Source organism: Arachis ipaensis, chromosome B10 (assembly GCF_059453495.1).
Source record: "Arachis ipaensis isolate K30076 ecotype BB chromosome B10, ASM5945349v1, whole genome shotgun sequence".
Taxonomy (NCBI): domain Eukaryota; kingdom Viridiplantae; phylum Streptophyta; class Magnoliopsida; order Fabales; family Fabaceae; genus Arachis; species Arachis ipaensis.
In genome coordinates, this window is record NC_142435.1 from 84,842,935 (window position 1) to 84,915,023 (window position 72,089).

Sequence of the window (72,089 nt, forward strand, 5' to 3'; positions counted from 1 at the left end):
TGCTCTCATCATCCTCCTGTTGAAGGAGTCTGGATCATCCTTTAGTTGAGGTAGCTTTAATATCTCTCTGATCTTGTCAGGGGTGGTATGAACAATCATCCCTCTGACCATGGTCCGAAATTCATAGAAGGCAGTTCCAGATAGTTTTTGCTTGTCAGTCTGCCACATATTAGCATAGAACTCCTGGACCATGTTCCTTCCTACTTTCGTTTCAGGATTAGCTAGGACTTCCCAATTCCTGATTCGAATTTGCTCCTGGATCTCCGGATATTCATCTTCTTTCAGATCGAATCTAACTTCCGGGATCACTGATCTCAGACCCATTACTTTAAGATAATGGTCTGAATGTTCTTTAGATAAGAACTTCCCTTGATTCCAAATTGGTTTTGGAACGCTCTCTTTCTTGCCTCTTGGAGTGGGTTGTTTTCCTTTGGGAGCCATGATCTTAGTGATCTCGGATAAACACACCAAACTTAGAGGTTTGCTTGTCCTCAAGCAAAAGAAAAGAAAGGAGAGGGATAGAAGGAGAGCTAGGTGCAATTGTTGATGGAGGAGGGGGTGGCCGAACCCAAATTTAAAGGGATGGGGGGGTGGGTTTTCGAAAAATTGGAAAAGATAAGATAAAAAGATTGAGTTGAAAAAGATAAGATAGAAGATATAATTTAATTTTGAAAAGATATGATAGATTTTTGAAAAAGATAAATTTGAATTTTGAAAAAGATAATATGGAGATTTGAAAAAGATATGGATTAGTTGAAAAGATAGATTTGTTTTCAGAAAAGATTTGAAAAGAGTTGGATTGAATTTGCAAAGATGCCTGGTGCTTATGGATTAAAATACATTTGATATTTTGTGGTAGGGTTTTTAGAAATTATGGAATTTAGAAATCAGGGTTCTTGACATGTTCATGTAAAAATTATGCATTGAAGCATAAAATTTGAAATTAAAATGGAAATACGTGTGGAAAAAATGAATTTGGCTCCTCCCTGCATTCCTGGCGTTTGAACGCCCAAACAATGCCTGTTTTGGGCGTTCAGCGCCCAATTGCTGCTCTCCTGGGCGTTCAACGCCCAGCTGCTGCCATTACTGGCGTTCAACGCCCAGTGGGTGCCCCTTTCTGGCGTTGAGCGCCCAGCTGCTATCATTACTGGCGTTCAGCGCCCAGTGGATGCCCATTTTGGGCGTTGAACGCCCAAAATGCTCTTTTACTGGCGTTTTCTTGCCAGTGAGATCTTTTTCTCTGTTTTGTGTGCCGAGGTCTTCTGTAAATGATTATTTACCCTGTTGTCAATGAACTCTATATAAACAAATAAAAATAAAAATAGAAATAGGGCAAAATGCTTAGAGGATTGTTGCCCCATGGCTGGGTTGCCTCCCAGCAAGCGCTTCTTTATTGTCTTTAGCTGGACCTTGCTGAGCTTTTTAATCTAGCTTCAGCCTTGAGCATTCTTGCTCAATGTTGCCTTCAAGATAATGCTTGATTCTCTGTCCATTGACAATGAACTTCTTATCAGAATCAATATCTTGAAGCTCCACATAACCATATGGTGACACACTTGTAATCACGTATGGTCCCCTCCACCGGGATTTCAGTTTCCCGGGGAATAGCATGAGTCTAGAGTTAAACAACAGGACCTTCTGTCCTGGTTCAAAGATTCTAGATGACAGCTTTCTGTCATGCCATTTTTTTTATTTTTCTTTATAAAGCTTGGCATTTTCGAAAGCTGTGAATCTGAATTCCTCTAGCTCATTTAGCTGGAGCAATCGTTTTTCTCCTGCTAATTTGGCATCAAAGTTTAGGAATCTGGTTGCCCAGTAGGCCTTATGTTCCAGTTCCACGGGCAAGTGGCATGCCTTACCATACACGAGTTGGTATGGAGAGGTCCCTATAGGGGTCTTGAATGCTGTTCTGTAAGCCCACAGAGCATCATCCAAGCTCCATGCCCAATCCTTTCTACGGGTATTTACTGTCCGTTCCAGGATTCTCTTTAATTCTCTGTTAGAGACTTCAGCTTGCCCATTGGTTTGTGGATGATATGGAGTGGCCACCTTGTGGCGAATTCCATACCGAACCATGGCAGAGTAAAGCTGTTTATTGCAGAAGTGAGTGCCCCCATCACTGATTAACACTCTAGGGTCACCAAACCTGCTAAAGATATGTTTCTGGAGGAACTTCAGCACTGTTTTAGTTTCATTGGTGGGTGTGGCAATAGCCTCAACCCATTTTGATACATTGTCAACTGCCACCAGAATATAAGTGTTTGAATATGATGGTGGGAAAGGTCCCATGAAGTCAATTCCCCATACGTCAAACAACTCAATTTCCAAGATTCCTTGTTGAGGCATGGCGTAACCATGAGGCAGATTACCAGCTCTTTGGCAACTGTCACAATTACGTACAAACTCTCGGGAATCTTTATAGAGTGTGGGCCAATAGAAGCCACATTGGAGGACCTTGGTGGCTGTTCGCTCACCTCCGAAATGGCCTCCATATTGAGATCCGTGGCAATGCCACAGGATCCTCTGTGCTTCTTCTCTAGCCACACACCTACGGATAATTCCGTCTGCACATCTCTTAAAGAGATAAGGTTCATCCCACAAGTAGTACTTTGCATCAGTAATTAATTTCTTCTTTTGTATCCTGTTGTACTCCTTGGGTATGAACCTTGCAGCTTTATAGTTTGCAATATCGGCAAACCATGGTGCTTCCTGAATGGCGAATAAATGCTCATCAGGAAACGTCTCAGAGATCTCAAGAGAAGGGAGGGACGTCCCTTCCACTGGCTCTATCCGGGACAGATGATCAGCCACTTGGTTCTTTGTCCCTTTTTTGTCTCTTATTTCTATATCAAACTCTTGCAGAAGCAATACCCATCTGATGAGCCTGGGTTTTGAATCCTGCTTTGTGAGTAGATATTTAAGAGCAGCATGGTCAGTATACACAATCACTTTTGATCCTACTAAGTATGATCTGAACTTGTCAATGGCGTAAACCACTGCAAGTAGTTCTTTTTCTGTGGTTGTGTAATTTTTCTGGGCATCATTTAGAACGCGACTGGCATAATAAATGACATGCAGAAGCTTGTCATGCCTCTGTCCCAATACTGCACCAATGGCATGATCACTGGCATCACACATTAGCTCAAATGGTAATGTCCAGTCTGGTGCAGAAATGACTGGTGCTGTGACCAGCTTAGCTTTCAGCATTTCAAACGCCTGCAGGCACTCTGTGTCAAACACAAATGGCGTGTCAGCAGCTAGCAGATTGCTTAGAGGTTTTGCAATTTTTGAAAAATCCTTTATAAACCTCCTATAGAATCCTGCATGCCCCAGAAAGCTTCTGATTGCCTTAACATTGGCAGGTGGTGGTAATTTTTCAATTACCTCTATTTTTGCTTGATCCATCTCTATTCCCTTGTTTGAGATTTTATGCCCAAGAACAATTCCTTCAGTCACCATGAAGTGACACTTTTCCCAGTTTAAAACTAGGTTGGTTTCTTGGCATCTTTTCAGAACAAGTTTCAGGTGATCAAGACAGGAGCTGAATGAGTCTCCATATACTGAGAAGTCATCCATGAAGACTTCCAGAAATTTTTCCACCATGTTAGAGAAAATAGAGAGCATGCATCTCTGGAAGGTTGCAGGCGCATTACATAGCCCAAAGGGCATCCTTCTATAAGCAAACACTCCAGATGGACATGTGAATGCTGTTTTCTCTTGATCCTGGGGATCCACTGCAATCTGGTTATAGCCTGAATAGCCATCCAAAAAGCAGTAATAATCATGACCTGCTAGTCTTTCTAGCATCTGGTTTATGAATGGTAAAGGAAAATGATCCTTTCTGGTGGCTGTATTGAGCCTTCTGTAGTCAATACACATGCGCCACCCTGTAACTGTTCTTGTAGGAACCAGTTCATTTTTTTCATTATGAATCACTGTCATGCCTCCCTTTTTTGGGACGACTTGAACAGGGCTCACCCAGGGGCTATCAGAAATGGGATAAATAATCCCAGCCTCTAGTAATTTAGTGACCTCTTTCTGCACCACTTCCTTCATGGCTGGATTTAGCCGCCTCTGTGGTTGAACCACTGGTTTGGCATTATCCTCCAATAGGATTTTGTGCATGCATCTAGCTGGGCTTATGCCCTTAAGGTCAGCTATGGACCACCCAAGAGCTGTCTTGTGTGTCCTTAGCACTTGAATAAGTGCTTCCTCTTCCTGTGAACTTAAAGCAGAGCTTATGATCACTGGAAAAGTATCACCTTCTCCTAGAAATGCATATTTCAAGGATGGTGGTAGTGGCTTGAGCTTCGGTTTAGGAGGTTTTTCCTCTTTTAGAAGAAATTTCAGAGGCTCTTTCATGTCCTCTGAATCCTCCAAATCAGGCTGAACATCTTTAAAGATGTCTTCCAACTCTGATTCGAGACTCTCAGCCATGTTGATCTCTTCTACCAAGGAGTCAATAAGATCAACTTTCATGCAGTCTGTTGATGTGTCTGGATGCTGCATGGCTTTGACAGCGTTCAACTTGAACTCATCATCATTGACTCTCAGGGTTATTTCCCCCTGTTGGACGTCAATAAGAGATCGTCCAGTTGCAAGGAAGGGTCTTCCTAGAATGAGAGTAGCACTCTTATGTTCCTCCATTTCCAGCACAACAAAGTCAGTGGGAAAGGCGAATGGCCCAACCCTGACAATCATGTCTTCAATCACGCCTGATGGGTATTTAGTGGAGCCATCAGCAAGTTGAAGACATATCCGGGTTGGTTTAACTTCTTCAGTTAAACCGAGCTTTCTGATAGTGGATGCAGGTATTAGGTTGATGCTTGCCCCAAGATCGCATAAAGCTGTCTTGGTGCAATCACCTTCTAATATGCATGGTATCAGAAAACTCCCATGGTCTTTAAGCTTTTCAGGAAAGCTTTTCAGGATGACTGCACTGCATTCTTCAGTGAGGAGAACTCTTTCTGTTTCTCTCCACTCATTTTTATGACTCAAGATCTCTTTCATGAACTTGGCATAAGAAGGTATTTGCTCAAGTGCCTCTGCAAATGGAATCTTTATTTCAAGAGTCCTTAGATAATCTGCAAAGCGAGCAAATTGCTTATCCTGCTCCTCTTTCCGGAGTTTTTGAGGATAAGGTATCTTGGCTTTATATTCCTCAACCTTAGTGGTTAAAGAAGCCTTTTTAGAGGGGTTGTTATCAGCACTTGTGTGTGTCTGATCCCTCACTGGCAATTGAGTACCAGAGTCAGAGGCTGGAGTGAAACTGGACGCCAGCTCCTTGCCTGTTCCTGGCGCCTGAACGCCAGAAATATGCCCATTTTGGGCGTTTAACGCTGGAACTTGCCCTATTTGGGGGTCCAACGCCAGATTCTTGCCTATTTCTGGCGTTGAACGCCAATCCTGCCTTGTTTCTGGCGCTGAACACCAGTTTTGGGCATGGTCTGGGCGTTCAGCGCCAGCCTCCCACCCATTTTCTGGCGTTTTAGCGCCAGAATTATTTTTCCCTGGGCTCTTACTGTCCTCAGGTGAATCTTTAGTGGGTTGCTCATTTCTTGAATTTTTGATGCCTTGAGGTGGGGTTTTTAATGTTTTCCCACTCCTTAATTGAACTGCTTGGGATTCTTCTGCTATTTGCCTTGATAGCTGCTGCTTTGTTTGCTTAAACTGTTCGTCCATATGTATATTAGCTATCCTTGTCTCCTGTAGCCTGTCCTTGAATTCAGCTAGCTGCTTTGTTAGAAAATCCAATTGCTGATTGAATTCAGCAGCTTGTTTTACAGTACTGAATTCAGCAGTTACTGTTTTAACCTCTTCATTCATGGAAGGGTTGCTGCTTAGGTACAGATGCTGATTCCTGGCAACTGTATCAATGAGCTCTTGAGCCTCTTCAATTATCTTTCTCATATGGATGGATCCACCAGCTGAGTAATCTAGAGACATCTGAGCTCCTTCTGCAAGCCCATAGTAGAAGATGTCTAACTGAACCCACTCTGAAAACATTTCAGAGGGGCATTTTCGTAGCATCTCTTTGTATCTCTCCCAGGCATCATAAAGAGATTCGTTATCTCCTTGTTTAAAGCCTTGGATGTCCAGCCTTAGCTGTGTCATCCTTTTTGGAGGAAAATACTGATTCAGGAATTTTTCTGTCAGCTGTTTCCATGTTCTTATGCTGGCCTTAGGTTGGTTATTTAACCACCTTTTAGCTTGATCTTTTACAGCAAATGGAAACAGTAATAGTGTGTAGACATCCTGATCTATTTCCTTATCATGTACTGTGTCAGCAATTTGTAAAAATTGTGCCAGAAACTCTGTAGGTTCTTCCTGTGGAAGACTGGAATACTGGCAACTTTGCTGCACCATGATAATGAGTTGAGGATTCAACTCAAAGCTACTAACTCCAATGGAGGGTATGCAGATGCTACTCCCATATGAAGCAGTAGAGGGGTTAGAATATGACCCCAGAGTCCTCCTGGACTGTTCATTTCCACTTATGTCCATGATGGATAAAGGGATATAACTTGGATTGATTTACCTTTTTATTTATTTTATTTTATAGAAACAGGACAACTTAACCAAAAATAAAAATAACAAAAATTATGATTTTCGAAAAAGTGAGGAGAGAGAAAGTGGTTAGGAGATTTTGAAAGAGATATGATGATTTTTGAAAAAGGTTTTAAATTTTGAAATAAAAATCTGAAATTTTTTTTTTTGAATGAGAGAGAAACACAATAAGATAACACAGGATTTAAAATTTTTAGATCTGAGGTTCCTTATTTTCGAAAATTTTGGGGGGAAAAACACCAAGGAACACCAAACTTAAAAATTTTAAAATCAAGACACAAGGAAAACTTAAGAACACTTTGAAGAACACCAAACTTAAGGTTTGGCACACAATTTAATAGAGAAAATATTATTTATGAAAAAGAAGGTTTGAAAAGAATATAAAAGACTTTAACCCAATTACCAAGAACACAGATTAACGCTCTAGCCAAATGAGTTATGGAATTTTCAAAAATTTTAAGAAAGATTATTTTTGAAAACACCAAACTTAAAGTTTGGCACAGGATTTAATAAAAAAATTATTTTTGAAAAAGATTTAAAAAAATATGATAGCCAATTACCATGAACATAAACACCACGTTCTAACTAACTGAGTTATAAATTTAAAGTGTTTTAACAAGGGATAAATAATAAAAGACTCTAAACCAAAAAGAAAGATTTTTTCCTAATCTAAGCAACAAAATAATCCGTCAGTTGTTCAAACACGAACAATCCCCGGCAACGGCGCCAAAAACTTGGTGCACGAATTGTGAATCACACTTTTCACAACTCGTACCACTGACCAGCAAGTGCACTGGGTCGTCCAAGTAATACCTCACGTGAGTAAGGGTCGAATCCCACAGAGATTGTTGGTTTGAAGCAATCTATGGTTATCTTGTAAATCTTAGTCAGGAAGTTAATTATGTTTATCATTTGAATTGCGAATAACCAAGAGAGCATAAATTAAAGGTTACTTGTTGTGCAGTAATGGAGAATATGTTGGAGTTTTGGAGATGCTTTGTCTTCTAAATCTCTGCTTTCCTCTGTCTTCTTGTTCACGCACGCACGTCCTCCTATGGCAAGCTGTGTGTTGGTGGATCACCGTTGTCAATGGCTACCTTCCATCCTTCCAGTGAAAACTACGCTCACGTGCTCTGTCACAGCACGGCTAATCACCGGTTGGTTCTCGACCCGGTTGGAATAGGATTTACTATCCTTTTGCGTCTGTCACTAACGCCCAGCCTTCAGGAGTTTGAAGCTCGTCACAGTCATTCAATCCTTGAATCCTACTCGGAATACCACAGACAAGGTTTAGACTTTCCGGATTCTCATGAATGCCGCCATCAGTTCTAGCTTATACCACGGAGATTCTGATTAAGGAATCTAAGAGATACTCATTCAATCGGATAAAGAACGGAGGTGGTTGTCAGGCACACGTTCGTGATTTGAGGAAGGTGATGAGTGTCACAGATCATCACCTCCATCACAGTTAAGCGCAAATGAACATCTTAGATAGGAACAAGCGTGTTTGAATGGAAAACAGAAATACTTGCATTAATTCATCGAGACACAGCAGAGCTCCTCACCCCCAACAATGGGGTTTAGAGACTCATGCCGTCAGAGAATACAAAGTTTAGATCTAAAATGTCATGAGATACAAAATAAGTCTCAAAAAGTTGTTTAAATACTAAACTAGTAGCCTAGGGTTACAAAATATGAGTAGACTATGATGGATGATGCAGAGATCCACTTCTGGGGCCCACTTGGTGTGTGCTGGGCTGAGACTTAAGCAATTCACGTGCAGAGGCCATTTTTGGAGTTGAACGCCAGTTTTTATGCCAGTTTGGGCGTTCAACTCCAGCTTTTGATCCTTTTCTGGCGCTGGACGCTAGAATTGGGCAGAGAACTGGCGTTGAACGCCAGTTTACGTCGTCTATCCTTGTGCAAAGTATGGACTATTATATCCTTGTAGCTCCAGAAAATCCACTTTGAGTGCAGGGAGGTCAGAATCCAACAGCATCAGCTGTCCTTTTTCAGCCTGAATCAGATTTTTGCTCAGCTCCTTCAACTTCAGCCAGAAAAATACCTGAAATTACAGAAAAACACACAACTCATAGTAAAGTCCAGAAATATGAATTTTTCCTAAAAACTAATGGAAATAAACTAAAAACTAACTAAAACATACTCAAAACTATATGAAATTAACCCCAAAAAGCGTATAAAATATTCGCTCATCATCCATCAAATTACAACAGAGCTCCCTAACCCAATGAAAGGGGTTTAGTTGTTCATAGCTCTTGAAAATGAAAACAAAGATGGAGAATACATCATAAAACTCGAAAATGCAGAGAAAGTAAAATACAGAGAGTAGTTCTCTTTTTCCAGCCTCCAGAACTCCAGCACTCTCTTTACAATTCAAAGCTACTCCTATATATACTACTCTTCTCAGCTTATAGTTTGCTCTTCAAGTCTTGGGCCTTTGGATCTTGAGTTTGAAGCAGTTCTTTTCTTCATTTGGGCTTGGCTTTACTTGCAGAGAGAAAGTGCTAAGTGGGCAGAGACTTCAGCTCAGGGCGTTAGGGGTGTTAACATTTATTGAAAGTATAAGTTCGAGAACGTTAGTGACACTTAACATTTTCACTAACGTTCCAATGTACCACTTTGCCTCGCGTTAGAGCCCACGTTAACTATGTTAACGTGGCTTCTAACGTGGCCTTGCCAAACTTCGAGAACGTTAGTGACACTCAACATTGTCACTAACGTTCCAGTGTGCCCCTTTTTGCTTCACGTTAAAGCTCCACGTTAACTAGGTTAACGTGGCTTCTAACGTGGCCTTGCCAACCTTCGAGAACGTTAGTGACACTCAACATTGTCACCAACGTTCCAATGTGCCCCTAGATCTCACGTTAGAGTCCACGTTAACTAGGTTAACGTGGCTTCTAACGTGGCCATTCTTAGCCATCCCAACGTTAGGGATAATGTTGAGTGTCACTAACGTTGGCTCATCATTCATTCCTCATCGTTAGCTTCCACGTTAACTAAGTTAACGTGGAAGTTAACGTGGCTCCTTGGGGGGTTGTGTGGTTGCTTCCAACGTTAGTGACAATGTTGAGTGTCACTAACGTTGGCGACAACTCTCACTTCTTACGTTAGCTCCCACGTTAACCAAGTTACGTGGGAGTTAACGTGGTGTGTTGCATCCTTAGGCCAACGTTAGTGACAATGTTGAATGTCACTAACGTTGGCTTCTCTTCCCCCTTTAACGTTAGAGGCCACGTTAACTAGGTTAACGTGGGCTCTAACGTGGCCACTCATGAGTGTTTGCCAACGTTAGTGACAATGTTAAGTGTCACTAACGTTGGCTCAACTTCCCTTTTCCACGTTAGAGTTCACGTTAACTTAGTTAACGTGACTCTTAACGTGGGCAATGATGGCTATGAGAGTGTCATTAGCAATCACTTTTCTCATTAACCTTGCAAGTTTTCTCCCTTTCTTTGCTTCCTTTGGTCCTGAAATCAAGCAATAGAGTGCATCAAAGTTCTAGTCCAAGTCATGGGCAATGCAACATACAATTTGTCACTAAACTTATGCAAAATCCTCATGAAATAATGTAAAATGCACAATGTATGCTTGAGTCAAGGTGTAAGTGAATATCTACCCAAAACTAGCTTATTTCCTAAGGAAATGCATGAAACTAACCTAAAAACAGTAAAGAAAAGGTCAGTGAAACTGGCCAAGATGCCCTGGCATCACAACACCAAACTTAAAGCTTGCTTGTCCCTAAGCAAGTACTGGAACAAGAGAATGATGAATGGAATATCCAGAGGAATGAGTCATTCTTGTGGAAGTCATGTTACTGATTTTATGGTGGTTTCATGCATAGCAACTTAGGTTCATTCTATTATTGGCTTTCAGACCTTTATCATGTCCCTAAACACTTACTATGTTTATATCCCATGAAACTTTTATTCATTGATCTTTTTATTGTTATTTCAAGGGTTATTTGTGTTATTTAGGCTAAGTGCTCTGTAAGGGGACAACTCTTTTTATTGTTATTTCAAGGGTTATTTGTGTTATTTGTGTTATTTCAAGGTGCTAGGTGTTGAAGCACCCCTAAGGACTTACTCCCTCAAGTCTCTCCCCCATACATACACACCACAGGCATATAGTTTGTTTATTTTCTTTTCTTGAGACCTTGGTGTCTAGCACCTCTTTGGGTTACTAAATGCTCTGTAGTGAGGGTTACTCTTGATAGTGGATTTTCAGCTGATAATCCCGGGTTAGTTAACCCAAGTTACCAAGTGATAAAGCACCCCTGAGAGCTTATTCATCCAAGTAGATCCCTCACACAGGAGCACCACAGACACTTGTCTCGAGGTCCAAACCATTGGTGCCTAGCCTTATTGCTTACTCTTTTTCTTTTGTTTTACACTTCCATTATTCTTTCCCTTTTCTCTTATTAGGATCTTGTCATCTACTTAGTCTCATGGGTATATCCAAAGTCAAGTATTCAGGATAGATAGTTGTCCTCCTAACCTTATGGTTGAACCAACTTAGCTACTTATGACTACCCCAAAGATTCATGAATGCACTTCCACATTATGAACTCTACTCTGGTCTTTTAAAAACAATCATTCTCTCTTCATTTAATTCAAAAGGAACAAGCATACAAGTTATGTAAGGATGCAGTGACATAAAGACTAGCACACAGACCTACTCAGAACTTAAAAGACAAAAAAAAATTCAACTACAAGTAGCCACAAATCAAAAGTGCATTCGGACTTCCAACTTTCAACCATTCTGCGTACAATGGAATCAAGTAACAATACAACCTTCGGGTGATGATTTCCGGTTGCTCTCTCTCTTTGTCATCATCCTAGTTTTTGGCTGCCTCACTTCTTTGGGTAGAGGTGCACCATTTCCTCATAAGATTCCTGCAAGGTGACTGGAAGTTGCTTGTTCCCAAAGCACTTGAGACATAGTTAGCTTGCATGTATGCTGGTGCTTTTTGAACTCAATTTGGTGTGTGAACACCAAACTTAGTTCCTTGCCCAGTGCAAACATTGCACATATGCAGAGAACTCCATATCTTATTGTCAACAAAGCAATGATCACCTATAGTCTAACTACATCTAAGTGGTTTCTCTTGATTGGATGGAGCTAGCAATGTTCTTCTGGAGTGGAGTGTAATTCTAACCAATGTCCTTTGGTGGAACACCAAACTTAGAATTACACCATCACTCTTGGATTGTTCTGGTGTGGAACACCAAACTCAGCTCCTTATAATACAGGGGAAACGACTTGTGATTTTTATTGAAATAAAGATGAAAGTGAAACTACCTGAGGTTGGGTTGCCTCCCAACAGAGTGCTCTTTTATCGTCGCTAGCTCGACGAGTCCTTAATTACTTGAGATGGTACTTTACTCTAGGGCTTTTCCCCATGTTGCCCAGATAATGCTTGAGTCTTTGTCCATTCACTGTAAAAGTCCTCCCTGAACCTTCATCCGTGATTTCAATGTGGCCATATGGTGATACTTTCATAACCATGAAAGGTCTGGACCACCTTGACTTGAGTTTTCCTGGGAACAGCCTTAATTTAGAATTGTAAAGGAGTACTCGCTGCCCCTTTTCAAAACTTCTTGGCGCCAGATGCATGTCATGTTTTCTCTTTGCCTTCTCTTTATACATCTTAGTGTTTTCATAGGCTTATGACCTGAATTCCTCCATCTCTTGCAGCTGCAAGATCCTTTTTGCACCAGCAGCAATGCTGTCAAAATTTAGTATCTTGATAGCCCAGAGAGCTTTGTGTTCTAGCTCCAGTGGTAAATGACAAGCCTTCCCATAGACCAGTTGATATGGAGACATTCCAAGTGGAGTTTTGAATGCTGTTCTGTATGCCCAAAGAGCATCATCCAGCTTCTTCGACCAATCCTTTCTAGATGCACCCACAGTTTTTTCCAGGATCCTCTTCAGTTCTCTGTTGGATATCTCAGTTTTCCCACTCGTTTGAGGGTGGTAAGGTGTGGCTACTTTGTGCTTTACCCCATATCGTAGGAGGAGAGCTTCTAGTGGTTTGTTACAAAAGTGGCTCCCTCCATCACTGATGAGGGCTCTTGGGACTCCAAACCGGCTAAAGATATTCTTCCTGAGGAAGTTCATGACTACCTTGTTATCATTAGTTGGGGTTGCAATAGCCTCTACCCACTTGGAAACATAATCCACTGCTACCAGGATGTACTTGTTTGCATATGAGGTTGGGAATGGTCCCATGAAATCTATTCCCCACACATCAAACAGTTATAGTTCCAAGATGAAATTTTGTGGCATGGCATTTCTTTTGGGCAGGTTTCCGGATCTTTGGCATTCATTGCAACTTTTTACTAGTTCCTTGGCATCCTTGAAAAGGGTGGGCCAAAAGAATCCGCTTTTAACACCTTTGCTGCAGTTCTGTCCCCTCCAAAGTGCCCGCCATAACATGAACCGTGGCATTTCCACAGGACTTCTCTTCCTTCCTCTTCCGAAACACATCTTCTAAGGATTCCATCTGAACTTTTCTTGAAGAGATATGGCTCATCCCAGACAAAGTATTTTGCATCATTCATGAGCTTCCTCTTTTGATGTTTATTGATCCCTGGGGGTAATGCCCCAGTTGCCTTGAAATTTGCAATATCTGCGAACCATGGTGCTTTGTGAACTGTCATCAACTGCTCATCAGGGAAGAGCTCGTTCACATTTGTATCATTTTCTCCACCTTGATCATGAGGGATTTTGGATAGGTGATCTTCCACCTTGTTCTCCACTCCTTTCTTGTCTCTGATTTCAATATCAAATTCCTGCAACAGTAAAATCCACCTTATTAGTCTTGGCTTTGATTCTTGCTTGGCAAACAAATATTTAAGTGCCGTATGATCTGTAAAAACAATCACTTTAGCACCAATGAGGTATGATCTAAATTTGTCAAATGCAAAGACTATTGCTAGCAACTCCTTTTCAGTAGTGGTATAATTTCTTTGAGTTTCATTAAGGACTTTGCTAGCATAGTATATCACATGAACTAGGTTATCTTTCCTTTGTCCTAACACTGCCCCAACTGCAAAATCAGATGCATCACACATCAATTCAAATGGTAGGTTCCAATCAGGTGGGGAAATGATAGGAGCAGAGGATAACCTCATTTTCAAATGTGCAAATGCTAGCATGCATGTTTCATCAAAGATAAATGGTGTATCAGATACAAGGAGATTGCTTAAGGGCTTGGCTATCTTTGAAAAATCTTTAATGAACCTTCTGTAAAAACCAGCATGCCCTAAAAAACTCCTAATTGCCTTGACATCACTGGGTGGGGGTAGTTTTTCAATAAGTTCTACTTTAGCTCTATCAACCTCAATGCCTTGGTGAGAGACCTTGTGACCAAGGACTATTCCTCCTGTCACCATGAAGTGGCATTTTTCCCAGTTCAAGACCAAATTGGTCTCTTGGCATCTTTTCAATACCAAGGCGAGGTAATGTAGGCAACTAGGAAAAGAATCTCCGAATACCGAGAAATCATCCATAAAAACTTCAATGAATTTTTCTATCATATCTGAAAAGATAGAAAGCATGCAGCGTTGGAAAGTTGCAGGGGCATTACATAATCCAAATGGCATGCGCCTATAGGCAAACACTCCATACGGACAAGTAAATGAGGTTTTCTCTTAGTCTCTCGGATCAACCACTATTTGGTTATATCCTGAATAACCGTCGAGAAAACAATAATATGTGTGCCCTGCAAGTCTTTCCAACATCTGATCAATGAATGGAAGGGGAAAATGGTCCTTTCGTGTAGCCTTATTGAGTTTCCTGTAGTCTATGCACATCCGCCATCCTGTGACGGTCCTTGTAGGTATGAGCTCGTTCTTCTCATTGGTAACCACAGTGATTCCTCCCTTCTTTGGCACAACATGTATGGGGCTAACCCAAGGGCTGTCCGAAATTGGGTATATGACCCCTCCTTGCCAAAGCTTCATAACCTCTTTCTGTACCACTTCCTTTATGATTGGGTTCAGCCTTCTTTGTGATTGAATGGATGGCTTGGCATCATCTTCCAACAGTATTTTATGCATGCATATGGCTGAACTGATTCCCTTCAGGTCAGTAAGGGTCCATCCAATGGCATCCTTATGCTCCCGCAGCACCTTGAGTAGCTCGTCCTCTTGATCTTGACTGAGGGATGAATTTATGATCACTGGGTAGTTTTCATTTTCTCCTAGATATGCATATTTGAGAGTGGGTGGCAGTGCTTTGAGTTCAAGTTTGGTTGCTTCTGACTTTTTGTTCCCTTCCTTTGGTGCATCTGGTATATGTATTTCTGCTGTGGCTACCACTTCACTTAATTCAGATTCTTCCTCCACCAATCTTTCGTCCTCTTCAGGTTCTTCTTCTTTAAAATTCTCCAGCACTTCATCCTCAAGTGCATCTAACCTCATGCATTCCCCCAATTGTTCTGGTGGATAACTCATGGCCTTGTACACATTGAATGTCATCTTTTCATTGTGTAATCTCAGTGTGAGGTCACCCTTCTGAACATCGATGACAGCTCTAGCGGTGGCCAAGAATGGCCTTCCCAGGATGATGGAGGTCTTGGCATCCTCCTGCATATCCAGCACCACAAAATCTGCTGGAAATATGAAATCTCCCACTTTTACTAGCAAATCCTCTACTATCCCGTGAGGGAATTTGAACAATCGGTCTGCCAGTTGTAGGGCCATTTTTGTTGGTTTAGCCTCCTCAATTTTCATCTTTCTCATCATAGCTACTGACATCAAATTGATGCTGGCCCCTAAGTCACAAAGAGCCTTCTCTACCGTGATTTCTCCTATAATACAAGGGATCTGAAAACTCCCAGGATCCTTCAGTTTCTGAGGTAGTTTATGCTGAATGATAGCACTGCACTCTTCAGTTAGTTTCACAGTCTCATTGTTCTTCCAGCTTCTCTTCTTAGTCATTAGCTCCTTCAAAAACTTGGCATAGAGTGGCATTTGTTCTATGGCTTCAGCAAAGGGTATGTTGACTATGTTAACGTGGCTTCTAACGTGGCCTTGCCAAACTTCGAGAACGTTAGTGACACTCAACATTGTCACTAACGTTCCAGTGTGCCCCTTTTTGCTTCACGTTAAAGCTCCACGTTAACTAGGTTAACGTGGCTTCTAACGTTGCCTTGCCAACCTTCGAGAACGTTAGTGACACTCAACATTGTCACTAACGTTCCAATGTGCCCCTAGATCTCACGTTAGAGTCCACGTTAACTAGGTTAGCGTGGCTTCTAACGTGGCCATTCTTAGCCATCCCAACGTTAGTGACAATGTTGAGTGTCACTAACATTGGCTCATCATTCATTCCTCATCGTTAGCTTCCACGTTAACTAAGTTAACGTGGAAGTTAACGTGGCTCCTTGGGGGGTTGTGTGGTTGCTTCCAACGTTAGTGACAATGTTGAGTGTCACTAACGTTGGCGACAACTCTCACTTGTTACGTTAGCTCCCACGTTAACCAAGTTACGTGGGAGTTAACGTGGTGTGTTGCATCCTTAGGCCAACGTTAGTGACAATGTTGAATGTCACTAACGTTGGCTTCTCTTCCCCCTTTAACGTTAGATGCCATGTTAACTAGGTTAACGTGGGCTCTAACGTGGCCACTCATGAGTGTTTGCCAACGTTAGTGACAATGTTAAGTGTCACTAACGTTGGCTCAACTTCCCTTTTCCACGTTAGAGTTCACGTTAACTTAGTTAACGTGACTCTTAACGTGGGCAATGATGGCTATGAGAGTGTCATTGGCAATCACTTTTCTCATTAACCTTGCAAGTTTCCTCCCTTTCCTTGCTTCCTTTGGTCCTGAAATCAAGCAATAGAGTGCATCAAAGTTCTAGTCCAAGTCATGGGCAATGCAACATACAATTTGTCACTAAACTTATGCAAAATCCTCATGAAATAATGTAAAATGCACAATGTATGCTTGTGTCAAGGTGTAAGTGAATATCTACCCAAAACTAGCTTATTTCCTAAGGAAATGCATGAAACTAACCAAAAAACAGTAAAGAAAAGGTCAGTGAAACTGGCCAAGATCTAGTTCGTTTTCTTTACTTGGCTTTACTCTTCCATATTCTTTGCTTTGTTAATTTTACCATTGGAATATTCTTAGGATTATTTAATACAAGGATCACTTTTATTTTTAATTGACTATTTTAATTTTTATTTACAATGTCTTTCTTTAATTCCTTTTCATATGCTATGAATTTTACCTTTACAATGAGTGAGTAGTTCCCTAACTTGATGGGAAATTGATTGAAAGGAACCTTTGAGTTGGAAGGCTTGAAAGAAAAATTGTTATTGGGTTTATTGGTGGATTGCCTCCTAATCACTAACACCAATCCCTTTTAATTAAGTGGATTGCAACTTGTGAATGGATGTAACATTCCAACTTGTTTGACTTTCCTTCACCTAGTGAAGGATAACTAAACAGGATAACCTTTAATTGTCAATTAATCCTGAGAGCATTCCAACATTAATAGGGATTCCAACTAATCAATTCCCAGTCAAGGCTTTTATTTACATTATTCAAATTCATCAATTTAAATTCCTGTTTGCCCAACTAAAATCTTTTTGAAAACCTCTGATTAATAGAATAGCACACTTTTCTGCAACTCATTGGGAGACGACTTGGGATTCAAACTCCCAGTATTTTAATTTCAATTTTCTATGACATCTTTTTAAATTGATAGGCGGATTTCTGGCGAATTAAGAACTATACTTGCAACGTATATATTTTAACAATTTTTAATTCGCCAATTTCCGGCCGCATCAGTGGTTTCTGTCTTTCTTCGGTTGACCTTTAGATGAATCGCATTTTCATCTTTATTGGTCTTCCATCGTGATCGTGCAGTGAATCTGTTTTTCACTTTCTGCCGATCTGTTGTTTTATAATCGGACGATGAATGCTTCAGATTAATGCGTCTTGAGAATTTGTAGAATATCTAAAAATATATTTTATTCAAAAGCAAGTGCAAATATATACATGTGGGAATTTTTCATCCCTTTAAGTTGGATAATTTCTGTATCTCAACTTGGTGCCTCATTAAAAAACCTTTTCAGAAAAAAGAGTGCATCTGAGATCTGCTACCTTCTCTAGCTATAATACCTTCTTAGGTTGCAGGCATGCCATGATCTGGGAAGCTCTCGTCCATCGAGTTCGGAGAGTCTGTAATAGCCTTTTCCAAGTACTTCTATGACTCAGTAGGGTCCTTTCCAGTTTGCGGCCAGCTTTCCTTCTCCGGGTCGAGTTGTCCCGATATCATTTCAGATTAGGATGAGATCATTCTCAGTGAAACCTCTTGGTACTACCTTTTGATTATATCTTGAAGCCATTCGTCGCTTTAGCACTTCTTCCCTGATCCGGGCACTTTCTTGGATTTTCAGAAGTAGGTCGAGCTCTTCTCTTTGAAGTTGAGAGTTGGCTTCTTCATTGTAGTAGACTACTCTAGGCGACCCTTCCTCGATCTCTACTGGGATCATTGCCTCCACTCCATATGCTAGTCGAAATGGTGATTCGTTTGTGGTGGAATGTGGCGTTGTTCGATATGCCCATAGGACTTGTGGAAGTTCTTCGGCCCAAGCTCTCTTTGCATCTTGCAGTCTCCATTTCAACCCAGCCAATATGACTTTGTTGGCAGCTTCGGCCTGTCCAGTGGCTTGAGGATGTTCGACGGAGGTGAACTGGTGCTTTATGTTCAAGTCGGCTACTAATCTCCTGAAGCTTGCATCTGTGAATTGAGTGCCATTGTCTGTGGTGATGGAGTATGGAACCCCGAACCTCGTGACAATGTTCCTATATAGGAATTTCCGACTTCTTTGAGCAGTGGTGTTGGCTAGGGGCTCTGCCTCAATCCACTTTGTAAAATAGTCTACTCCGACTATAAGGAATTTGACTTGTCCTGATCCCTGGGGAAAGGGTCCGAGAAGATCAAGTCCCCATTTTACAAATGGCCAAGGTGAGGTTACGCTGATGAGCTCTTCCGGCGGGGCGATGTGAAGGTTGGCATGTTTCTGGCATGGTAGGCTTGTCCTTACAAACTCTGTAGCTTCTTTTTGTAGAGTTGGCCAGTAGAATCCTGCCCGAAGTACCTTTTTGGTGAGAGCTTGTGCCCCGAGATGATTGCCACAAATTCCACTGTGTACTTCCTCTAAAACTTCCCTTGTGTTCGAGGTCGGCACACATTTTAGTAGTGGTATTGAGATCCCTCTTTTATATAGGGTGTTGTTTATGATGGTGTAGTACTGAGCCTCCCGTTTTAACCTCTTTGCCTCCTTCTCATTTGTGGGGAGTGTTTATGTTTTGAGGTAATTAATTATCGGGGTCATCCATCCTTGATCCTGACTTGTTATGGCTAGGACTTTTTCTTCTTCCGAGATTGATGGATTCTGCAGCATTTCCTGGATGAGGCTTCTATTGTTGCCCCCTGGTTTGGTGCTGGCTAGTTTTGAGAGTGCGTCATCTCAGGCATTTTGTTCGCGGGGTATGTGGCAGATCCTATATTCCCTGAATTGTCCAAGCTGTTCCTTGGTTTTATCCAAATACTTTTTCATGGTGGGATCTTTGGCTTGGTAGTTCCCTGTTATTTGTGAGGTGACTACTTGTGAATCACTGAAGATGTTGAGTTTTTGAGCTCCAACCTCCTTAGCCAGTTTCAAACCAACTAGTAACGCTTCATATTCTTCCTGGTTGTTTGAGGCTGGGAACCCAAATTTGAGGGAAAGCTCAACTTGGGTTCCTTGGTTGCTTTCTATTATCACACCTACGCCGCTTCCAGTTTTATTTGAAGACCCGTCCGCGTAGAGATTCCATTCTGTGGGAGTTTCCATGGTATCTGTGAATTCTGCGATGAAGTCGGCCAAGTATTATGATTTAATGGCTGTCCGAGCTTCATATTGGAGGTCGAACTCGGATAACTCGACTGCCCATTGTAAAATTCTGCCTGCTAGATCTGTTTTCTGCAGTATCCCCTTTATGGGCTGGTCGGTCCGAACCCTAATGGTGTGGGCCTGGAAGTACGGGCAAAGTCGTCGAGATGTCAGTATGAGAATGTAGGCGAACTTTTCTATTTTTTGGTAGTTCAGCTCGGATCCCTGCAGAGCTTTACTGATGAAATATACAGGCTGTTGCCCTTTGTCGTCCTCTCGAACCAGTGCTGAGGCTACTGCCTGATTTCCTACTGCAAGGTATAATATGAGTGATTCTTCCTCTCGTGGTCGAGTTAGGATATGTGGTCGTCCCAGGAAATTTTTGAAATCTTGGAAGGCTCGCTCGCATTCTATTGTCCATTCGAACTTCTTTCCTTTCCTTAAAGTGGCATAGAAGGGGAAAGATCTTATAGCTGATCCTGCTAAGAATCTGGATAAGGCTGCCAATCTCCCGTTGAGTTGTTGTACCTCTCTGACACAAGTTGGGCTCTTCATGTTGAGTATAGCCTAGCATTTGTCTGGATTTGCTTCAATTCTTCTTTGTGTGAGCATGAAACCTAAGAATTTGCCCACTTCTACTGCAAAGGTGCATTTTGTGGGATTGAGTCGCATGTTATGCTTCCTTATAGTGTCGAACACTTGGGCCAGGTCGGACAATAATGTCTCTTCGCTTTGTGTCTTTATTAACATGTCGTTCACTTAGACTTCCATGACTTTTCCGATATGATCTGAAAAGGCTTTATTCATTAGCCTTTGATAAGTAGCTCCCGCATTCTTGAGACCGAAAGGCATCACAATGTAGCAGTAATTTGCTTTTGGCATCAAAAACGAGGTCTTTTCTTGATCTGGTGGATACATGGGGATTTGGTTGTATCCGGAATATGCATCCATAAACGAGAGGTATCTATATCCGGAGGAAGCATTTACCAGAGCGTCGATACTTGGGAGTGGGTAAGGATCTTTTGGGCAGGCTTTGTTGAGGTCGGTGTAGTCGGTGAACATTCGCCACTTCCAATTTGATTTTTTCACCAAGACGACGTTAGCTAGCCATAGTGGGTACTTGACTTCTCTTATGAATCCTGCCTCCAGTAGTGCTTGTACCTGTTCTTCCATAGCTTGGGATCGTTCTGGCCCATGTTTTCTTCGTCTCTGCTGTACCGGCCGAGATCCTGGATAAACCGCCAACTTGTGACACATTAGCTTGGGGTCTATGCCTGGCATGTCTGCGGCTTTCCATGCGAAGAGATCGACATTATCTCGTAAGAACTGTACTAGTAATTCTTTTGTGTTTCCTTTCAGGATCGTGCCAATATTAGTTGTTTTGTCTGAGGTATCTCCGATCTGAACTTTCTCTACATCACCTTCGGGCTGTGGACGGAGTTCTTCTTGCCTCTGAACTCCACCAAGCTCAATTGTATGGAACTCTTCTCCTCTGCCTCTGAGGTTTTTGTTATAACAGCGGCGTGCCATCCTTTGATCTACTTTTATCGTAGCTATCCCTTCTGTAGTTAGGAATTTCATGCATAGATGTGGAGCTGAGACTATTGCGCCGAGTTGATTTAGTGTTGTCCGACCTATTAAGGCATTGTAGGCTGAACTCACGTTGACTACGATGTAGTCTATCTTGAGTGTTAAGGATTGGTTCCCTTTTCTGAAGGTTGTATGTAGTGATAAGTATCCCAGTGGTTGTACTGGGGTATCGCCCAGTCCGAACAGGCTGTTCGGGTATGCTCTAAGCTCCTTTTCTTCTAAGCCGAGCTTGTCGAAGGCAGTTTTGAATAAGATGTCGGCGGAGCTCCCTTGGTCTATTAATGTGCGGTGGAGATTGGCATTCACCAGTATGATGGTGATGACCATGGGATCGTCGTGTCCTGTGATGACCCCTGATGCGTCTTCTTTGGTGAATGTGATTGCAGGGATGTCGGGTGCTTCCTCCTTCCCTTCGACATGATAAACTTCTTTGAGATATCTTTTGCGGGATGACTTGGAGATTCCTCCTCCTGCAAATCCTCCGTGTATCATGTGGACATGTCTTTCTGGCGTACGAGGTGATCGCTCAGCTCGTCCGACATCTTCATCTCTTCGTCTTTTTCTTTGCTCATCATCTCGGGTGGCCAGGTACCGATTTAGTTTTCCTTCTCTTACAAATTTTTCTATGATGTTTTATAAATCGAAACATTCGTTGGTGGAATGTCCTCGGACCTGATGATATTCACAGTATTCGTTCCGATTTCCTCCTGCTCTTTTGCCTTTGAGTGGTCGAGCTGGGGGTATCTTTTCTGTGTTACAGACTTTTTTGTAAATATCCACCAGGGGCACCCCAAGAGGGGTGTAATTATGATACTTTTTTATTTTTTCCCCCGTTCGATCTTTCTTCTTCTTGGATTCTTTATCTTTATCTCGGTAGGTGAAACCGGATTTCGAGGCCTCCCCAAGTCGGGAATTTTCTTCCATGTTGATGTACTTCTTTGCCCGCTCTTGTACCTCATCCAGAGATGTCGGGTATTTCTTTGATATAGATTGGCTGAAAGGTCCCTCTCGTAAGCCGTTGATGAGGCCCATGACGGTGGCCTCTGTTGGCAAGCTTTGTATATCCAGGCATGTTTTGTTAAATCTTTCCATGTAGTTGCGAAGACTTTCCCAATCTACTTGCCTGATTCCTAGTTGACTGGGGGCATGCTTGGCTTTGTCTTTTTGGATGGAGAATCTGGCCAAGAACTTTTTGGCTAGGTCGTCAAAGCTTGAGATGGACTTAGGAGGCAAGTTGTCGAACCATCTAATTACTGTCTTCGTGAGAGTCGTTGGAAAAGCTTTGTAGCGAACGGCGTCTGAGGCATCGGTAAGGTACATTCTGCTTCTAAAGTTGCTGAGATGATAGTTGGGATCTATAGTGCCATCATACAAAGTCATATCCAGAAGTTTGAAGTCTTTAGAGATTTTAGTCTTCATGATTTCCCTAGTGAATGGATCTTGATCCTTGCGAGAGTTGTCCTCAGGGGTGGTCCGGGTAGCCTTTGCTTTGAGATCGGCTTCAAGCTGTAGGAGTTTATCTTCTAATTCTTGACGTCGCCTTACCTCTCTTTGTAGATCCTTGCCAACTTCTTGCTGATACTGGCTTTCTTTTTCGAGTTGCTTTAGGCGATCTTGAAGTGCTTCTATTACTCCCAGATGTGATGAGTTTTTGTCTCCGTTAGATTCTGGAGTATCTGATGCGCATAAACTTGTTATGCTACGATTTAGGAAATTGCACGATCGGCAAAATTCCTTCCGGCAAGTGCACCGGTTATCGTCAAGTAAAAACTCACAATAGAGTGAGGTCGAATCCCACAAGGATTGGTTGAGTGAGCAATTCGGATTAGAAGTGTGTTCTAGTTGAGCGGAATCAAGATTTAGATGAGAGTTGCGGAATGTAAAATTGGCGGGAAAAGTAAATAACAAGAAATTGAAATGGCGGAATCTTAAATTGCATGAATTAAAGAGCAGAAGCTAAATTGCTGAAATTAAAAGGGAATGGGGGTGATTGCATGAATTGAGTTGCAGAATGTAAAGAGAAAGTGGAAATCAGAAATGGGGAATTCATTGGGTTATAGGAGATATTGAGATCTCCGAATCAAAACATGTTTATCTCTTCCTCAACCAATGCGTTCATTAAATTTTGCTTGGCAATCTTATATGATTGGATCCCAATCCCTTGGCTCACCAATTCTCTCTAAAAACAAACAGATTCCCAATCCCTTGGTTTAAATGTTCATAAGAAGAGATGATGCTCGATCACTGATTATACCACACAGTTTCATGAACCACAATTTGGTAGGATTACATGTCACAATATCCATCCAAACCCCAATCCAATTCACTGTGAGAAAGCTTCTCTAGCATGAATCCTCCATTCCTTTCCCAAGGTTCCGAAGGATTCCAATTATGGGTAGTTTCTTTCCCAAGACAACTACCCAATGGAATTAGATCGAGAAGCTTTCTAACAAAATTCAAGAGAAAAGATTGAAGAAGAAGATAAACTATTATTGATTCATTGAATTACAATAGAGCTCCCTAACCCAATGAAAGGGGGTTTAGTGAGTCATAGCTCTGAATTCAATTACAAAGATATGAAAACTAGCTAAATGAAAAGGTCTCCGTCTTTTCTAACTTAAATTCTATCCTATTTATACACTTTCTATATTGAGCTTCTGTTGTGTTTCTTGGGCTTTGAGGCCTCTTCCTGCTTTCCTTTTGCCTTGGGTTTATGATCCATAATCTTGATGAGGCTGTTGATCCAAATTCTGTAACATTCATTGAGCCAACTTAGTGATAATCAAATAATGACACATGACTCAATAAATGGAAATTTCAGACTCATCAATCCTTCAGGCCCAATCCTATAAACCATGATATTCAATTGGGTTTCATACCAGAGTAAGTTTAAGTTAATGTTTGTGCTCAAATACTAACTTAAACCGCAATATTTTTGGCCCAGAAACCCTTTTCCAAGAGTGGCGTTTAAGTTGCAGTTTAAGCTTAAACTGCAGCTTAAACGCCAGACACTTCCAGTGATGCTTTTTGTGGAAGCACGTTTAAGCTTCAGTTTAAGGTTAAACTGAAGCTTAAACGTGGAAATGGAATAAGGCAGCCCTGGAGGGTAATATAGTCGAACACGTTTAAGCTTCAGTTTAAGGTTAAACTGAAGCTTAAACGTGGAGATAGAAAAGGCAGCCCTGGAGGTCGAACACGTTTAAGCTCCAGTTTAAGGTTAAACTGGAGCTTAAACGTGGAAATGGAAGAAGGCATCCTGGAGGTCGAACACGTTTAAGCTCCAGTTTAAGGTTAAACTGGAGCTTAAACGTGGAAGCTGAGAAAGGTAGCCCTGGAGGTCGAACACGTTTAAGCTCCAGTTTAAGGTTAAACTGGAGCTTAAACGTGGAAGCTGAGAAAGGTAGCCCTGGAGGTGTCGAACACGTTTAAGCTCCAGTTTAAGGTTAAACTGGAGCTTAAACGTGGAAATGGAGAAAGCAACCCTGGAGGAGAAACTTGGTCGAACACGTTTAAGCTCCAGTTTAAGGTCAAACTGGAGCTTAAACGTGGAAATGGCTCCCTGGTGCTTTTCCCTTTTCTGGCGTTTAACCTCCAGTTTAAGGTTAAACTGGAGGTTAAACGTGGAACTGCCCCCCTTGGTGCCCTTCTCACTTCTGGCGTTTAACCTCCAGTTTAAGGTTAAACTGGAGGTTAAACGTGGAAATGCTTCTTTGGTGAGACTTTCATTCTGGCGTTTAACCTCCAGTTTAAGGTTAAACTGGAGGTTAAACTTCAATTCCAGCATTTCTTAGCCTTCCTGATTCTGGCGTTTAAGCTCCAGTTTAGGCTTAAACTGGAACTTAAACTCCACATGTGATATTCAAGCTTCCTTTATTGATTTTGTTGCTTCCTTGCTTAGCCTCTTCTTCCCTGAAATCATCCAAACAATTGCATCAAAGTCTTGCAAAATTTCATGAGAAATCTTCCATTCATAGCATTCAAGTAATATAACTAAAACTCATGGATTTTGCATTAAAATCATACTGTTTGGATGGTTCATTGCTTTGTTATTCATTTAACCATTCTTGGTTACTTTAAGCTCAAGAAAATGCATAAAACAACTAAAACTAACAGAAAAATGCTAGTGAAACTAGCCTAAGATGCCTTGGCATCAGTATCCTTTGGTGTGGCATCCATAATTTTGTACGGCATTCTTTCCTCTAGATCTGAGTTGTGGTCGTTATCCTGTTCGTCCGCCATGGTGATTGGATGACTTCCAGGTCACCGGCAACTGTGCCAATGTTCCGACGGTTATCTGAAACTGTAGGTCGATCTCGGATGAGATCTTCTGTACTGGTCGGACATGACGTGTCCGGCTGGCTGGTTGCGGCCGAAACTATTGTGTCCGACTTATTAGACTGGCTGCACCTCTGATCCTTGGTCACCGGAGGGTGGGGGGTACCTGCAAGGGACTCCGATGCTTAAGTTAGCATGGGTATTAAACAGGTTTTAGTAGAATCAGAGTATGAGTTATACCTGGGTGCTCCAGTGTATTTATAATGGTGTGGAGTGACCTTTTTAGATAAGATAAGTTAGTTATCTTATCTTATCTTATCTTTGGGTGAGGTCAGCTTATCTTCAACGGAACTGTCCTTCTCTCTGTAGGCCTGGGCTGCCTTTGGATTTGGGTCGTATTCCTTGAGTTCGGCCCTTTTTGGGCTTTCCTGTCGATTTGGCCGACCTCCTTTGTAAAGAGGTCGGATAGTCTGACCTGAAGAGGTCAGTCGCTTTGTCTCCAATCATCCCAGGTTGGATAGCTCGACCCAGCGTATGAACACCTCCCATCAAAGTAGGCAGTTTTGAGCTAAATCCTCAGCTCATTGTCATGGTGCAGTAAAACTGCCAGTATTTCGGTCTTCCACAGGAAGAACCTACTGAGTTTCTGGCACAGTTCTTGCAAATTGCTGACACAGTACGTGACAAGAAAGTAGATCAGGATGTCTACAGATTATTACTATTTTCATTTGCTGTAAAAGATCAAGCTAAGAGGTGGTTAAATAACCAACCTACAGCAAGCATAAGAACGTAGAAGCAGTTATCAGACAAATTCCTGAATCAATATTTCCCTCAAAAAAGGATGACAAAGCTAAGGCTGGACATCCAAGGCTTTAAACAAGAGGATGATGAATCCCTTTATAACGCCTGGGAGAGGTACAGAGGGATGATAAGGAAATGCCCCTCTGAAATGTTTTCAGAGTGGGTGCAACTAGACATCTTCTACTATGGGCTTACAGAAAAAGCTCAGATATCTCTAGACCACTCAGCTGGCGGATCTATACACATGAGAAAGACTATTGAAGAGGCTCAAGAGCTTATTGATGTAGTTGCTAGAAATCAGCATCTATACATAAGTAATGAGTCCTCTATGAAAGAAGAAGCTAAAGCAGTATCAACTGACTTTAGTCCTCAGGAGCAAGTTGCTGAACTCAATCAGCAACTATCTTCTATAACAAGGCAGTTGGAAGAATTTAAGGAGAAGCTACAAGAAACCAAAATTGCTAACAAAGATATGGAATCCCAATTGAATCAGACAAAATAGCAGTTATCAAAACAGATAATAGAGGAGTGTCAAGCTGTTCAATTAAGGAGTGGAAAAATATTAAATACATCAACTCAAAGCAGTAGAAAGCCAAGGAAAGAACAACTGACAGAGGATGAGCAGAATGCTACCCAAAATCCCTCTGAAGACAGTAACAGCCCAGAGAGGAATGATTCTGGCATTCAAACGCCAAAAAAGGGTGAAAAGTTGGTGTCAAACGCCAATTCCATGTTCAATTTTGGCGTTCAAACGCCAGAACAGGCTAGGAATCTGGCATTAAACGCCAGTCCGGCACCCACTCCTGGCGTTCAAACGCCAGTAAGGGATCAGACACCTGCAAGTGCTGATAATAACTCCCTCAAGAAGGCTTCTCAGCCTGCTTCTGTATGAAATAAACCTGCAGCAACCAAGGTTGAAGAATATAAAGCCAAAATACCTTATCCTCAGAAACTCCGCCAAGCGGAACAGGATAAACAATTTGCCCACTTTGTAGACTATCTCGGGACTCTTGAAATAAAGATTCCGTTTGCAGAATCACTTGAGCAACTAACCTCTTATGCTAAGTTCATGAAAAAAATCATAAGCCATAAGAAGGATTAGAGAGAAACTGAAAAAGTTTTTCTCACTGAGGAATGCAGTGCAGTCATTCTGAAAAGCTTACCAGAGAAGCTTAAGGATCCCGGAAGCTTTATGATACCATGCACATTAGAGGGAATTTGCACCAAGACAACTCTATGTGATTTTGGGGCAAGTATCAACCTAATCCCTGCATCCACTATCAGAAAGCTTGGTTTGAATGAAGAGATCAAACCAACCCGGATTTGTCTTCAACTTGCTGATGGCTCCATAAAATACCCATCAGGTATAATTGAAGACATGATTGTCAAGGTTGGGCCATTTGCCTTTCCCACTGACTTTGTAGTGCTGGAAATGGAGGAGCACAAGAGTGAAACTCTAATTCTAGAAAGACCTTTTCTAGCAACTGGACGAACTCTCATTGATGCTCAAAAAGGGGGAAGTGAACCTGAGAGTCAATGAGGATGATTTTAAATTGAATGCTATCAAAGCTATGCAGCATCCAGACACACCGAATGACTGCATGAGAGTTAATATTATTGACTCTTTGGTAGAGGAAGTCAATATGACTGAGAGTCTCGAATCAGAGCTAGAGGACATCTTTAAAGATGTTCAGCCTGAGCTAGAGGAATCAGAGGAAACAGAAGAACCTCTAAAAATGCCTCAGGAGGAGGAAAAGCCTCCCAAGCCCGAGCTTAAACCACTACCACCATCCCTAAAATATGTATTTATGGGAGAAGACAACACTTTTCATGTGATCATAAGCTCTACCTTGAAGCTACAAGAAGAGAAAGCACTGATTCAAGTGCCAAGGACACACAAGACAGCTCTTAGGTGGTCCATAAGTGATCTTAAGGGCATTAGCCCAGTCAGATGCATGCACAAAATCCTCTTGGAGGATAATGCTAAGCCAGTGGTTCAACCACAAAGGCGGATGAATCCAGCCATGAAGGAAGTGGTGCAGAAAGAGGTCACTAAACTACAAGATGCTGGGATTATCTATCCTATTTCTGATAGCCCCAGGGTGAGCCCTGTCCAAGTCGTCCCTAAGAAGGGAGGCATGACAGTAGTTCATAATAAAAAGAATGAACTGGTTCCTACAAAAACAGTTACATGGTGGCGCATGTGTATTGACTACAGAAGACTCAATACAGCCACCAGAAAGGATAATTTTCCTTTACCATTCATAGACCAGATGCTAGAAAGACTAGCAGGTCATGATTATTACTACTTTTTGGATGGCTATTCACATGTCAATCTGGAGTATTCGCCTACAGAAGGATGCCATTTGGGCTGTATAATGCACCTGCAACCTTTCAGAGATGCATGCTCTCTATTTTCTCTGATATGGTGGAAAAATTTCTGGAAGTCTTCATGGATGACTTCTCGGTATATGGAGACTCATTCAGCTCCTGTCTTAGTCACCTGACACTTGTTCTGAAAAGATGCCAAGAAACTAACCTGGTTTTAAACTGGGAAAAATGTCACTTTATGGTGACTGAAGGGATAGTCCTTGGGCACAAAATTTCAAACAAGGGAATAGAGGTGGATCAAGCTAAAGTGGAAGTAATTGAAAAATTACCACCACCTGCCAATGTTAAGGCAATCAGAAGCTTTTTAGAGCATGCAGGATTCTGTAGGAGGTTTATAAAGGATTTTTCAAAAATTGCAAAACCTCTGAGCAATTTGCTAGCTGCTGACACGCCATTTGTGTTTGACACAGAGTGTTTGCAGGTGTTTAAAACTTTGAAAGCTAAGCTGGTCACAGCACCAGTTATTTCTGCACCAGACTGGACATTACCATTCGAACTAATGTGTGATGCCAGTGACCAGGCCATTGGTGCAGTACTGGGACAGAGGCATAACAAGCTTTTGCATGTCATTTATTATGCTAGCCGCATTTTAAATGAGGCCAAAAAAAATTACACAACCACAGAAAAAGAATTGCTTGCAGTGGTTTATGCCATTGACAAGTTTAAATCATACTTAGTAGGATCCAAAGTGATTGTGTACACTGACCATGCTGCTCTTAAATATCTACTCACAAAGCAGGATTCAAAACCCAGGCTCATAAGATGGGTGTTGGTTCTGCAAGAGTTTGATATAGAAATAAGAGACAGAAAAGGGACAAAGAACCAAGTGGCTGATCATCTGTCCCGAATAGAACCAGTAGAAGGGGCATCCTTTCCCTCTATTGAGATCTCTGAAACCTTTCCGGATGAGCAATTGTTTGCTATTCAGGAAACACTATGGTTTGCAGACATTGCAATCTATAAAGCTGCAAGATTCATACCCAAGGAGTACAACAGGCAACAAAAGAAAAAATTAATTACTGATGCAAAGTACTACCTGTGGGATGAACCATATCTCTTTAAGAGATGTGTAGACGGGATAATTCGTAGGTGTGTCCCTAGAGAAGAAGCACAGAATATCCTATGGCATTGTCATGGATCACAATATGGAGGACATTTCGGTGGTGAGTGAACAGCCACAAAAGTCCTCCAATGTGGCTTCTACTGGCCCACTCTCTATAAAGACTCCCGAGAGTTTGTGCGTAACTGTGACAGCTGCCAGAGAGCTGGTAATCTGCCTCATAGTTATGCCATGCCTCAGCAAGGGATCTTAGAGATTGAGTTGTTTGACGTATGGGGTATTGACTTCATGGGGCCTTTCCCACCATCATACTCAAACACTTATATTCTCATGGCAGTTGACTATGTATCCAAATGGGTAGAGGCCATTGCAACACCCACCAATGATACTAAGACAGTGCTGAAGTTCCTCCAGAAACATATCTTCAGCAGGTTTGGTGTCCCTAGAGCACTAATCAGTGATGGGGGTACTCACTTCTGCAACAAACAGCTTTACTCTACTATGGTCCGATATGGAATCAGCCACAAGGTGCAACTCCATATCATCCACAGAAAAATGGACAAGCTGAAGTCTCTAATAGAGAACTAAAAAGAATCCTGGAACGGACTGTAAGTACACATAGAAAGGATTGGGCAAGAAGCTTGGATGACGCTCTGTGGGCATACAGAACAGCATTCAAGACACCTATAGGAACCTCTCCATACCAGCTTGTGTATGGTAAGGCCTGTCATCTACCTGTGGAACTGGAGCATAAGGCCTACTGGGCAACCAGGTTCCAAAACTTTGATGCCAAATTAGCTGAAGAAAAAAGATTGCTCCAGCTGAATGAGCTAGAGGAATTCAGACTCACTGCTTTTGAAAATGCCAAGCTTTACAAAGAGAAAGTAAAAAGGTGGCATGACAGAAAGCTGTCATCTAGAGTCTTTGAACCAGGACAGAAGGTTCTGCTGTTTAATTCTAGGCTCAGATTATTTCCCGGGAAACTAAAATCCCGGTGGAGGGAACCATATGTGATCACAAGTGTGTCACTATATGGCTATGTAGAGCTTCAAGACATTGATTCCAATAAGAAGTACATTGTTAATGGACAGAGAATCAAGCATTATCTTGAAGGCAATGTCGAGCAAGAGTGCTCAAAGCTGAGCCTAGATTAAAAGCTCAGCAAGGTCCAGCTAAAGACAATAAAGAAGCGCTTGCTGAGAGGCAACCCAGCCATTAGCAGGGCTTAATTGTTATTTAAATAATAATTATACGAGTTTAATATAAATAATCTTCAAGGTAGAGTATCAATTGTACAAGTTCACAGAGTTACAGAGGGATTCAGAGTATAAAATAAGGAAAAGGAGCTCACTGGCAAGAAAACGCCAGTAAGAGGTACATTTGGGCGTTAAACGCCCAAAAGAAGCTTCTACTGGGTGTTTAACACCAGTCATGATACCTTTTTGGGCGTTAAACGCTAGAATGGGTACCATTCTGGGCGTTTAACGCCAAACATGCAGCATCCTGGGCATTCAGAAAAATGCCCAGTGACAAAAGATTTCTGGCGTTTAACGCCAGCCAGAAGCAACAGCTGGGCATTAAACGCCCAAAAGAGGCTACAGATGGGCGTTAAACGCCCAAAACAAGCAGCAGTTGGGCGTTTAACGCCAAGATTGTGGAGGGAAGGAAGTTTTGTTTTTTAACTCAATTTTTTCAAATTTTTATGATTTCATCCATAATTTCTTACATAAACATGTTATATATCATCATCTTTCAATTTCAATTTCAAAAAAAAAAATATATAAATTTTTAAAATCTTTCTTCATTCTCCATCAACTTCTTTTCAAATCTTTTCCAAATCATCATCCTATCTTTTCAAAAATTAGATCTATTTTTTTCAAATCTCTCTCTCATCTTTTCAATTTTAAAACTACATCTTTTGCATATCATAATTGTCTTTTTTCAAATTATATCTTCTAGCATATCTTTTTCAAAATTTTTGAACCCATCCCCTATTTAAATTCACATTCAGCCATCCCCCTCTCCTCCAGAATTTGAATCTGTCTCTCCGTCTTTTCCTCTCCTTTCCTTTCTTTTGCTTGAGGACAAGTAAACCTCTAAGTTTGGTGTGATTTTCGTGATCACTAAGCTAAGACTCACTAAGATCATGGCTCCTAAAGAAAAACAAACCACTTCGAGAGGCAAGAAAGAGAATATTCCAAAATCACTTTGGAATCAAGAGAGGTTTTTAACCAAAGAACATGCAGACCATTACCACAGAGTAATGGGTCTAAGATCAGTGATCCCGAAAGTTAAATTTGATCTGAAAGAAGACGAATATCCGGAGATCCAAGAGCAGATTTGAATATAAGGCTGGGAAATTTTGGCTAATCCTGAGACAAAGGTGGGTAGAAACATGGTTCAGGAATTCTACGCAAATCTGTGGCAAACAGATAAGCAGAGATTAACTGGAGCCACTTTCTATACCTTTCGAACCTTGGTCAAAGGGAAGATTATGTACTTCCACCAGGACAGAATAAGAGAGGTCTTCAAGCTACCTCAACTACAAGATGATCCAGAATCCTTTAATAGGAGAATGGTGAAATTTAATAAGCGCTTAGACCAAGTTCTAGACGACATATGCATCCCTGGAACCATGTGGATAACCAACACAAAAGGTGTCCCAAATCAACTCAAGAGAGGAGATCTCAAACCAATTGCTAGGGGTTGGCCGGACTTCATTGGGTGTTCTATACTGCCCACCAGCAACCGCTCTGAAGTCACTGTCAAAAGAGCAGTGATGATCCACTGCATTATGCTGGATAACAAAGTGGAGATTCATCATCTGATTTCTTGTGAGCTCTACACAATTGCAAACAAGAACCCTACTGATGCCAAATTGGCTTACCCAAGCCTAATTTCTCTGCTATGTAAAGATGCTGGAGTGAAGATGGGAGTGGATGAGTATATCTCAGTTGAGCACCCAATCACCAAAAAGTTAATGGAAGGACAAGTGCAAGATAACTCCATCAAAAGGAGGGCACAGGAGTTCCTCCCAGAAATCCCTCAGATAGACTACTGGACCCGCTTAGAAGCATCTGTCACCAAATTGCAAGAAGCTATGGATCAATTGAAAGAAGAACAGCAAGTTCAAAATAGCATGCTCTGTAAACTGCTGAAGGAACAAGAGGAGTAGGGGTGTGAGCTACAGGAGCTGAAGCGCCAAAAGCTATCTCTTGAAGGGCCAAGCACCCCACAGACTAAAGGAGCATCCATCTCCCAAAATAAAGGTTGTTGAGTCCTAACTCTGTGATAACCTTTTATCCATTTTAAGAGTACATGAGTATTAGTATTATAGTCATTTGTCTTTATGTCATTAATTTCATTTCTTTTATTACCAATTGTCTGCTTCTATGCCTATTTTATATTATTTCTATTAAATAATAAATAAAGATTAGAGCCTATGCCTTAAAGTTATGAATGTCCCATGAATCCATCACCTTTCTTAAATGAAAAATGCTTTTAATCACAAAAGAACAAGAAGTACATGATTTCAAATTCATCCTTGAAATTTGTTTAATTATTTTAATGTGGTGACAATACTTTTTGCTTCTCTGAATGAATGCTTGAATAGTGCATATGTCTTTTGAATTTGCTGTTTATAAATATTAAAATTGTTGGCTCTTGAAAGAATGATGAAAAATGAGAATTGTTATTTGATAATCTGAAAAAAAAATATTGATTCTTGAAGCATGAAAAAGCAGTGAATAACAAAGCTTGTGAAAAAAAAAAGAGAAAAAAAAGAAAAAGCAAGCAGAAAAAGCCAATAGCTCTTTAAACCAAAAGGCAACGGTAAAAAGGATCCAAGGCTTTGAGCATTAATGGATAGGAGGGCCCGAAGGAAAAAAATCATGGCCTAAGCGGCTAAACCAAGTTGTCCCTAATCATGTGCTTGTGGCGTGAAGGTGACAAGTGAAAAGCTTGAGACTGAGCGGTTAAAGTCAAGGTCCAAAGCAAAAAGAGTGTGCTTAAGAACTCTGGACACCTCTAATTGGGGACTTTAGCAAAGCTGAGTCACAATCTGAAAAGGTTCACCCAGTTATGTGTCTGTGGCATTTATGTATCTGGTGGTAATACTGGAAAACAAAGTGCTTAGGGCCACGACCAAGACTCATAAAGTAGCTGTGTTTAAGAATCAACATACTAAACTAGGAGAATCAATAACACTATCTAAATTCTGAGTTCCTATAGATGCCAGTCATTCTGAGCTTCAAAGGATAAAGTGAGATGCCAAAACTGTTCAGAGGCAAAAAGCTACTTGTCCCGCTCATTTAATTGGAACTAAGTTTCATTGATATTTTGGAATTTGTAGTATATTCTCTTCTTTTTATTCTATTTGATTTTCAGTTTCTTGGGGACAAGCAACAATTTAAGTTTGGTGTTGTGATGAGCGGATAATTTATACGCTTTTTGGCATTGTTTTTAAGTAGTTTTCAGCATGTTTTAATTACTTTTTAGTATATTTTTATTAGTTTTTATTCAAAATTCACATTTCTAGACTTTACTATGAGTTTGTGTGTTTTTCTGTGATTTCATGTATTTTCTAGCTGAAATTGAGGGACTTGAGCAAAAATCTGATTCAGAGGCTGAAAAAAGACTGTAGATGCTGTTGGATTCTGACCTCCCTAAACTCGAAATGAATTTTCTGGAGCTATAGAAGACCAATTGGTGCACTCTTAATTGCGTTGGAAAGTAGACATCCAGGGCATTCCAGAAATATATAATAGTCCATACTTTGCTCAAGTTTTGACGATGCAACTTGGCGTTTAACGCCAAGTCTTTACCCTATTCTGGCGTTAAACGCCAGAAACAGGTTGCAAACCAGAGTTAAACGCCAAAAACAGGCTACAACCTGGCGTTTAACTCCAATAGAAGCCTCTACACGTGTAAAGCTCAATGCTCAGCACAAGCACACATGAAGTGGGCCCTGGAAGTGGATTTCTGCACTATCTGCACTTAGTTACTTATTTTCTGTAACCTTAGCTACTAGTTTAGTATAAAAATAACTTTTAGAGACTTACTATGTACCTCATGACATTTTCACATTTTACATTGTATTTCTAACGGCATGAGTCTCTAAACCCCATGGTTGGGGTGAGGAGCTCTGCTGTGTTTTGATAAATTAATGCAATTACTACAGTTTTCCATTCAATCACGCTTGTCTCTATTCTAAGATATTCACTCGCACTTCATCCTGATGAATGTGATGATCCGTGACACTCATCACCATTCTCAACCTATGAACGCGTGCCTGACAACCACTTCCGTTCTACTTTAGATTGAGTGTATATCTCTTAGCCTCTTGGTTTATGATCAGAGTCTTCGTGGTATAGGCTAGGACAATTGGCGACCATTCCTGAGATCCGGAAAGTCTAAACCTTGTCTGTGGTATTCCGAGTAGGATCTGAGAGGGGATGACTGTGACGAGCTTTAATCTCACGAGTGCTGGGCGTAGTGACAGAGGCAAAAGGATTAATAGATCCTATTCCAACATGAGTGAGAACCGACAGATGATTAGCCGTGCGGTGACAACACATTTAGACCATTTTCACTGAGACGACGGATGGTAGCCATTGACAACGGTGATCCACCAACATACATCTTGGCATGGAAGGAGCCTTGCATGCGTGAAGAAGAAGACAGTAGGAAAGCAGAGATTCGGAAGACAGAGCATCTCCAAATCCTCAATCTGTTCTCTGTTACTGCATAACAAGTATTATTTAATTTATGCTATTTACTATTTATAAACCCAATCATTTTTATTACTAATTTCCTGACTAAGAATTACAAAATAACCATAGCTTGCTTTAAGCCAACAATCTCCATGGGATCAACCCTTACTCATGTAAGGTATTACTTGAACGACCCAGTGCACTTGCTGGTTAGTGGTATGAGTTGTGAAAAGTGTGATTTACAATTCGTGCACCATTCTTACAGAAGGTTTTTCCCCTAGAGACAAGGTGATATCAATAGCACCATACACAAATCGCACCCCATCTTCCAACCATTCCATCTCAGTTACCTCAAGTGTTCACGATCAGAAAGGTCCTTTCCCTGGAGCATTTGGAAATAGTCAAGGAATCAAATGGGGACAGTTTCAAAGTGAGAGGAGAGGATCTCAAGCACTACAATCCACCCTGACAGAAAGCTGACCGTCAAGCTAGTGACGATAAAAGAGCTCTTGTTGGGAGGCAACCCAACCAAAGGTAGCTATTATTTCCCTAGTTATATTCAATAAAAAAGGGTAGATTCTCTGTATTGGAATGAGCTAAGTTTGGTGTTGCACACCAAAGAAATTTAAGAGTGAATGTGTAAATCTAAGTTTGGTGTTCCACCATGGATTTCATTAAGAACACATTGCACCCTCAGCATAACTAGTTATCAGCTCCAAATAATCAGAGAAATTACTCAATGGTTGATTTTTTTCTAGTTTTTTGTCTGTTATCTAGTTCATAGTTGTTTTATGGTTCATAGTTTACTTTCTTAAATAATAGTACTTGATGTTTTCTGCATAAGATCCAATTTACTGCATAAGGCAAGAAACTAAGTTTGGTGTTCACACACCAATCTAAGTTCAAAAGCCTACAAATATACATGCATGCTAACAATCTCTCAAGTGCTTGGGGAACAAGTAACTTCCAATAACTTGCAGGAATTCAATTAATTTCTTGGAAGGAATACACACCATTAGCTGAGAGCAAAAAGAAGGTGCAAAAAGAAGGCGCCACCAAGAGGTTGTATTGTTACTTAATTCCATCTGCTTTGAAATGCTCTAAATTGGAAGTCTAAAAGTGCCCATGTTAATAATCAATTGTAGTTTAAGCTATTTTACATTCTGTGTGTTTAATCTTGCAATAAGTATGCTAGCCTAGGTGTGTGTGCTTTCACTTTCAGTTTTGTTCATACACTGGGTCGAGCTATCCGACCCGGGATGATTAGCAACAAAGTGACTGACCTCTTCAAGTCAGATCATCCGACCTCTTCTCAAAGAGCTCGGCCAAATCGACAGGAAAGCCCAAAAGGGGCCCAACTCAAGGAACACGACCCAGACCATAAGGCGGCCCAAGCCTATAGGGATAAGGGTGGTTCCCTTGAAGATAAGCTGACCTCACCCAAAGGATAAGATAAAAAGGTCACTCTACACCATTATAAATACACTGGAGCACCCAAGTATAACTCATACTCTGATTCTACATAAAAACCTGCTAATACCCTTGCTAACTTAAGCATCGGAGTCCCTTGCAGGTACCTCCACCCTCTGGTGACGAAGGATCAGCAGTGCAGCTAGTCCCTCAAGTCAGACACGACAGCTCCGGCCGCCACCCACCAGCCGGACACGTCATCTTCGACCAGCACAGAAGATCTCGTCTGAGATTGACCCACAGTTTCAGGTAACCCCCGGAACATTGGCGCCATTGCCGGGGACTCGGAAGTCATTCCGTCACTGATGCCAGGGCATTTTGGCCAGTTTCACTGACCTTTTCTTTACTGTTCTAGGGTAGTTTCTTGCATTTTCTTAGGAAATAAGCAAGTTTTGGGTAGAATTTTACTTACATCTTGATTTAAGCATACATTGAGCACTTTACATGATTTCATGAGAATTTTACATGAATTAGATGATAAATTGGATGATGCATGTCTCATGATGTGGATTAGAACTTTGATGCACTGTATTGCTTGATTTCAGGACAAAGGAAGCAAGAAAGGGCCACGTTGGCAGCCACGTTAGTCTAACTAACGTGACCACCAACATGGAATGGAAGCTAGCTTGCAACGTTAATGAGAAAAGTAATCGCCAATAACGTCCTCGAAGCCATCATAGCCCACGTTAAGAGTCACGTTAACTAAGTTAACCTGAACTCTAACGTGGAAGAAAGAAAGTGGAGCCAACGTTAGTAGCACTCACCTTTGTCACTAACGTTGGAGATGGCTAGCATTACTACGTTAGAAGCCACGTTAACCTAGTTAACGTGGACTCTAACGTGGGAAGCAGGGGGCACATTGGAACGTTAGTGACAAAGGTAAGTGTCACTAACATTCTCAAAGGATTGGCAAGCTTACGTTAAGAGCCACGTTAACTAAGATAACGTGGACTCTAACGTAGGGGAAAGGGAAGTCTCTCAACGTTATTGGAAAAGGTGAGTCCCAATAACGTATGCGAAGGACCAAGAGGCAACGTTAGTGGTCACGTTAGTGCCACTAACATTGAAGTTAACGTGGATTATCCCTGGGTGAGGAATGTTAGTGAAAAAGGTGATTGCCACTAACGTTCTCGAACCCACACTCTCACTTAACGTTAATGCCACTAACGTCTTGAGCTAAACACCCTGCCTACTCCACACTTTCTCTCTGCAAGTAAAGCTAAGCCCACTGCGGAAGATAACTGCTTCAAACTCAAGATCCAAAGGCCCATATCCAAGACTTGAAGAACCAACTAGAAGATCAGAAGAGTAGTATATATAGGGGTAGTTTTGAATTAGAAAGAAGCTTTTTGGGGATGGAAAATTGAGAACTACTCTCTGTATAATTTACTTTCTCTGCACTTCTAGTTCTAGTTTTTATAACGTATTTTCCATCTTTGTTTTCCATTTCCAGAGCTATGAACAACTAAACCCCTTTCATTGGGTTAGGGAGCTCTGTTGTAATTTGATGGATCAATACTAATTTTCATTACTGTTTTTCTATCTTTTCTCTTGATTTTACTAGAAAGCTTTCAATCTTCATCCAATTGGGTAGTTATCTTGGAAAAGAAGCTATTCATACTTGGATCTCTTCTGAACCTTAGAAGAGGAATGAAGAGATCATGCTAGAAATGCTTTCTCATGTTGGACCAAATTGGGTTTGGTTGCTGTTCCAAGGGTTACCTGAAACTGGAGGTCGATCTCGGTTGAGATCCTCTGTACGGATCGGTACCGACGTGTCCGGCTGGTAGGAGATGACCGGAGCTGTCGTGTCCGACTTGTTGGACTGGTTGTACTGCTGATCCTTCGTCACCGGAGGGTGGGGGGTACCTGCAAGAGACTCCGAGGCTTAAGTTAGCATGGGTATTAAACAGGTGTTATGTAGAATCAGAGTACGAGTTATACCTGGGTGCTCTAGTGTATTTATAGTAGTGAGAAGTGACCTTCTTAGATAAGATAAGTTAGTTATCTTATCTTATCTTATCTTATCTTATCTTTGGGCGAGGTCAGCTTATCTTCAACGAAACCGCCCTTCTCTCTGTAGGCTTGAGCCGCCTTTGGATTGGGCTGTGTTCCTTCTATTTGGGCCCTTATTGGGCCTCTGTAGCATTTTGGCCGAGCTCTTTGTGAAGAGGTCGGATAGTCTGACCTGAAGAGGTCGGTCGGTTTGTCGCTAAACATCCCGGGTCGGACATCTTGACCCAGGGTATGAACAGTGCCCCTGCTTGAGTTTGATCTTTCCGTGAGATCGAGCTTTGATCTCTTTGGAAGTCGTGCTCAAGCATCTGTCTGGCTTGTTTCTTCATTGCTTTGCAATTCTGGTAGATTTTCTAGAGGTTTGGTACTTCACATTCCGTCCTCTTTTGAGTGGTAGTGTGGGTTTTCTACCCTTGCCTTCTGGATCACGCCTTACTTTTGTGTTGACAACCCTCTGCTTTGGCGAAGTTATCCTTGCGGCTTGATATCCGGGCTTTTAGTGACTTGTCCAATGACTTTTTAGTGTTCTTTATGTTGAACCTTTTTAGTCTCGGATGACGTACGTAGCCTTGTTTGAGATTGTGCCTTCTTTGAGTGGAGTTGTATCCCTTTTAGCTAAGAACATTTGAGCCTTAAGTTGTTTCTCAGCCTTTTGGCTTGTTCTTTTTTGAGATCATACTTGCGCCTCTTCTTAGCTGACGTCGACCTGTACGACTTTGCCCCTGCTTGAGTTTGGACCTTTCCGCGAGATCGTGCTTTCGGAGCTTCGATCTCTTTGAGGAAGTCGTGCTCAAGCATCCTGACTTTGGTCGATCGTGAGTAGTTTCTCCTTTGTGCGAGTCTGGTATTGCCTTTTTTAGTTTGTTGAGAGGTCTTTTCAGCTTTCTTCCGACTTGTTTGTCTTCACTGTTCGGGCTTTTTAGTCATATTCCAACAACTTTTTAGGTATAGTTTGTTTGGATGACTTTTTAGCTCCGTCTTTGAGGCCGTGCTTTTCGCTTTTTAAGTAGTGTCTTTTTTCAAGACTTCGTACCTTTCAGTGAAGCATTCCTGGCCTTCCTTTGGCCGTTTGTGAGATGTCTTTGTCCCCTTTGTGGATCTTTGTAGAGTGTCGGTACTTTGTTGTCCGACCTCTTTTGATCACTTCTGGTTTTGTCCACTTTCTGTTTGGTTGAGGTGGTCCTTGGGGCTAACTTGTCCGACGACTTTTTAGTGTTCTCGTAAAATACTTTTTAGTCATTCTGAACAATTTTGATAGCCTTGTCATGGAGCCGTGGCTTTTTGGGTGGAGCTATGTCCGTTTTAGCGCACGTTTTTCGTTGGTCCGACTTCTTCTTGTCGGTCCAAGCTGTAGCTTTCGTTGGTCCGACTTCTTCTTGTCGGTCTAAGCTGTAGCTTTCATTGGTCCGACTTCTTCTTGTCGGTCCAAGCTATAGCTTTTGTTGGTCCGACTTCTTCTTGTCAGTCCAAGCTGTAGCTTTTGTTGTTCCAACTTCTTCTCGTTGTCCTTTTCCAAGTTATTTTTGTAATCCTCTTTCTTAGACCTTGGTCTGGTCTCTTTCAGGGATTACTTTTATAACGTTTTTTTGTAGGAGACCGACTTCGTCATGTCGATCTCTTCTAAGTTATTTTGTAATCCTCTTTCTTGGACCTTGTTCAGGTCTCTTTCAGGGATTACTTTTATAACTTATTTGTTGTAGGAGACCGACTTCATTATGTCGATCTCTTCTAAGTTATTTTTGTAATCCTCTTTCTTCGACCTTTGTCAGGTCTCTTTCAGGGATTACTTTTATAACATGTTTGTAGGAGGTCGACTTCTTTGCGTCGTCCTCTTTCTAAGTTATTTTTGTAGTCCTCATTTTTGGACCTTTGTCAGGTCTCTTTCAAGGACTACTTTTATAACTTTTTCATTTTGGGCTGACTTTGTCATGTCTGGCCCTTCTAAGTTAAAGTAATCCTCTTTAATAGGGTTGGCCAGACCTCTTTCCAGGGTTTACTTATAACTTGGGTTGACTTGGTCCGACTTCTTAACGTCGGCCAATCTTTAAGTTATTATTTTAGCAATCTGTAAGACCTCGTCAGGTTCTTTTTTGGATCACTTTCGATAACTTCTTACATTATTCTGTGTTCATCTTTGCCGATTTGTAGAAAGTGGTTGTCATCTCTAGATCGTCTTTTGGGTGAATCGCGTTTTCACCTTTATCGGACGATTGTCTTTATTGCGATCGTGCAGTGAAATTGTTTTTCACTTTCTGCCGATCTGTTGCTTTATAACCGGACGATGAATGCTTCAGATTAATGCATCTTGGTATAGTAGTGAATTTTGTTTTCACTTTGTCGACCTTTGTCGAAATCAAACGATGAATTCGGTTTCCATCGTGGTCGGGTGGTGAATTTGGTTTTCACCTTGCCGACTTGTCGCTTTGAAATCGGACGATGAATTTGGTTTTCATCTTGCCGACTTTGTCATGATCGGGCGATGACTTTGGTGTTCACCTTGCCGACCTGCCGTAGTCGGGCGTCTTGGTAGGAAACTTTCTAGGGAATCTGCAATCTTTTAAACAATAAAATGAAGATAAGAATGTGTACATGTTAGTACTTACCTTTCTAAGTCGGCAATCTTTTTGGATCTCAGCCTGGCGCCCTTTTTAGATTGCAGGCATGCCATGACCTTGGTAGCTCTTGCCCCTCGAGGTTGGACACTTTGAAGCAACCTTTCCCCAGTTCTTCTGAACAACTTGGTATGGTCCTTTCCAGTTGGCTGCTGACCTATTTTGATGTCATTTCGGATTAGGATGAGATCGTTGTTGTTAGATTACCTTCTGATTGTATCTTGAGGCCATTTGACGTTTTAACGCCTCTTCCTTGATCCGAGCTCTTTCTCGGGTTTCTGGAGGTAGGTTGAGTTCTTCCTTTTGAAGTTGGGAGTTGGCCTCTTCACTGTAGTGGATCACTCTGGGCAATCCTTCTTTGGCCTCCATTGGGATCATTGCCTCTATTCCGTAAGCTAATCGGAAGGGTGATTCCTTTGTAGTGGAGTGTGGGGTTGTCAGATATGCCCATAGGACTTGTGGGAGCTCTTCAGGTGGGGCTATAGGGAAGTTGGCATGTAAAGCTTTGACTTTGTATTTGCTCTACAGAACTTTGGTTCTTTCTGCAAAAAGTTTGCATTTTTTATCGTTTGTTGTCACTTTTCTTTTGTCATTCGCCTTTGAGAAGAATGTGTGCTTTGCTTAGGGTTTGGTTGCTGTTCTTGTTTCTTTTCATCGTTGCCTGACTTCTTTTGTACAAAAGTTCTAGCTTTTGTTTTGACCTTTTGTTTGAGAGGTGTTCGGACTGTTTGGGTATAGATTGTCGACTTCTTTTCTCTGTGTTCTTGCCCTGTTGTTGCCTCCAAAGGGTGCCCCTGGACTTTCGTGTGAGTCCTGGGGTTTCCCTTTTACTGCCACGTCTGTCACTTGATGTTCTGCTATTATTGTCCGAATTGTTTCCTTATTTGCCCGAGTTGTTTGGTAGTAATCTCATAGTCGACCTATGTCTTTGAGATGTATACTAAGATCCCGGACGACATGTCTGATTGGCTGAATTCCATAGTTTTAATGCGTGTTACTGTGGCTGACGCTGAGTACATCCCTTATACCGCCTTCGAGATTGACTTATTGTCGTCTTGTAATGTAGCCTGGATGAGGCTTCTGTTATTGCCCCCTGGTTTGGTGTTGGCTAGTTTTGAAAATACATCAGCTCGGGCATTCTGCTCCCGAGGCATTTGTCGGACCTCATATCCCCGAATTGTCCGAGCTGTTGGTGCTGGCTGGTTTTGAAAATGCATCAGCTCCGACATTCTATTTGTCGGACTTCATTTTCCCCGATTTGTCCGAGCTGTTTTCTGTTTTTGTCCAGGGTCCCCTGAATTGTCCGAGATGTTCTCTGGTTTTGTCCAGGGTCCCCCGAATTATCCGAGCTGTCCTCTGTAGGATTCTTCCAACTAAGTTTGTTTTCTGTAGGATGCCTTTTATGGGCTGGTTGGTCCGAACTCTGATAGTGTGAGCTTAAAAGTATGGGTGGAGTCGTTGAGAGGTGAGTATATGGGCTTAGGCAAAGTTTTTCTATCTTTTGATAGTTTAGTTCGGCCCCTTGTAGAGCTTTGCTGATGAAGTAGATGGTTTCTAACTTTTTCTATCTTTTCTGACTAGTGCTGAGGCTATTGCCCGACTTCCCACTGCGAGGTATAATATGAGTTCTTCACTTTCCCATGGTCTGGAAAGAATGGGTGGTTGCCCCAAGAATTTTGAAATCTCGGAAGGCTTGTTCGCACTTCGTTGTCCTTTTCAACTCGTCTGACCTCTTTGGTGTGAGGTGGACGTTTAACTCGTCCGACCTCTTTGGTGTGAGGTGGACCTTCAACTTGTCCGACCTCTTTGTTGTGAGGTGGACCTTCAACTCGCCCGACATCTTTGATGTGAGGTGGACCTTCAACTCGTCCGAACTCTTTGGTGTGAGGCGGACCTTCAACTCGTCTGACTTCTTTATTGTGAGGTGGACCTTCAACTCGTCCGACCTCTTTAGTGTGAGGTGGATCTTCAACTTGTCCGACCTCTTTGGTGTGAGGTGGACCTTTAACTCGTCCGACCTCTTTGATGTGAGGTGGACCTTCAACTCGTCCGACCTCTTAGTTGTGAGGTGGACCTTCAACTCGTCCGACTTCTTTGTTGTGATGTGGACCTTCAACTCATCCGACCTCTTTGGTGTGAGGTGGACCTTCCACTCGTCCGACCTCTTTGGTGTGAGGTGGATCTTTAACTTGTCCAACCTCTTTGGTGTGAGGTGGATCTTCAACTCGTCCGACCTCTTTGGTGTGAGGTGGACCTTTAACTCATCCGACCTCTTTGGTGTGAGGTGGATCTTCAACTCGTCCGACCTCTTTGGTGTGAGGTGGATCTTCAACTCGTCTGACCTCTTTGGTGTGAGGTAGACCTTTAACTCATCCGACCTCTTTGGTGTGAGGTGGACCTTAACTTGCCCGACCTCTTCGGTGTGAGGTGGACCTTAACTTGTCCGACCTCTTTGATGTGAGGTGGACCTTCAACTTGCCCGACCTCTTTGGTGTGAGGTGGATCTTCAACTCGTCCGACCTCTTTGGTGTGAGGTGGACCTTTAACTCGTCCGACCTCTTTGATGTGAGGTGGACCTTCAACTCGTCCGACCTCTTTGTTGTGAGGTGGACCTTCAACTCGTTCGACTTCTTTGTTGTGAAGTGGACCTTCAACTCATCCGACCTCTTTGCTGTGAGGTGGACCTTCCACTCGTCCGACCTCTTTGGTGTGAGGTGGATCTTTAACTCGTCTGACCTCTTTGGTTTTTGATTGTGCGAGGTGGTGGGATATTTTCCGTGTTGCATATTTCTCGGTAAACCTCCACAAAAGACACCCGAAGAGGGGTGTAATTGCGGTATTTTCTAGGCTTCCCGGGTTGATCTTCTTTTTTCTTGGACTCTTTATCCTTGTCCTGTGGTGGGTTAGGAGAATTCGGTTTCTGAGCTCTCTCCTAGTCAAGAGTTCTCCTCTATGTTGATGTGTTTCTTTGCCTGTTCCTGTACCTCGTTTAGAGATGTTGGGTGCTTCTTGGATATTGAGTGCCTAAAAGGTCCTCCTCATAGGCCATTGATGAGACCCATGATATCTGCTTTTGTTGGCAGACTTTGTATGTCCAGGCACGCTTTGTTGAATCTTTCCATGTAGTTGTGAAAACTTTCCCGATCTCCTTTCTTGATCCCTAGCAATCTTGGAGCGTGTTCGGCTTTATCCTTCTGGATGGAGAATAACGGATTGCATCTGAGGCCTCTGTGAGATACATCCTGCTTCTGGAATTTCTAAGATGATAGATTGGATCTGATGTGCCGTCGTACGGGGTCATATCGGGAGCTTTGAAGTCCTTTGGGACATTAGCTTTCGTGATCTCTTTGGTGAATGGGTCTTGATCTTTGTGGGGGCTGTCTTCGTGACCGGATTGAGTTGTTTTGGCCTTGAGATCTGCTTCGAGTTTTAGGAGCTTGTCCTCTAACGTCGTCTTGTTTCTCTTCCGAAGATCTCTTTCGGCTTCCCGTTGATGTTCAGCTTCTTGTTCCAGTTGTTTAAGGCGATTCTGTTGCTCACGGATAGCTTTCAAAATTTCTGTGTTTGGGGGTTGCTTATTTCCCCCATTTTGAGGTGTGTCTTTGGAGGTGGCGTCCGTGTCTTTGTTTGGCGTTCGGTCCACCAAACTAGAGTTGTGATCGTTGTCATGGTTGTCCGCCATGGTGATGGGATGACTTCCAGGTTTCCCGGTAACAGCGCCAATGTTCCGAGGGTTACCTGAAACTGGAGGTCGATCTCGGTTGAGATCCTCTGTACGGATCGGTACCGACGTGTCCGGCTGGTAGGAGACGACCGGAGCTGTCGTGTCTGACTTGTTGGACTGGTTGTACTGCTGATCCTTCGTCACCGGAGGGTGGGGGGTACCTGCAAGAGACTCCGATGCTTAAGTTAGCATGGGTATTAAACAGGTGTTATGTAGAATCAGAGTATGAGTTATACCTGGGTGCTCCAGTGTATTTATAGTAGTGAGAAGTGACCTTCTTAGATAAGATAAGTTAGTTATCTTATCTTATCTTATCTTATCTTTGGGCGAGGTCAGCTTATCTTCAACGAAATCGCCCTTCTCTTTGGAGGCTTGAGTCGCCTTTGGATTGAGCTGTGTTCCTTCTATTTGGGCCCTTATTGGGCCTCTGTAGCGTTTTGGTCGAGCTCTTTGTTAAGAGGTCGGTCATTGGCCGAGCTCTTTGAGAAGAGGTTGGATAGTCTGACCTGAAGAGGTCGGTCGGCTTGTCGCTAAACATCCCGGGTCGGACATCTTGACCTAGGGTATGAACAGTTGGGTATAGTGACTTTAATCTTACCAACACTTGATTTGGGAATGCATGTGGTATAATCAGTGACCATACTTCATCTCTTCTCATGAGCAATTGACCAAGGAATTGGCTATTGATCAAGATTTGAGAGATTGAATTACCAAGGAATTTGAATTCGATCACTTAAGATTGCCAAGGAGATCAATGAATGCATTGATTGAGGAAGAGATGAAAATGAACTTGATCCGGAGAATGCAACATCTCCTAAGCCCAATGAATCCCCATTTCTGATCTTACACATTCTCTTTAATTTCTGCAATTTACTTTCATGAGCATCTTCCCCATTCCCATTTACAATTCTGAAATTTACTTTCCGTCATTTACTTTCAGCTCTTTACTTGCAGCATTTACATTTTCTGCTATTTACTTTCCTGCCATTTAATTTCCTGCAACTCTCAAACCAAATTCTGCTTCACTCAACTAGAACATTCCTCTAATTAAAGTTACTTGACCAATTAATCCCTGTGGGATTCGACCTCACTCTATTGTGAGTTTTTACTTGACGACAATTTGGTATACTTGCCGAAGGAAAATTGTTGAGAGACAAGTTTCCATGCTATCAGTCACCATGGCAGACAATCATGACAACGATCACAACTCAGATCTGGAAGATAGAACGCCGCACAAGAACACGGACACCACAACAAAAGATACTCCTCAACCTAACAAAAACGACAATTCACCAACTATGGAAGCCATGGAGGCACTCCAGGATCGCTTGAAGCAACTCGAAAAAGGGGCGGAGCATCAACGGGAAGCTGAGAAAAACCTACAAAGGGAAATAAGACGACACCGGGAATTGGAGGACAAACTCGTAAAAATCGAAGCCGATCTCAAGGCCAAAGATAATCAATCCTCTCATAAGGATAGCTCCTGCAAGGATCAAGATCCATTCACCAAGGAAATCATGAAGACCAAAATCCCGAAGGACTTTAAGCTCCCAGATATGACTTTGTACGATGGCACTACAGATCGCAACCATCACCTCAGCAATTTCAGAAGTAGAATGTACCTCACCGACGCCTCAAATGCAGTTCGCTGCAAAGCCTTTCCAACAACTCTAACAAAGACAGCGATTAGATGGTTCGACAATCTACCTCTTAGGTCCATCTCGAGCTTCGACGACTTAGCCAAAAAGTTCCTGGCCAGATTCTCCATCCAAAAAGATAAGGCGAAATACGCCCCTAGTCTATTAGGAATCAAGCAAGGATATCGGGAAAGTCTTCGCAACTACATGAAAAGATTCAACAAAATATGCCTAGACATACAAAGCCTACCAACAGAGATGATGAGCGGATATTTTATACACTTTTTTGGGTTAATTTCATATAGATTTTAGTATGTTTTAGTTGGTTTTTAGTTTATTTTCATTAGTTTCTAGGAAAAAATCCACATTTCTGGATTCTACTATGAGTTTGTGTGTTTTTCTATAATTTCAGGTATTTTCTGGCTGAAATTGAGGGAGCTGAACAAAAATCTGATTCAGGCTGAAAAAGGACTGCTGATGCTGTTGGATTCTGATCTCCCTGCACTCAAAATGGATTTTCTGGAGCTACAGGACTCCAAATTGCGTTGGAAAGTAGACATCCAGGGCTTTCCAGCAATATATAATAGTCCATACTTTGCTCAAGGATAGACGACGTAAACTGGCGTTCAACGCCAGCTCTCTGCCCAATTCTGGCGTCCAGCGCTAGAAACAAGTTGCAAGTTAGAGTTCAACGCCAGAAAAGGATCCAAAGCTGGCGTTGAACGTCCAAAACAGCCCCAGGCACGTGAGAAGCTTTAGTCTCAGCCCCAGCACACACCAAGTGGGCCCCAGAAGTGGATTTCTGCACTATCTGTTATAGTTTACTCATTTTCTGTAAACCTAGGTTACTAGTTTAGTATTTAAACAACTTTTAGAGATTTATTTTCCATCTCATGACATTTTTTAGATCAAAACTTTATACTCTTTGACGGCATGAGTCTCTAAACTCCATTTTTGGGGGGTGAGGAGCTCTGCTGTGTCTCGATGAATTAATGCAAGTATTTCTATTTTCCATTCAAACATGCGTGTTCCTATCTAAGATATCCATTCGCGCCTAACTATGGAGAAGGTGATGATCAGTGACACTCATCACCTTCCTCAATCCATGAACGTGTGTCTGACAATCACTTCCGTTCTACATCAGATTGAATAAATATCTCTTAGATTCCCTAATCAGAATCATGAGAATCTGGAAAGTCTAAACCTTGTCTGTGGTATTCCGAGTAGGATTCTGGGATTGGATGGCTGTGACGAACTTCAAACTCGCGAGTGCTGGGCGTAGTGACAGACGCAAAAGGATAGTAAATCCTATTCCGGTACGATTGAGAACCTGCAGATGATTAGCCGTGCGGTGACAGCGCACCTGGACCCTTTTCACTGGAAGGATGGATGGTAGCCATTGATAACGGTGATCCACCTACACACAGCTTGCCATAGGAGGACGTGCGTGCATGAATCAGAGGACAGAGGAAAGCAGAGATTCTGAAGACAAAGTATCTCCAAAACTCCAACATATTATCCATTACTGCATAACAAGTAACCTTTAATCCATGCTCTCTTGTTTATTCGCAACTCAACTGATAAATATAATTGACTTCCTGACTAAGAATTGCAAGATAACCATAGATTGCTTCAAACCAACAATCTCTGTGGGATTCGACCCTTACTCACGTAAGGTATTACTTGGACGACCCAGTGCACTTGCTGGTTAGTGGTACGAGTGTGAAAAGTGTGATTCACAATTCGTGCACCAAGTTTTTGGCGCCGTTGCCGGGGATTGTTCGTGTTTGAACAACTGACGGTTTATTTTGTTGCTTAGATTAGGAAAATTTTTCTTTTTGGTTTAGAGTCTCTTATTATTGTTCTTGGTTAAAATTTTATACTTCTTCAAAACAAGTGTTACATTTACTGCCCAATTGGCTAGAGCGTTGGTCTAAGTCCATGGCAGTTTGGTATACTCTTTTTAAAAATCTTTTTCAAAAATAATAATTTCTCTATTAAATTTTGTGCCAAACTTTAAGTTTGGTGTTTTCTTGTTGATTTCCCTTTTGGTTTTAGAAAATTTTAGTTTAGTTTTCTAAAACTTTTAAGTTTGGTGTTCCTTAGTGTTTTCCCTCCAAACTTTTCAAAAACAAGGAGCATCAGATCTAAAAATCCTAAATCTTGTGCCATCTTATTATTTTTCTCTCTCCTCTTTAAATTCAAAAATATATTTTCTCTCTATTTTAAAGCAAATTTTCGAAATTTACCTTTAAAAATTCAAATTTTTTTTTAAAATTTAAAACCTTTTTCAAAAATCATCATATCCTTTTTAAAACTTCCTAACCACTTTCTCTCTCCTCATTTTTTCGAAAATTTTCAACCATTTTTGTTTATTTTATTTTAATTTATTTCATTTTCGAATTAAATAAATAAATAAAAATAATTTTTTTTTATTTGACATTATCTCTCTTTCTCCATTATGGATCTAAGCAGAAATGAATAGCCCAGGAGGACTCTGGGGTCATATGCTAACCCCTCTACTGCTTCATATGGGAGTAGTATCTGCATACCCTCCATTGAAGTCAGTAGCTTTGAGTTGAGTCCTCAGCTCATTATCATGGTGCAGCAAAGTTGCCAGTATTCTGGTCTTCCACAGGAAGAACCTACAGAGTTTCTGGCATAATTTTTACAAATTGCTGACACAGTACATGATAAGGAAATAGATCAGGATGTCTACAGACTATTACTGTTTCCATTTGCTGTAAAAGATCAAGCTAAGAGGTGGTTAAATAACCAACCTAAGGCCAGCATAAGGACATGGAAACAGCTGACAGAAAAATTCCTGAATCAATACTTTCCCTCAAAACGGATGACACAGCTAAGGCTGGACATCCAAGGCTTTAAACAAGGAGATAAGGAATCTCTTTATGATGCCTGGGAGAGATACAGAGAGATGCTACGAAAATGCCCCTCTGAAATGTTTTCAGCGTGGGTTCAGTTAGACATCTTCTATTATGGGCTTGCAGAAGGAGCTCAGATGTCTCTAGATTACTCAGCTGGTGGATCTATCCACATGAGAAAGACAATTGAAGAGGCTCAAGAGCTCATTGATACAGTTGCCAGGAATCAGCATCTGTACCTAAGCAATGACCCTTCCATGAAAGAAGAGGGTAAAACAGTAACTGCTGAACTCAGCCCTGTAAAACAAGCTGCTGAATTCAATCAGCAATTGGACTTTCTAACAAAGCAGTTAGCCGAATTCAAGGATAAACTACAAGAGACAAGGATGGCTAATATAAATATGGAAGAACAATTGAAGCAAACAAAGCAGCAGCTGTCAAGACAAATAACAGAAGAATGCCAAGCAGTTCAATTAAGAAGTGGGAAAACATTAAATACCCCACCTCAAGGCAGCAAAGAGCCAAGGAATGAGCAAACCACCCAAAATTTACCTGAGGACAGTAAGAGCCCAGGGAAAAGTAATTCTGGCATTAAAATGCCAGTAATCTGGTGGAAGGCTGGCGTTGAACGCCCAGACCATGCCCAAGACTGGCGTTCAACGCCAGTAACAAGCAAGGACTGGCGTTCAACGCCAGAAACAAGCAAGGATCTGGCGTTGAACGCCCAAAATGGGCAGGATCTGGCATTGAACGCCCAAAATAGGCACAGTTCTGGCGTTCAGACACCAGGAACAGACAAGGAGTTGGCGTCTAACGTCACTCCAGCTTCTAACTCTGGCACTCAATTGCCAGTGAGGGATCAGACACACACAAGTGCTGATGACAACCCCTCTAAAAAGGCTTCTTCAACCACTTCTATAGGCAATAAACCTACAGCAACTAAGGTTGAGGAATATAAAGCCAAGATACCTTATCCTCAAAAACTCCGGAAAGAGGAGCAGGATAAGTAATTTGCTCGCTTTGCAGATTATCTCAGGACTCTTGAAATAAAGATTCCATTTGCAGAGGCACTTGAGCAAATACCTTCTTATGCCAAGTTCATGAAAGAGATCCTGAGTCATAAAAAGGATTGGAGAGAAATAGAAAGAGTTCTCCTCACTGAAGAATGCAGTGCAGTCATTCTAAAAAGCTTTCCTGAAAAGCTTAAAAACCCTGGGAGTTTTCTGATACCATGCATATTAGAAGGTAATTGCACCAAGATAGCTTTATGCGATCTTGGGGCAAGCATCAACCTAATACCTGCATCCACTATCAGAAAGCTTGGCTTAACTGAAGAAGTTAAACCAACCCGGATATGTCTCCAACTTGCTGATGGCTCCATTAAATACCCATCAGGCGTGATTGAAGACATGATTGTCAGAGTTGGGCCATTCGCATTTCCCACTGACTTTATAGTGCTGGAACTGGAGGAGCACAAGAGTGCTACTCTCATTCTAGGAAGACCCTTCCTAGCAACTGGACGAACCCTCATTGATGTCCAACAAGGGGAAATAACCTTGAGAGTCAATGATGATGAGTTTAAGTTGAATGCTGTCAAAGTCATGCAGCATCCAGACACATCAAAAGACTGCATGAAAGTTGATCTTATTGACTCTTTAGTAGAAGAGATCAACATGGCTGAGAGTCTCGAATCAGAGTTGGAAGACATCTTTAAAGATGTTCAGCCTGATTTGGAGGATTCAGAGGAGATGAAAGAGCCTCTGAAATTTCCTCTGGAAGAGGAAAAACCTTCTAAACCCGAGCTCAAACCATTACCACCATCCCTGAAATATGTATTTCTGGGAGAAGGTGACACTTTTCCAGTGATCATAAGCTCTGCTTTAAATCCACAGGAAGAGGAAGAACTTATTCAAGTGCTAAGGACACACAAAACAGCTCTTGGGTGGTCCATAGGTGACCTTAAGGGCATAAGCCCAGCTAGATACATGCACAAAATCTTATTGGAAGATAATGCTAAACCAGTGGTTCAACCACAGAGGCGGCTAAATCCAGCCATGAAGGAAGTGGTGCAGAAAGAGGTCACCAAATTACTAGAAGTTGAGATTATTTATCCTATTTCTGATAGCCCATGGGTGAGCCCTGTCCAAGTCGTCCCAAAAAAGGGAGGCATGACAGTGATTCATAATGAAAAAAATGAACTGGTTCCTACAAGAACAGTTACAGGGTGGCGCATGTGTATTGACTATAGAAGGCTCAATACAGCCACCAGAAAGGATCATTTTCCTTTACCATTCATAGACCAGATGCTAGAAAGACTGGCAGGTCATGATTATTACTGCTTTTTGGATGGCTACTCAGGCTATAACCAGATTGCAGTAGATCCCCAGGATCAAGAGAAAATAGCATTCACATGTCCATCTGGAGTGTTTGCTTATAGAAGGATGCCATTTGGGCTGTGTAATGCGCCTGCAACCATCCAGAGATGCATACTCTCTATTTTCTCTGATATGGTGGAAAATTTTCTGGAAGTCTTCATGGATGACTTCTCAGTATATGGAGACTCATTCAGCTCCTGTCTTGATCACCTGAAACTTGTCCTGAGGAGATGCCAAGAGACCAACCTAGTCTTAAATTGGGAAAAATGTCACTTCATGGTGACTGAAGGGATTGTCCTTAGGCATAAAATCTCAAACAAGGGAATAGAGGTGGATCTAGCAAAAATAGAGGTAATTGAAAAATTACCACCACCTACCAATGTTAAGGCAATAAGAAGCTTTCTGGGGCATGCAGGATTCTATAGGAGGTTTATAAAGGATTTTTCAAAAATCGCAAAACCTCTAAGCAATCTGCTAGCTGCTGACATGCCATTTGTGTTTGACACAGAGTGTCTGCAAGCGTTTGAAACGCTGAAAGCTAAGCTGGTCACAGCACCAGTTATTTTTGCACCAGACTGGACATTACCATTTGAGCTAATGTGTGATGCCAGTGATCACGCCATTGGTACAGTATTGGGACAGAGGCATGACAAGCTTCTGCATGTCATTTATTATGCTAGTCGCATTTTAAATGATGCCCAGAAAAATTACACAACCACGGAAAAAGAATTACTTGCAGTGGTTTATGCCATTGACAAGTTCAGATCATACTTAGTAGGATCAAAAGTGATTGTGTATACTGACCATGCTGCTCTTAAATATCTACTCACAAAGCAGGATTCAAAACCCAGGCTCATCAGATGGGTGTTGCTTCTGCAAGAGTTTGATATAGAAATAAGAGACAGAAAAGGGACAGAGAACCAAGTGGCTGATCATCTGTCCCGGATAGAGCCAGTAGAAGGGACGTCCCTCCCCTCTCTTGAGATCTCTGAGACTTTTCCGGATGAGCATTTATTTGCCATCCAGGAAACACCATGGTTTGCCGATATTGTAAACTATAAAGCTGCAAGGTTCATACCCAAGGAGTACAACAGGCAACAAAAGAAAAAATTAATCACTGATGCAAAGTACTAGTTGTGGGATGAACCCTATCTCTTTAAGAGATGTGCAGATGGAATAATCCGTAGGTGTGTTCCTAGAGAAGAAGCGCAGAAGATCCTATGGAATTGCCATGGATCTCAATATGGAGGCTATTTCGGGGGTGAGCGAACAGCCACCAAGGTCCTCCAATGTGGCTTCTATTGGCCCACACTCTATAGAGATTCCCGAGAGTTTGTACGTAACTATGACAGTTGCCAAAGAGCTGGTAATCTACCCCATGGTTACGCCATGCCTCAACAAGAAATCTTGGAGATTGAGTTGTTTGACGTATGGGGAATTGACTTCATGGGACCTTTCCCACCATCATTCTCAAACACTTATATTCTGGTGGTAGTTGACTATGTATCAAAATGGGTTGAGGCCATTGCCACACCCACCAATGATACTAAAACAGTGCTGAAGTTCCTCCAGAAACATATCTTTAGCAGGTTTGGTGTCCCTAGAGTACTGATCAGTGATGGGGGCACTCACTTCTGCAACAAACAGCTTTACTCTGCCATGGTTTGGTATGGGATTCGCCACAAGGTAGCTACTCCATATCATCCACAAACTAATGGGCAAGCTGAAGTCTCTAACAGAGAATTAAAGAGAATCCTAGAACGGACAGTAAGTACCCGTAGAAAGGATTAGGCACGGAGCTTAGATGATGCTCTGTGGGCTTACAGAACAGCATTCAAGACTCCTATAGGGACCTCTCCATACCAACTTGTGTATGGTAAGGCATGTCACCTGCCCGTGGAACTGGAACATAAAGCCTACTAGGCAACCAGATTCCTAAACTTTGATGCCAAATTAGCAGGAGAAAAAAGATTGCTCCAGCTAAATGAGCTAGAGTAATTCAGGTTCACTGCTTTCGAAAATGCCAAGCTTTATAAAGAGAAATAAAAAAAGTGGCATGATAGAAAGCTGTCATCTAGAATCTTTGAACCAGGACAGAAGGTTTTGCTGTTTAACTCTAGACTCACGCTATTCTCTGGGAAACTGAAATCCCGGTGGAAGGGACCATATGTGATTACAAGTGTATCACCATATGGTTATGTGGAGCTTCAAGATATTGATTCTGATAAGAAGTTCATTGTCAATGGACAGAGAATCAAGCACTATCTTGAAGGCAACGTTGAGCAAGAGTGCTCAAGGCTAAAGCTAGAATAAAAGCTCAGTAAGGTCCAGCTAAAGACAATAAAGAAGCGCTTGCTGGGAGGCAACCCACCCATGGGGCATCAATCCTCTAAGCATTTTGCCCTATTTTTATTTTTATTTGTTTATATAAAGTTCTTTACTAACAAGGTAAAAAATCAATTGCATAAGTTCACAGGGTTACAAAAGGAATCTGCACACAAAACAGAGAAAAAGAGCTCACTGGCAAGAAAACGCCAGTAAGGATAGCTATCTGGCGTTCAACGCCAGAAAAGGGCAACAACTGGGTGTTGAACGCCCAGGAGAGCAGCATTTGGGCGTTGAACGCTCAAAACAGGCAGCGTTTGGGCATTCAAATGCCAGGATGAAGGGAAGGAGGTAAATTCGTTTCTTCTTCATATTTTTCATTCTAATTTTAATTTCCATGTTTCAAATCATGATTTCTTGCATACACATGTTAAGAACCCTGATTTCTAAAATCCTTAATTTCTAAAAATCCTACTTTAAAAATATCAAATGTATCTTAATCCATAAGCACAAATCCTCTTTTTCAATCCAATTCAACTCTTTTCCAAAAATATTTTCAACTCATCAATATCTTTTTCAAATCTCCACATTATCTTTTTCAAAATTTAGATTTATCTTTTTCAAAAATTTTTTCATATCTTTTCAATTTTAAACTATATCCTCTCTTATCATATCTTCTATCTTATCTTTTCCAAATCAATCTTTTTTATCATATCTTTTCTAAATTTTCGAACCCACCCCCTCCTTTTAAATATGGGTTCGGCCTCCCCCCCCTCCATCAACAATTGCACCTAGCTCTCCTTCTATCCCTCTCCTTTCTTTTCTTTTGCTTGAGGACAAGCAAACCTCTAAGTTTGGTGTGTTTATCCATGATCACTAAGATCATGGCTCCTAAGGGAAAACAACCCACTTCAAGAGGCAAGAAAGAGAGTGTTCCAAAACCACTTTGGAATCAACGGAAGTTCTTATCTAAAGAACATTTAAACCATTATTACAAAATAATGGGTCTAAGATCAGTGATCCCGGAAGTTAGATTCGATCTGAAAGAAGACGAATATCCGGAGATCCAGGAGCAAATTCGAATCAGGAACTGGGAGGTCCTAGCTAATCCTGAGACGAAAGTGGGAAGGAATATGGTCCAGGAGTTCTATGCTAACATGTGGCAGACAGACAAGCAAAAACTATCTGGAACTGCTTTCTATGAATATCGGACCGTGGTCAGAGGAAAGATTGTTCATACTAACCTTGACAAGATCAGGGAGATCTTAAAGCTACCTCAGCTGAAAGATGATCCAGACTCTTTCAACAGGAGAATGATAAGAACAGACAAGGGCCTGGATAAGATTCTAGAGGATATATGTATCCCTGGAGCCAGGTGGACCACCAGCACGAAGGGTGTCCCAAATCAACTCAAAAGAGAAGATCTCAAACCAGTCGCCAGAGGATGGCTGGACTTCATTGGGCATTCTCTGCTGCCCACCAGCAACCATTCTGAAGTCACTGTTAAAAGAGCAGTGATGATCCATTGCATCATGATGGGAAAAGAAGTGGAAGTTCATCAACTGATTTCAACTGAATTCTACAAAATTGCTAATAAAAATTCTAAAGAGGCCAGGTTGGCTTACCCAAGCCTGATTTCTCTGCTCTACAAGGACGCTGGAGTAAGGATGGGAATAACTGAGTATATCTCAATTGAGAAACCAATCACCAAAGCATCAATGGAAAAACAACAAGCACAGGATTACCCCATCAAGAAGAAAACACAGGAATTCCTCCCAGAAATCCCTCAATCTGAATATTGGGAGTATCTTGAAACATCAGTTACCAAGATGCAAGAAGCTATGGAACAAATAATAAAGGAACAGAAGGAACAAAGTCAAATTCTTTGATATTTGATTAAAGAACAGGAAGAGCAAGGGCGTGACTTGAGGGAATTGAAGCGCCAGAAGTTATCTCTTGAAGGACCAATCACCCCACAGATCCGAGGAACATCTACTTCCCAGAACAAAGGTTGTTAAATTCTAATTTCTGCTTTAACTCTGTGATAGTTGTCGTTATAAGAGTTTACCTTAGGAGTCATATAGTAGTAATTAGTGTCTATTTTGATTTTACCTCCAATTAAGTTATAGTCTATTTTTCTCATCATCAGCAAACTTGAATAAAATAGTAGATCTTTTGAATAAGAGGCAATAAAATTTGAGTTTTTAATAAGAAAAATTCTAATTAGTAACATGTGGTGGCAATGCTTTCTGTCTTCTGAATGAATGCTTGAACAGTGCATATGTCTTTTGAATTTGTTGTTTAAGACTGTTAAATATATTGGCTCTTGAAAGAATGATGAACATGAGACATGTTATTGATAATCTGAAAAATCATAAAAATGATTCTTGAAGCAAGAAAAAGCAGCAAAGAACAAAGCTTGCAGAAAAAAAAAAGAGAGAGAGAGAAAGAGAAAGCAAGCAGAAAAAGCCAAAGCTCTTAAAACCAAAAGGCAAGGGTAATAGAAAGGATCCCAAGGCTTTGAGCATCAGTGGATAGGAGGGCCCAAGGGAATAAAATCCTGGCCTAAGCGGCTAAACCATGCTGTCCCTAGCCATGTGCTTGTGGCGTGAAGGTGTCAAGTGAAAACTTGAGACTGAGCGGTTAAAGTCAAGGTCCAAAGCAAAAAGAAGAGTGTGCTTAAGAACCCTGGACACCTCTAATTGGGGACTTTAGCAAAGCTGAGTCACAATCTAAAAGGGTTCACCCAATTATGTGTCTGTGGCATTTATGTATCCAGTGGTAATACTGGAAAACAAAGTGCTTAGGGCCACGGCCAAGACTCATAAAGTAGCTGTGTTCAAGAATCATCATACTGAAATAGGAGAATCAATAACATTATCTGAATTCTAAGTTCCTATAGATGCCAATTACTCTGAGCTTCAATGGATAAAGTGAGATGCCAAAACTGTTCAGAAGTAAAAAGCTACTAGTCCCGCTCATCTAATTAGAATCTGAGCTTCACTCAAAAACTCTGAGATATTATTGCTTCTTGACTTATTAGTCTTCTATTTTATTTGTCTAGTTGCTTGAGGACAAGCAACAGTTCAAGTTTGGTGTTGTGATGAGCGGAAATTTTATACGCTTTTTGGGGTTAATTTCATATAGATTTTAGTATGTTTTAGTTGGTTTTTGGTTTATTTTCATTAGTTTCTAAGCAAAATCCACATTTCTGGATTGTACTATGAGTTTGTGTGTTTTTCTGTAATTTCAGGTATTTTCTGGCAGAAATTGAGGGAGCTGAGCAAAAATCTGATTTAGGCTGAAAAAGGACTGCTGATGTTGTTGGATTCTGACCTCCTTGCACTCAAAATGGATTTTCTGGAGCTACAGAACTCCAAATGGCGTGCTTCCAATTGCGTTGGAAAGTAGACATCCAGGGCTTTCCAGCAATAAATAATAGTCCATACTTTGCTCAAGGATAGACGACGTAAACTGACGTTCAACGCCAGCTCTCTGCCCAATTCTGGCGTCCAACGCCAGAAACAAGTTGCAAGTTGGAGTTCAACGCCAAAAAAGGATCCAAAGCTGGCGTTGAACGCCCAAAACAGCCCCAGGCATGTGAGAAGCTTTAGTCTCAGCCCCAGCACACATCAAGTGGGCCCCAGAAGTTTATTTCTGCACTATCTGTTATAGTTTACTCATTTTCTGTAAACCTAGGTTACTAGTTTAGTATTTAAACAACTTTTAGAGATTTATTTTCCATCTCATGACATGTTTTAGATCAAAACTTTATACTCTTTGACGGCATGAGTCTCTAAACTCCATTGTTAGGGGTGAGGAGCTCTGCTGTGTCTCGATAAATTAATGCAAGTATTTCTGTTTTCCATTCAAACATGCGTGTTCCTATCTAAGATATCCATTCGCGCCTAACTATGGAGAAGGTGATGATCAGTGACACTCATCACCTTCCACAATCCATGAACGTGTGTCTGACAATCACTTCCGTTCTACATCAGATTGAATGAATATCTCTTAGATTTCCTAATCAGAATCTCCGTGGTATAAGCTAGATTGATGGCGGCATTCATGAGAATCCAGAAAGTCTAAACATTGTTTGTGGTATTCCGAGTAGGATTCTGGGATTAGATGGCTGTGACGAACTTCAAACTCGCGAGTGTTGGGCGTAGTGACAGACGCAAAAGGATAGTAAATCCTATTCCGGTACGACTAAGAACCTGCAGATGATTAGCCGTGCGGTGAAAGCGCACCTGGACCCTTTTCACTAGAAGGATGGATGGTAGCCATTGACAACAGTGATCCACCTACACACAGCTTGCCATAGGAGGACGTGCGTGCATGAATCAGAGGACAGAGGAAAGCAGAGATTCTAAAGACAAAGCATCTCCAAAACTCCAACATATTATCCATTACTGCATAACAAGTAACCTTTAATCCATGCTCTCTTGTTTATTCGTAACTCAACTGATAAATATAATTGACTTCCTGACTAAGAATTGCAAGATAACCATAGATTGCTTCAAACCAACAATCTCCGTGGGATTCGACCCTTACTCACGTAAGGTATTACTTGGACGACCCAGTGCACTTGCTGGTTAGTGGTACGAGTGTGAAAAGTGTGATTCACAATTCGTGCACCAAGAGGCCGCCATCATGGGCCTCATCAATGGCCTACGAGAAGGAACTTTTAGCCAATCTATATCAAAAAAACACCCCACATCTCTGAACGAAGTACAAGAATGAGCGGAGAAATACATCAACATGGAGAAAAATTCTCGACTAGGAGAAACCTCAAAATCCGGATTCCCCTATCCCCCCTGGGACAAGGATAAAGAATCCAAAAGGAAGGAAGATCGACATTGGGAAAAAATAAAAAAATACCACAATTACACCCCGCTTCGGGTGTCCCTTGTGAACGTCTCCAAAGAAGTCTGTCACATAGAAAAAATACCCCCAGCTCGACCACTCAAAAGCAAAAAAGGAGGAGGAAATCGGACCGAATATTGTGAATACCATTGAATTCGTGGGCATTCCACCAACGAATGTTTTGACTTAAAAAATGTCATAGAAAAATTAGTAAGAGAAGGAAAATTAGAACGGTATCTGGCCACCCGGGACGACGAGCAAAGAAAAAGAAGAAGGGACGAGGATGTCGGACGAACCGAGCAATCACCTCGTACGCCAGAAAGGCATGTACACGGAGGGTTTGCAGGAGGAGGAATCTCTAAATCATCTCGCAAAAGATATCTCAAAGAAGTATATCATGTCGAGGGGAAGGAGAAAGCACTCGACATCCCCGCCATTACCTTCACTAAAGAAGACGCATCCGATGTCATCTCAGGACACGACGATTGATAAACCACTATTTTATGGATTATCTTGTGCTCAATTGAGTGGATTTTATCAACCCTTTACCCACTTATTCATAATATTTGCATGGTTTTATATTTCCTTCTTGATTTTGTTCTATGATTGAAAACATGCTTCTTTGATCTTATATTTGCTTATTATTAATCCTCTCTTATTACCATTAGATGCCTTGATATGTGTGTTAAGTGATTTCAGAGATTACAGGGCAGGAATGGCTCAGAGGATGGAAAGGAAGCATGCAAAAGTGGAAGGAATACAAGAAGTTGGAGAAATTGCTAAGCCGTCCAGCCTGACCTCTTCGCACTCAAACGGCTATAACTTTTGCCACAAAGGTTCAAACGACGTGGTTTCAGTTGCGTTGGAAAGCTAACGTCCAGGGCTTCGATTTGATATATAATATGCTATGGTTTCCCTAACGCTAGGTGACGCGACCATGTGCTCCATGCGGCCGCGTCGTAGTGACAGAAATCCAGCGTTATTGAATTCAAGACCAGCGAATTCTGGGCTGTTTCTGACCCAGTTCTCGGCCCAAAAAACACAGATTAGAGGCTATAAAGTGGGGGAATGCATCCATTCATAAGAAGGCTCTCATAATTTACAATTTTAGGAGTAGATGTAGTTTTTAGAGAGAGAGGTTCTCTCCTCTATCTTAGGATTAGGATTTAGGACTTCTCTTAGTTTTAGGAGTGACTCTCAATCCCAGGTTCAATATTTCTTTTATTTATTTCTCCAATTTAATTTATGAATGTCCATGTCAGATTTAATTTCTTTTGTGAATGCAATTCGAGGTATTTTCAGATTTAATTTTGCTTTGCTTCATTTATAAATGTTTTTAATTTAATTTAGATTTTTCTTCCTTTTGGCTTTGGTTAAAGTAATTGGTGACGCTTGAGCTGTCAAATAAAATAGTGCTTGAAATTGGCAGATTCTGATTGAACTAGGATTGCTCTAAATCTAGTCTCTCCACAGGAGTTGACTAGGACTTGAGAATCAAGCCAATCAGCCCACTTAACCTTCCTTTGTTTCGTAAAGGCTGGCCAAGTGGGATTAAAATCCAATTCTCATCACAATTGATAAGGATAGGACTTCCAGTTCTTATACTTTGCCAAGAGTTTATTTTATAGTTATTTATTTATCTTATTCTTCTTATGCAACGTACTGCTTCCTTACTTTCTAAAACCCCTAATTTACAAGACTCATAACCAATAATAAGAACATAGCTCCCTGCAATTCCTTGAGAAGACGACCCGAGGTTTAAATACTCGGTTATCAATTTTAAGGGGTTTGTTACTTGTGACAACCAAAACATTTGTACGAAGGGATTTCTGTCGGTTTAGAGACTATATCTACAACGCGACTGTTTTTATGAAATTCTTTACTGGCAAAAATCCTAATGTCAAAATGGCGCCGTTGCCGGGGAATTGCAAACGTGTGCCTTATTATTGGTTATTGTAAATATTTTTTGCTTTTTGTTTGTTTATTTGTTTTTATTTTTGTTTTTATTTTTGCTTTTTCATAAATTAAGAGGTTATTGGTTTTTATTTAGTTATTAAAAAAAATTTTTTTTCAAAAATTTGTTCTTAATGTTCATCTTGATCTTCAAGTTGTTCTTCGCGTTTATCTTGACCTTCAAGCTGTTCTTAGTTATTTTCTTCGTTTTGATCTAAAAATTTGAAATTTAGTGTCATTTTATTGTTTTTCTCTTTCCTCATTAAATTCAAAAATATTTTGAATTAATTTTTTTCGAAAAAAAATTTCAGATTTTTATTTTTAAAATTTTTATCTTATCTTATCTTATTTCAAAAATCAAATTTCAAAATTTAAATTTAAAAATTTTCAAAATTTAAATTTAAAAATTTTCAAATTTCAAATTTCAAATTTCAAAAATTTAAAATTCAAAATTTAAATAACCTTTTAATTTAAATTTATTTTTATTTTCATTTTTTATTTTTATTTTGCTACTATGAACTCTCACCCCTTTGGCTATGAGTCTGGTTACAATTATGTTGCAGGAAGAAGAAATTACAATGAGAACAGATATCAAGGTTGGAACAATCAAAGATGGGAGGAGCCACAAGGATTTGATCAACCCTCATGGCAACAACCACCTCCAGTGGACTATCAACAACCACCACCACATGCCTATGAACCCTTTCCTCAACATGACTTTGGACCACCATACTCACAAGCCCCTTTCCACCATTCACCTCCATATGACCCTAACCCACATCCACCATACCAACCACCTTATGAACTAAATGAACCATACATAGATCCACCCCAAACCTCCATGGAGAAAGCACTTGCCAATCTAAACTCTACTATACAAGCTCTCGTCGCCCAAATTAGACCACCAAATACCTTCAACAATCAACCCTCAAGCTCTAATGCACTTCCTTTTCAACCACAGAATGATCTCTCCATCCCATCACCACCATCCATGGAAGAGCACCCACATCCATCAATCCAAGAGCAATATGATCCCAATAATGCTATTGACATGGAACAAGAGAGAAGGGATCATCTTCGCGAATCCATACTTCATAAGCAGCTAGAGGAGGCCCTAAAGGTGAAGTTAGTAAATACCCTTGAAGATGAAAGAACAATTGAAAGGAGTTGTCATGGAAAGCAAATCATCAAGGATGAGTACGATTTTATATTAAAACTACTGGACAAAGGAGTAATTACTAAAGAGGAAAAAGTGGTTGAAGACTTGCGAGATGCTGAACCTCCATGGGAAAGTCAAGACACAGAGCCTCCTTCCAAGACGGTTGCATTTGATGTTGAGGAGGGTGTACAACCTCCAAGGTATACCCTGGTTGAAGACTTGGAAGAGGTTGAAATTGAAGAAGCTTACAAGGAGGTGGAAGTTGTCAGAGAAGAGCACAAGGGAGTGGAGCTTGCAATTTCATTAGAAATACCTCCCCCTAAGTTACCATCATCCTTCACAACATTCAAGTGGGTAAAATTCATATCCCTTAGCTTTCTAATTCCACTTGAATATGGGCTACTGGAGACGGATGGTCAAATTAGAGCTCTTTGTGGCATAGAGAGTAAGAGGAAGATGGTTAGTGGTTGGAGTTGTCCAACAAGGCTCAACATGGTTGCATACTCAAAGTTTAAATGCAAAGGTTGGTGTAAAGCTCAACTGAATGGGTCTAGGAAGCTGTTTGGTAGCTGCAGTGAGAACTCAAATTACTTATCACCCAGTTGGAAAAATACAGATCCCGACAAGGATGGGTGTAAAAGCAAGATTTGGGATCCTGGAATTTGCTCTGACACTTGTTACCCCGGGAGCCTAAGAATCTGTTTGAAACTTCTTAAGGGCTTTACATGCTTAGTTTGGGACCCCGGAGGTTACTGGAGATACAAACATTGGTGGAGATTCCTGGATGAATTCAAGCACAAGCCACCATAACAGGGAGCTCACCAAATGTCCAACTTAAGGACTTTAACTAAAAGTGCTGGGTGGGAGACAACCCACCATGGTATGATCGTTCCTTTTTTATTTTTATTTGTTTTCGAGTTTTATTTTATTTTATTATATTATATTGAACCTGGAGTTTTGCATCACATTCATATTAACACTGCATTCTGCATTTTTTTCAGATTATTAAAAAAAAAGGATTTTCGAAGGCGACGTGACAGCGTCACCGACGCGTCCGTGTCGTATGTGCGTTCGGAAGAAAATGAGGTTGAACAGAGAGTCACGCGAAAGCGTGGCTGGAGGCGCGCCATTAGCACAAATTGACTCCACGCGACCGCGTCGCTGACGCGTCCGCGTCATATGAGAAACATGCCTCCCACGCGACCGCGTCACCCACGCGGCCACGTGACATGAAAATCGACGTCAACCGGGTGCATGGCAGAAAGTTGAGCTGGAGTTGGGCTGGATCCGTGCTAGCAGCACAAGCCCTGCCACGCGAACGCGTCACTCACGCGTCCGCGTCACTCACGCATCCGCGTCATATTGGAAATAAGGCCACCCGCGCGATCGCGTCGACCACGCGACCGCGTCACCCTGGATTTTGGCAATACCAAGTTTCGAACAGAGAGTTGTGCGACCGCGAGGCTGCACTCGCGCCACTACCATAAATCAAGCACGCGATTGCGTGCCCACGCGTCCGCGTCACCTGACCTTATTGCGCACCACGCGACCGCATCACCCACGCGACCGCGTCGCCAGCGTCACACAACCTATCCAGATTAGTGCCAATTTTCTTCTCTTTTCTTCTCTAATCCTAATTTCTTTTATCTTTTCTTCTTTCTTCTTTCTTTCTTACTTTATTTCTTTCCCTTCTCATTCTTCTTATCTTTTATTTTATTTTATTTATTTGCATACTTTCATTCATTGCATATTTTTATTTTTCTAAATTTATTATTTTACCATTGGTGTTCAAATGTTCTTATTCAACTATTACATCTTTTCTGGTGTTTTCTTGGTGCTTAATGACTTGTTTAATTCTGATTGAGTAATATTATTTAAATCAATGCCAATCTTTTATATCTGTATTACTTTTGCATTGACATGAATTTATATTATATCTCCTTCCCCACTCTCTTCCCCATTGTTGTACATTTTGTACCACTAGCATGCCATGGCTTCTATTGTTTTCTCACTTGCATGTTGTAGCTACCATGTAATTGAGACCCTTATCATTTGGCATTAACCCACCCATACTGTATTTATTTTCCTATCTTTATTTCTGGGTTACTCCTCTTCCCTTTTTCTTTCAGGATGGCCACCCGGAAGAGAACCGGAAGACGTTTACATGAGGAGACATGCAAGTCAATCTGCACAATCTATAGAGAAAAGCATCAGTTGAAGCCACCCGTCCACTTGCACATCTTAGCATGCACCGAGGACGGTGCAATCTTTAAGTGTGGGGAGGTCGATACCGATCTCCATGGGTTAGTTATTTCCTGACTCAACACCAAAATTTTTATTTTATTTGTTTGTTCATTGTTGCATTTGCATGTTTGATTGCATATTTGTTTAATTTTGTGCATATTTTACCACTTGGTTGAAGTAATATTTTCTTTTTCAAGAAACCTTTTAGAGCATTTCACTAATTTGAATAAAATTTAATGTTACACTTGCTTGAAGAGATATTATACTGGAACATGGTTTAGAGCTCGAACACACAAAACCTGTGAGATTTTGAGCCTATTTGACTTGGTTGCATTTTTCAACCAATATTTTATTTTTGATGTGTATTTTTCTCTCTAAAATTGTGATCTTTGTCTTGCTTAATTCTATATTTCTATGGTTTGATGTATACATGCACTTATATGATTGAGGTATTTGTTTCACTGAGCTTACATACCCATATGGCCTTACCTTTCATTATCCTTTGCAAATCAATTTGAGCCTATTTTACCCCTTTTATTCTTTATTTTAGCTCATCATTAACTCTAAGCGAAAAACAATAATGCCTTAATTTGAATCCTTGGTAAGCTTAGACTAGTGAGATGCTTATGATTTAAGTGTGGGAAAATTGAATTAGTTTGAAAATTGAGTATGTTAGAATTTTCTAAAAATGTGAAAAAAAAATGTTTAGGACATGATTCATGCATCCAATAATTTAATCATATGCATTGATAAAAATAAAAGAAAAAAATATATATTAAAAAAAAAGAAGTGAAAAAAAAGAAAAAAAAAGAACAAATAAGAAAAAGGGGACAAAATGCCCCAAAGTAAGTGGTGAAAGCAATGCATATGTACTGTACTTAAAATTAGGATGCATGAATACGTGGAAACATGGTTAATGGATAGTTAGGGGTGGTATTATGATTACATGGATTGTCTAAAAGTTAGGTGAAAAGTTTAAGTTAATTCAAGATTCAAATTTTAGTCCACTTGGCCAAATACAATCCTACCTTGACCCTAACCCCATTACAACCCTTAAAAGACCTCTTGATTTGTGTATTTATGTATTAAATTTATGTTGATTGTTAGATGAAGAGCAAGCCTTAGAAATCAAGGTTAGTAGATAATTGAGAGAATCGAACCTAAAACACTTGAGTGATTAGAGTGTATACACTACCAGTGAGGGTTCGATGCTCAATCCCTTGTTCCCTGCTTTCATGAGCTATTTTCTTCTTGCAAGTCTATTTGTACTTCATTTTCATTATTTGAATTAGTGAAATCTAGTTCATATTTTCTCTTGAAAGATTTTTTTACTTTTAACTAAGTAGATGGAAATATTCTGCATGTAGTTACATTCATAGGTTGCATTTCATACATTCTTCATTCTTTATAGCTTCTCTTGAGCTTAGCATGAGGACATGCTAATGTTTAAGTGTGGGGAGGTTGATAAACCACTATTTTATGGTTTATCTTGTGCTCAATTGAATGGATTTATCAACCCTTTACCCACTTATTCATAATATTTGCATGGTTTTATATTTCCTTCTTGATTTTGTGCTATGATTGAAAACATGCTTCTTTGATCTTATATTTGCTTATTATTAATCCTCTCTTATTACCATTAGATGCCTTGATATGTGTGTTAAGTGATTTCAGAGATTACAGGGCAGGAATGGCTCAGAGGATGGAAAGGAAGCATGCAAAAATGGAAGGAATACAAGAAGTTGGAGAAATTGCTAAGCTGTCCAGCTTGACCTCTTTGCACTCAAACGGCTATAACTTTAGCTACAAAGGTCCAAACGACGCGGTTTCAGTTGCGTTGGAAAGCTAACGTCCGGGGATTTGATTTGATATATAATATGCTATGGTTTCTCTGACGCTAGGTGACGTGACCGCGTGCTCCATGCGGCCGTGTCGCAGTGATGGAAATCCAGCGTGATTGAATTCGAGACCGGCGAATTTTGGGCTGTTTCTGACCCAGTTCTCGGCCCAGAAAACATAGATTAGAGGCTATAAAGTGGGAGAATGTATCCATTCATAAGAAGGCTCTCATAATTCACAATTTTAGGAGTAGATGTAGTTTTCAGAGAGAGAGGTTCTCTCCTCTCTTTTAGGATTAAGATTTAGGACTTCTCTTAGTTTTAGGAGTGACTCTCAATCCCAGGTTTAATATTTCTTTTATTTATTTCTCCAATTTAATATTATGAATGTCCATGTCAGATTTAAGTTCTTTTGTGAATGCAATTCGAGGTATTTTCAGATTTAATTTTGCTTTGCTTCATTTATAAATGTTTTTAATTTAATTTAGATTTTTCTTCCTTTGGGCTTTGGTTAAAGTAATTGGTGACACTTGAGCTGTCAAATAAAACAGTGCTTGAAATTGGCAGATTCTGATTGAACTAGGATTGCTCTAAATCTAGTCTCTCCACAGGAGTTGACTAGGACTTGAGAATCAAGCCAATCAGCCCACTTAACCTTCCTTTGTTTAGTAAAGGCTGACCAAGTGGGATTAAAATCCAATTCTCATCACAATTGATAAGGATAGGACTTCCAGTTCTTATGCATTGCCAAGAGTTTATTTTATAGTTATTTATTTATCTTATTCTTCTTATGCAACATACTGCTTCCTTACTTTCTAAAACCCCTAATTTACAAGACTCATAACCAATAATAAGAACATACCTCCCTGCAATTCCTTGAGAAGACGACCCGAGGTTTAAATACTCGGTTATCAATTTTAAGGGGTTTGTTACTTGTGACAACCAAAACGTTTGTATGAAAGGACTTTTGAAGGTTTAGAAAGTATACTTGCAACGAGGATTTATCCGCAAATTTCTAGACCACGCAAAAGTTCTCTCATCAACGATCCCATGGTCATCACCATTATACTGGCAAATGCAAATCTCCACCACACACTGATAGACCAAGGGAGCTCCGCCGACATCTTGCTCAAAACTGCCTTCAACAAGCTCGGCCTAGAAGAATAAGAACTTAGAGCATATCCGAACAGTCTGTTCGGACTGGGAGACACCCCAGTGCAACCACTCGGATACATCTCATTACATACAACCTTCGGGAAGGGAAACCAATCCAGAATGCTCAAAATAGACTACATCGTGGTCGACGTAAGCTCTGCCTACAATGCCCTAATAGGTCGGACAACATTGAATTAGCTCGGTGCAATAGTCTCGACTCCACATCTGTGCATGAAATTCCCAACTACAGAAGGGATAGCTACAATAAAAGCAGACCAGAAGATGGCATACCGCTGTTACAATGAAAGTCTAAATCTCAGAGGCAGAGGAGAAGAATTCCACACAATTGAACTCGGTGAAGTATAGAGGCGGGAAGAGCTCCGCCCACAACCCGAAGGTGAAATAGAAAAAATCCAGATCGAAGATATCCCGGACTAAACAACCATAAAAGAATCACTCGTACAGTTCTTATGAGATAATGTTGACCTCTTTGCATGGAAAGCAGCAGACATGCCGGGTATAAACCCTAAATTAATGTGCCACAAGTTGGCGGTCTACCCGGGATCTCGGCTAGTACAACAAAGGCGAAGAAAACTCGGGCCAGAACGATCCCGAGCTGTGGAAGAGCAGGTACAAGCTCTACTAGAGGTAGGATTCATAAAGAGAAGTTAAGTATCCATTATGGCTAGCTAACGTCATCTTGGTGAAAAAATCAAATGGGAAATGGCGAATGTGCACCGATTACACCGATCTCAACAAAGCCTGCCCTAAAGATCCTTATCCACTCCCAAGTATCGATGCTCTGGTAGATGCCTCCTCCGGATATAAATACCTCTCGTTTATGGATGCATACTCGGAATACAACCAAATCCCAATGTATCCACCCGACCAAGAAAAAAATTCATTCTTAACCCCAAAAGCAAACTACTGCTACATTGTCATGCCTTTTGGTCTCAAAAATGCGGGAGCTACTTATCAGAGATTAATGAACAAAATCTTTACCGATCAAATCGGAAAAATCATGGAAGTCTATGTGGACGACATGTTAATAAAGACACAAAGTGAGGAGATGCTATTGTCCGACCTGACTCAGGTGTTCGACACTATAAGAAAGCATGGCATGCGACTCAATCCTGCAAAATACACCTTCACAGTAGAAGCTGCAAATTCTTGGGTTTTATGCTCACGCAAAGAGGAATAGAGGCAAATCCGGATAATGCCGGGCCATACTCGACATGAAGAGCCCGACTTCTGTCAAAGAAGTACAACAACTCAATGGAAGACTGGCAGCCTTGTCCAGATTTCTAGCCGGATCGGCAATAAGATCTCTCCCCTTCTACGCTACTCTAAGGAAAGGAAAAAAGTTTGAATGGACAAAGGAGTGCGAGCAATCCTTCCAAGATTTCAAAAGATTCCTGGGACAACCACATATCCTAACTCGGCTATGGAAAGGAGAACCACTCACATTATACCTCGCAGTAGGAAGTCGGGCAGTAGCGTCAGCACTAGTTCGAGAAGACGACAGTGGGCAACAACCCGTATACTTCATCAGTAAAGAATTACAAGGATCCGAGCTAAACTACCAAAAAATAGAAAAATTTGCATACGCCCTCATACTAACATCTCGACGACTTCGTCAATATTTCCAAGCCCACATCATTAGGGTTCGGACTAACCAACCTATAAAAGGGATTTTGCAGAAAACAGATCTAGCGGGTAGGATTTTGTAATGGGCAGTCGAGTTGTCTGAATTTGATCTTCAATACGAAGCTCAGACAGCCATTAAGTCACAATACCTGACCGACTTCATCGCAGAATTTACGGACACCCTGGAACCCCCCACAGAATGGAGTATCTACGTGGATGGTTCCTCAAATAAAACTGGAAGCGGCACAGGCGTGATAATCGAAAGCGATCAAGGAACCCAAATCAAACTCTCCCTCAAATTTGGGTTCCCTGCCTTAAACAACCAAGCAGAATATGAGGCACTACTAGTTGGTTTGAAGCTGGCTAGAGAGGTTGGAGCACAAAAGCTTATCATCTTCAGTGATTCATGATGACAAGTCATCTTAACCTAGTTTTACTAGTCTTTTTCTTTGTTTTTATTTGGTTTTATGCACTTTCTTGCATTCTAAGTAAGTAATTTGGAATGGAAATGCATGGTTTCTTTGAATCAAACAACCCCCATTTAATTGATGCTAAATCATGAGGATTAAGCTAAATTTAATTGATTTTTAAAGATTTATAAACCTTGTGAATTTGGTGATACTTTGATTGGTTGTTTTGATTAATTGTAGGTGAAGAAAAGAAGAAAAAAAGAAAGCGTGGCTTCAGAAACGTGGCCCAAGGAAGAAAAGAGTGTGGCAAAGAAAAGTGAAAAGCGTGGCACATGGAAGGAGGGAAGCCACAATGCTCTCCCCAAGAGCTCAGTGCTCTCCAAAGGAGCACAACAATGAACCAAGGAGGCAATGCTTCAATGCTCTGCTCCCCTTGTGAGCTGAGCACAATTTGAGAAACAAGAAACAAGGAAAGCAAGAACAATGCTCAGCTCTCCAAGGGAGCATTATCGGGCTTCCACCAAAAATAAATAAAAGGAAATAAGTTGCCAATGCTTGCTCCAAGGTTTGAACCCATGACCCAAGGGAAGGAGGGGAGCGCTCCTTGCAAGGAAAATAAGCCAAAATTGGCCAAAATGCTCCAAGCAAGTCTCGAACACAGAGTCTTCACTAAGAAAGCAAGGAAGCTACGCTCTTAGCACCACTTGAGCGCTACCATGATGATGTCCAAGACTTGGCACGCGAAATATTTCAAGGGACCGAGGCAAGGCCCAACACAAGCCACAATGCTCCGCTCCCCACATGAGCGGAGCATTCCCTTGATGCTTCTCCCAGCCAAGGCACGCTACAAGACTCCCCACTCAAAGCTTCAATGCTCTGCTCACCACTTGAGCTGAGCATCCTCATGGGAGCAATTTCTCCATGGGCTAAAAATTTAATCAAAAATCCAATTAAATTCAAATCTTCACCAAATTAAAAAGCCCACCCAAATTCTAAAATCCAAGAATAGAAAGTGTATAAATAGGAGTTAGTTTGATTTAATTAGAAAACTTTTTGACCTTTAGATTTTACTTTGATTTTTCTTTGAACTTTCATTTTTATTTTGAGCTTTTACTTTTGAATTTAGATCTTAGAGAATTGGGAAGGGGAATTGATCTCTCTTCTTCCTTGTTCTTGCTTGAGCACTCTTTACTTTTCTTGCTTTGGATCTTGGGTGAAGAATTGAAGAACTTCTATTTCAATCTCACCTTGAGATCTCTTGTTTACTTTCTCTGCATAATTGAATTTCAATTTCTGTTTACTTTACTGCTTCATCTTCTACTCTCTCTGCAATTTGCTTTTCTTTACTTCTTTTGCAATTGTTCTTGTTGGATCAAGGAAGGATTTGAGATCTAGACTTGTTATCTAGTCTCTTACACCCCTGAGATCTTCAACCATCTTTAAAATTGCTGCAAATTAAGCACCAGTCACTTTCTATTTTTAAACTCTTCAAGCATTTTCACTTTTCTGTTTGAGATCCACTTCAATTCAATTCATCCTTTACTTTCCTGTTTAATGCAATTAGTTTGTTCTTGTTTAAATTCTGCAATCCCAGCTCCCAATTCCTTTTATAATTCAAGCAATTTATATTTCTTGCACTTTAAGTTTCAGCCATTTACATTTCTTGCAATCTAAGTTTCTGCAATTTACATTACTTGCACTTTAAGATTCTGCTTCTTTACTTTCCTGCTCTTTAATTTACTGTATTTTACCCCTCTCCCTTTACATTTCAAGCAATTTAGTTTCTGCCAATTGCAAGCAACTCAACCAACACTTGATTCGCTTGACTAAATCAACCACTAAACTAAAATTTCCCAATCCTTCAATCCCTGTGGGATCGACCTCACTCATGTGGTACACTTGCCGGTGAGTTTCGTGTTGGATCGCTTTCCACACATCAATTCACAAGTAGTCACTTCACAAATAGCAGGGAGCTCTGACGATCGGGTTTTTTCTATCGGTAAAGAAATATAAAAATATGATTGCGTTGTAAGTATAGCTTCTAAACCAACAGAAAATCCTTTCGTACAAACGTTTTGGTTGTCACAAGTAACAAACCCCTTTAAAATTGATAACTGAAGTATTTAAACCTCGGGTCGTCTTCTCAAGGAATTACAGGGAGGTATGTTCTTATTATTGGTTATGAGTTTTGTAAATTGGGGGTTTTGAAAGTAAGGAGCAATTAATTTAAATGACAAGTAAAATAAATGCATAACTATAAAATAAACTCTTGGCAAAGTATGAAAATTCGGAAGTCCTATCCTAGTTACTCCTATGAGAATGGAAGTTAATCCCACTTAGTTAACCCTTATAAAAGCAACAGAAAGTCAAGTGAACTAATTAGTTAGATTCCCAAGTCCTAGCCAACTCCTAAGGAAAGACTAGAGTTAGTGGAATACCAGTCAATCTAGCTGACATAACAATCAATC